The sequence below is a fragment of the Cheilinus undulatus genome, linkage group 2 (assembly GCF_018320785.1).
Source record: "Cheilinus undulatus linkage group 2, ASM1832078v1, whole genome shotgun sequence".
NCBI classification, from domain to species: domain Eukaryota; kingdom Metazoa; phylum Chordata; class Actinopteri; order Labriformes; family Labridae; genus Cheilinus; species Cheilinus undulatus.
The window spans coordinates 35,722,816-35,777,445 of record NC_054866.1 but is presented as its reverse complement, the minus strand read 5'-3'; the positions used below and the strand labels follow the sequence as shown (position 1 = coordinate 35,777,445).

General features: G+C 38.5%; 1 protein-coding gene across 3 annotated transcripts; it reads right to left on the bottom strand.

Moving 5' to 3' along the window:
* Positions 1–1,146: 1,146 nt before the first annotated feature.
* Positions 1,147–46,530, bottom strand: dhx36 (DEAH (Asp-Glu-Ala-His) box polypeptide 36). 3 transcript variants are annotated; one of them, XM_041806375.1, is made up of 27 exons: positions 46,423–46,530; positions 45,994–46,258; positions 44,905–45,065; positions 44,623–44,736; positions 44,255–44,471; positions 42,352–42,390; positions 42,039–42,209; positions 40,681–40,760; positions 32,390–32,464; positions 29,735–29,901; positions 29,560–29,641; positions 29,292–29,432; positions 28,180–28,285; positions 20,202–20,289; positions 17,477–17,532; positions 17,285–17,349; positions 16,644–16,787; positions 14,652–14,769; positions 13,522–13,620; positions 9,372–9,545; positions 9,132–9,218; positions 8,959–9,042; positions 8,736–8,835; positions 8,535–8,625; positions 5,850–5,970; positions 1,654–1,806; positions 1,147–1,584 (listed from the first exon to the last, which is right to left on the bottom strand). In XM_041806375.1, exons 2-27 carry the CDS (start codon positions 46,252–46,254, stop codon positions 1,345–1,347), a joined length of 3,234 nt encoding a protein of 1,077 aa, XP_041662309.1. In that variant the 5' UTR covers positions 46,255–46,258; positions 46,423–46,530; the 3' UTR covers positions 1,147–1,344. The 3 variants fall into 3 exon arrangements, with proteins under 3 accessions (XP_041662309.1, XP_041662316.1, XP_041662302.1); XM_041806382.1 differs by having other exon boundaries at positions 45,994–46,255; positions 46,423–46,524; XM_041806368.1 differs by having other exon boundaries at positions 45,994–46,524.
* Positions 46,531–54,630: the final 8,100 nt, after the last annotated feature.

Here is a 54,630-nt window from a genome sequence, read left to right as displayed (position 1 = left end):
TCCAAATGAAATGCCAAATTTACTTTCATCTGAAAACAGGACTTTGGGCCGCTGAGCAGTGGTCCAGTTCTTTTTCTCCTTAGCCCAGATGAGAAGCTTATTACATTGTCTGTGGTTCAGGATTGGCTTGTCACTGGGAAAACAACACTTGAGCCCATCTCCTGGACCCGTCTCCAGCCTCAGTCCACTCCTTGTGAAGTTCTTGAATCTGCTTTGTTTGACAATCCTCTAAAAGCTAAGCTCATCCCAGATATTTGTGACCTTTTCTTACCATTCTTTTCCCTTCTATCCAACTTTGCATGAATATGCTTTGATGCAGCCTCTGAGAACAGCCTGATCTTTCAGCAGTGACCTTCTCTGGCTTACCCTCCTTCTGGAGAATGTCAGCGATTGTCCTCTGGACGACTGTCAAGTCAGCTGTTTTCCTGATGATTGTGGTTGTGGGTGGGTGTGGGTGTGAACCGAACCAGAGTGAGGTAAAAAAGGCACAAGAAATCTTTGCAAAACGGACATTTCCACAATATTCATCAGCGACGAGGGGCAGTACAGACATTAGCGTGGATGCTGCTAAAGCACCCGTATTATTAGAACTTGACAAAATTTCTTCATTTAAAAAAAAGAACAGAGAGTAGCATTTAGTTTTTTTTTTTCTTTTCAGAAAAGACAAATGTCATGTATTTACATGTCTACAGTTGCCATGGTTCGCATAATGCAGTTCTATGTTGAGTTTACTCACTCGGTAGGGGCGCACCTTGGTAGCGGCTACGTCACGTGTTTTGTTGCTCTGATTGGCCCGTAAAGATGTGACAGATAGAACCTTCATCCAATCATCCTCTGAGTTTTTTTTTCAAAGGTTCTGCCCTTTCCCAAATGTTGTCTGAGTGGTTTTCCATCTGGCATGTCAGGTTAATACTAATCAAGATTAAAATTTTTAAAAAGTTTTGACTTATTTCACTTTGTATGAGATGAACCTAGAATTTATGAAAATTTTGCTTGTTGAATTAAATGGTAGCAAAAAAAACCCAAACCTTTTCATGACATTCTAGTTTTTGGAGATGCACTAGTACTCGTAAAATCCAGGGGAGTCTTCCAGTGTTTTGTTCATGTATTAAAGTGCTATAGGAAGTAAATATAAACAATGCCACCTGAGACGACCCTCTGAACATCTTTTATTTATTGTACAGGCTGTTAAGTTACATCACTGGATCTTAAAAAAGGAACATGGCTACAGTTTTCTAACATTGTTTGGTCCTTGCAAATACTGACCAGATAGGAAAAAAAACAAGATTGGGAGTCATTCAAGTGCAGAGTATTTTCCAGATTACTTTAATCCCGTGTTTGGCATCAATAATCATCGTCATCATCAGCATCGTCATCATTAAAGTAAGAATGTTGTCCTCGCGGGGCAGACGCCCACGGTCTGTCGTATCCTTTAGTGCCGCCTGATGGCTTCTCCTGTGTGGTGATGAGGTCAATGATGGCTGTGATGACAGCACAGTCCTTGGATTGACGGTTCTGCCAGTCCACAGGAGCAGGGTTACGTATTTTCTCCTCCAGCAGGGAATCCAGCTCTGTCTTTAAACTCTGCAGAAAAGATAGGAAGTAAAATTAAACAATCCTAATTAAGCTTTTTGGAGAGTATCTTTCTCTTACCTTTACAAGGTGAGCGATGCGAGCCGGTGATCTGAAGACGATCCACTCGTCCACAGCGACGGTCTCCTGGTCCTGGTCCTTCTGGATCGTGATGTTTCCTCCAAAGAATAGTAGGGAGAACGGGGACACCTCAGTGCAATCATACAGGAAGATCTGAGGACACGGAGGAGAGATGTCACCAACACACCATGAGATGAGTTTAACAAACAAAACACAGTGACACGGTGACAGGGAGCAGCATCATTATGACACACCGTGCGCTGACAGCTACTCAGTAGTGTGGGCTCAAAGTGTCCCATTAGTGCAGAGTGGCTGTGTAAGGTTGAAATGCATTTCAGTGCCTACAGTGTTAAGAGAGATGTCATCCTGCCCCGTCTGTGTCTCACAAATGTGTTATACTACTTTCATCAACTTTTCTGTTGTGTGCTATCTGACAGCTGCTGATGTAAAGTGGTTTGACTTGACCACAAAATGAAAAACAGCCTCATGGTGAGTGAAAGCCTTTCCCAAATTCTTTTGAATTCCAGAAGTTTTTCAGATGAAACTTAATGCGCTAATCAGTATGCACGCACTCATAAAAACTGCCGCACTGTAAGGTCAAAAGCCGTAGAAAACACATTAGCAGCTGACCAAAGTGTTAGAAATGAGTGTCGGCGAGATGAAGAGAAAAGGTGAAAGTGGGCAGAAGACAGGAGGAAAAGAGGAAGCAATGAAAGAGCAGGGACATCTACATGTGCCCTGTGAATGTGTAATTCAACAGACCATCAGGGGCGAGTGCGTCAGAGGAGATTAAGTTTAACGTCATCCTAGGCCTTCTTTCGATTTTTTACTTCACTTCTACAGCTGTGATCCGGAGCTTCCTGCTCTATCACAGTAAACAAACGACCTTGACTAGCTCCCACTCTGAGAATATTTTCTTTTATAATACGCACAAATGCAGAGCCTTGTCTACAAAACCACTTTGACTGAAATAAATTCTGGAGGAAATGATGATGAAATCTAGCGATGGCTTTTTCATAAAGATGAATGCAACAACGGAAGAACCTGAAGTTACAAGAAGCAATAAGGGAAGACATAAAAGGTGATTTTCCTGCAGAGCATTCACAAACAGAAAGAACAAAGACAGACAGATGGAGGGAAGGGAGGGCACAGAGGAGGGATGGCAGTCAGTGATCCAACTTTGACCGTTTTGCCCCCACCCAACCATCTCTTGTATTGTGTTTGGAGGCTTTGAAGCACAAGAGCCTTTGAGAGAGTTGAAAGGCAGCCTTTTAATCAAATATTCATTTAGTGCAAAGCTGCTGTGACGCTGCTCTCAACCTTTAACCACTTGCACTCCTTTCCTCTTACATGCAAAAATCAAAACAACACAAAAACCAGCACACTTCACTGTCAAAACTCACAACATTCAATTATACAGTTTAGGGCGGGGTATTGTAGGGTAGCCTGCAGTGGGATACAATATGATACCATACTTACATGTTGACTGTGGTCAAACATAAAAATACATTGGATTTGGCTAGAAAAAAAGTCTGCCATAAACATATTGACAAAGAAGGGTAAAGTTTGCTTTCTTCTATCTTTTGATGCAAGAAAAAGCTAATTCAAGTAATATTTTTGTCTGTAATTGATTATGCTGATATTCTTTACATGCACGTCATCCTCCCTGAAAATGTTAAACTCAGTTTACCATGCCGCCTTGTGATTTGTCTCTGTTCTCAGTTTTCATCTCATCATTCTGCCCTGTATGAAAAAATTAGTCTGACTTTCTTACACAACAGAAGGATAACACTGGAATATTTCTTTTAATAAGGCCATTTCACATGAACTGTCTGTTATTTATTTTCTTTACAGGCATCAAAAACTGATATGACAGTTTTAGATACATTGTGAATGAAATTCCTCAGATTCGTTCTGTCTCTGATTAAAAAAAAAAAAAAAAAAAAAAAAAAAAAAAAAGCTTTGAATGTAAATTTGCTCCATCGTCTTGGTCTGAGCTTCACCTTAAACTTAGCCCTGAAATAGTTTGGGAGATTTTAAAACCAGAATAAGGAGATACTTGACCAGTGTATATATATGTTTTTATGTATTTTTAATCTAAATTTGACCTTTATTTAACAAGTGTTTTCCCATTAAGATGCAAAAATGTCTTTTACAAGCGAGTCCTGGCAAAGACGGTAGCATGAGGAGTTCCACACATATGACAAACAACAGACCATAACAAACATAAGCTACATCTATCAACAAATCAGCAGTGCTCTGTTCAACAATATGAAAGTCTGGGTAATGACCGAAAGAATCAGATTGTGGATACAAGCAGCCGGAATGAGATTCCTCCTGAGAGTGGCTGGAAGCCTTAGAGATAGGGTGAGGAGTTCAGACTTCCAGCAGGAGCTAAGAGTAGAGCTGCTGCTCCTTCGCATTGAAAGGAGCCAGTTGAGGTGGTTTCAGTCATCTGATCATGATGCCTCCTGGGCACCTCCTTTTGAATGTCTTCCAGGCACACAGGGATTTGTCCAGTAGGACTTGGAAACTGCTCAGCCTGCTGCCACTGCAACCTGGCCTGATAGAATACGATACGATGCATTACGGTAAAATATGATACGATACCCTGAATCAGAAATGGAAGTTGCTCAAGTATACAACCCCTGGTCCTGTATTCTTGGAGTCTCACAGCAGGGAAAAACTGCAAAGTTCAGCAAAGTCCACAATATGAAATTACTTGTCAGCGCAGTTGCTCTTTTAGTTCAATTAGTTTTCACTGTGTGGAGTTTGTGCATCTACCAGGTATAGAACAGTTGTTGAGTTCTCAGTGGCTGATGTGAGACAGACTCACACCTGTGAGTTGCTCTGCCCTTTTCAGAATGATATTTCTATTTCCCATATTTCAATTTTATCTGCTTCTTGAAGTGATTACAACTATCTTTTTTAACGTTAACACAAAGGCTTCAGTCCTGTCTCCTCCATCAGCTGAGCACTGATGTGCAGTTGATGGAGGAGGAGACCGGAGTCTATGGACGGAAGTTTCTGTGTTAAAACTTTATGAAAAAGGTAAAGGCTGAATCATTTCCAAGGAGCAGATATATTTGAAAAGGGGGAAATAGAAATATCGTTCTGAAAAGGCTATCTTTTTCCTGCTGCAGGAAGCGCTGCACTTTCTGAGAAAAATACACAAGAAATTCAAGGCTGTAGGAGATATATTTGTTTGTGGAAAATTAAACAGTCTTGGCGGATATCTTCGCTAAAACAAGACCGATTTAACAAAGCATTTTTGTGTTTATATGTGCCCTGAAATTTTGCTGCCACGCTACAATCACGATGACGATGATTATCATGATGATTGATAAAAAAGGTAGGTGTAATCATTTTTCAAAATTAATAGCATGACTTTATCTAACAAAACTGGCTGTGATAGCCCTCTAAATGAGAATAATGTTTCCCCTTTTCCACTGTTCAAAATCTAGCTGTGAATCACAGGTAACTACACCAGACGGCTCGGGTTGAGTGGCCACAGCTCAGTTCAGAGTGCTGTGGCACTCGTGCTTGAAAGCTGACTGCAACCGTAGTGTGCATGTGCGTCTTCAGAAAGTGTCGTTTTCCCTGTTCACGTGGAGACAGAGACAGTGGCGTTTAAAAAAATGTTCACCTTGGAGCTTGTCTCCAAATTCTTCCGTTTTCAGGCACCAAAACGGCGTTCTTGTGTAAACAGACAGCTATAACGCTACAAAAGTTTTGCGTTTTCACCTGAAAACGCTGTCGTGTAAACAGGGCCTAAGCCTGTCATTTTGTTTAACTGAAGAGTTTTTCAGTCAGACTGGCACTCCAGGAGGTTTAGAAACCCATCAGTATACTCTCCATTTTCTTTAATTGTAAGATTATGACCTAATGAGGGAGAAAAGCGGTTGAAGAGTGGTGCCAAATGCCACTGGTTTGGTCTGTGTTGTATTCCAGCAAGTTCTGAGAAATGAAGCTGCTGCTTACAACACAAAATGAATAAGGGTGAATTTTCAGTCGCATTAAATCAGTCAAATTTAATCTGATATAAAAGTTGACCTGGTATACAAGTAGCAACCAGCTTTTTTGATGAAAAACTGGCTTCATGGTAACAAACACAACAAAGACCGTAAATTGCTATACAGCTGTGTGCTTACATGCAGCAAAACACTGTATGTTTTCTTGTCCCCTTGCCTACTCACACTGCTTGTTCTCATCTTCAGGTGGTAGATGAGCCACGTGTAGTTGAACTCAGTCTCTTCAGCGTTGACAGATTTCGGGTGGATACACACTTTTCCATCAGCCTGAGTGTACACCTTCGCACTGAGAGAGAGAGAGTGAGGGAGTTAGTGGAGGGGATACAGTGAAAGGTCACATCAATAGCACTTCAAGCTCCTGTGAGGAGTTTAAGGTGGTTATGAAAAAAAGAAATTTTTTTATGACCTAGAAAAACAAACCAGACCATCAGCAATGAGACTGTTTATTTCTGTTTGGTTATATTTGATGTCTCAAACTGTTGCTGGGGGGTAGGTGCCTGATGAAAAGATAAACAGCACACTGCAGAAAATTTTTATTGACATTTTCAAAGTAAATATTCTTGATAAGTTGTTCATCTTAGCCTTAAAAGAAAGCAGAATGAGATTTTTTTTTCTTCAATAAACACTTCTCTCTTGGCAAGATCATTAAAAAGATAAATGGCAGCCTTTTGTCCACAGAGGTCGCTAATATCAACTCAGACTAAAAGTTTCTCACATTAGCTTTCATTAAAAACCATTGTAGTTTGTTCGACAATCATTATCCCCATAACAATTAGAGGCATTTCTATGGCCCTGTTAAAAAAGCTCTGTAAAAATAAAGATTAAATACTCAAGCTTTGCTTTGTTTGTCTGCTCTGACACTGTCAAAATTGTATTTGCTACCAAAACACTACTGACAAACATTCTGGATAGTTTATACAAAATATTCTGCTATTAACAATGGTTTTTAGGCCTTTTCTGCAGGGAAATTATCAACAAAATCTAAAATTTCTATCCATTTTTGACAGCCATGTATGAGTTATTTTTATTCCTCAAGGTTTCCTGGGGGGCTCAACTTTTGTAAGAAACAAGTAAGAGGTCTCAAAAGAAATAGGGTTGGGAACCACTGATCTAGACAAGGTCTTTTGGTGGTGTCCTGAGATAACATTTATGATTAGTTGGAGCTACTTCATACAGATAAAGACTTACTCCTTTAGACTGATTTAAGTTATATAAAGTTGAATTAGATTCTGTAAAAAAAAAGATCAAATGTAGATAAGTATGGATTGATAACAAATCTTTGGTTGACCAAAACTTTGGTGTAAAGTTCCATAAAACATAAGAAATTCCAGCACTGGTTAAGTTCAGCTGGTAGAGCAGACACCCACATACAGAGGCTACCTTTATGCACTGGTTGCAGTTTCTATTTCTGATCCTGGCACTGTTTGATGCATGTCTTTCTTCACTCTCTTCTCTTCATCTCCATATTTCCTGTCTCTCTAATGCCCACAACGCAGGCTAAAAAAAGGTTTACTTTAAAATGACTGCACACTGGATGATTTTAAGCCTAGATTTAAGCCAGATTCACCCCTACATTTATAATCATGGAGGTATGACCAGATTTGAGGCTCACTGGAACTGACTATCTGTCCTATTAATCATCAAGTGTGATGTCAACACATTATTTTCCAGCTCCCTGTTGGACCAGAGCCTCCCAGATCCAGAGTCATAAATACAAAATATGTTTGTTGTTTACAGTAACAGATCGGGAAGCCACCGACAACCACAGCAGTGCTGTGATTGCAGCCAAAGGTGCGTCTACTAAATACTAACATAAACGGGGTGAACATGTAATTACTTATTTTGCCTTTTATTTAACATTTTTATTTAATTGACATTGCTTTGGAGATCTGCATTCACTTTGATATCAACGAGGTTTTTGTTGTTGTTGTGATTTTTTTTTAAAGAAAGCCAACATATATGTTTACAAGGATTGATTTATAAAATTACTAAAAGGGTAAAATATCTAAGAGAGTGAATATTTTTTTACAGGCTCTGTCCTTCTTCAGCTCACAAACACAACCATACTTTCTTCTTGGACAGTCAACTATCCTCCCAATTTGTTTTTCCTCTGATGCAAAGTCTGATCATGTGGAATCGCGGCTGTAAAAATTGTACTATAGATGGCAGGTTTGTGGTCTTGAGGTCTGGCTCAATCATCTAGAATGTGACCTCAGAGGATTGTATGTTAAAATCTGTTGAAATGGTCCTTATGTCTTTAGCTAATGTTTTTAAAATTGGGCAAAATTTGTAAACCATTTAGAGTGTAGGCAGCCTTAGCAGCAATACAAACAAAAGTGTTATCATGCAATGAATTTCTTCAATACTGCAGGTGTGGTGGTGACAAGAAGAATTACACATATGTAGCTCACATCATTGCTACTGTTGAGAATCACACACAGGGGAAATGATGCAGAAACTTTACTGTGTGACTGCACCTTAACACTGTCACTGAGATAAAGAAAAGTGACAGCCATACTATGAGCATGTCAGCCTGTGTCTTTGCTGAATGCATCTGGCTTTTGCAGCAGAGGTGTACAACAGCTGCCTAAGGGTAGCTTTAGGATGACTGCATCGATCTGCAGCCGTTTGGTTGGTACTCCTATCATGGCCACTGCATAGCCTTGGGTTATTGTCACAGAACCCATACAGAATTTTTACCTGAGCATTTTGATGAGATATTTGAGCGTGAAGGCCATTTTCTATGGCTTAAGATCAATAAGAATGATTGTGTGATTCATTCCCCACATTGTGCTGTGCAGCCTTTTCCTGTCTCTTTGTTCATCATCCACTTTGAAATTGCAGACTCACCCTGGTCTCTTTTTGCTGTGTGATGGTTTGATCATGGCCACCTTTGGGTAGAGACCGGCAACAATCACTGCTTTGATTAACTTATTGTTATCTGGGGAATTGAGCAAGAAAGAGAAGAGAGAAAAGATATTTCATGAAAGTTCCCAAATCTTTTTGATCAAGCTGAAAAGCTAAATGGCAGTATAAAAAAGACGCAGTTACCTGAGTTGACGTTGGATTTGGGGTCTTTGGGGTTTGAACTGCTGACAAAGCCTGCATGCATAAGGTGCTCAGCAAACTGACCCTTCATGTTGTGCAGCATCTGAATGAAAAAAGACAGACTTATTTCTATGAAGCCTGCATTTTCCTATCTACACAAAAGGCTATCTGAAAATGTAATCATGGACCACTTCAGTGTTCAAAAATTAAAAACCACTGGGTTTACCTGGAGTGTATTGGCAGACAGGAAGTTGTCCCAGCAATAGTCCCTCTCACACCTGGCACCTCGTCGTTTGGCTTCCTCCCAGCCCTGAACAATCAATGGATTATAAATCATGACAGGGTAACTCTCAAAGCAGGAAAAGATTAACTTCACGTCACAAGGTGAAAGCTGTTTACCTGAAAAGCGTTAACTATAGTGAGATGGTCACTCTTGGAGTTCCTGGATAATACCTTTCTCTTCATGTCTGCCATCTTCTCTTTACCCTTAGACAGACACATGCATAACACAACACATTTATTTATTTCTGACTGTGCAATGGAAAAAAAGTCACAAGTCAGAGTGCAGCTTTATGCTGAATTGTGCCTTTGTGTCATTGCCCACATGTGCTTTCATGTTCTGTGAACTCTGTGCCCTACCAGGGGGATGAAGAAAGGGTCTTTGAAGCTGAGTGAAGCAGCAATGGTGAGGACGGGATTGAGGCAGCCCAGCAGAGCTCCAAACAGGATGAGTTTCCCAATGTGGGGCTCCACAGGTAAATGGGCCAGGTGGAAACCCAGAGCTGTCAGGTTTTCCTCATAATCCAGGGCGTTCTGACAAACAAAACAAGACAATACAAGAAAGGTCAGGAATATGGACAAAATAAAAAGGAGGACTTCTGCAAAAATAAAAACTGCCAAGCATCCCTGTAAATATAAGAAAAAATGATTTTCACTGAAAACATGATGAAAGGCAATCTGTGTTAGAAAAACATTCTGGGTTTGCTTTGCTCTTAGTGTGAAATATTCAACATTTTCAATCTACTTGTTCTAAAAAATACTAAATTATCCCCTGGTCATCTTTTTTGTATCTTTTCTCAAATGTGGAGAAAGCAAAAAGAAAGCACTCTTGAAACTAGCCGAGGAGTAAAATATTCCTCCAGACAGGAGACCTTGGGACCACAATCATGTACTTTTGTTCCTTCCAAAATAAGTTTTTTCAAAAACAGTAAGAATGACAAAATGAATTTAATAAATGTGAAATGACAATGTGTTCCTCAGAAAACTTACTGAATATTGTGATATTCTAGTTTTTGGGGTTTTTTATGCCTTTATTTGATAGATGAGGACAGTGGATAGAGTCGGAAACAGGGACAAGAGCAGAGGAGAGATATGCGGTAAAGGGCCTCAGGCGCGCCCTAAACCACTAGGCTACCTGCACCCCTGATATTCTAAATCGATTCAGCCCTCTTTAAAGACATAAACCAGGAACACTCTTGTTTTAGATTAAACCATTTACTGCTACATGATAGACATTTTTACTCGCTGCTTCCTGTGTTAGAAAAGCAGGATGCTTATTGCTCTGACTTTAAAGGTAGTGCTCACCCCAAATATGAGGGTGCAACAAAAGCTTTAGGCTAGAAGGGAGGAGGCTGGGGTGGTGGAGGTGAAGCTTTGCCAGCTGCAGTGCAGTGTGATTAGCGTTGGTGTAGTAGGGATCTATGAGAAGGACATCATAATTAAAGTTCCAGCCTTGTTGAGTGAGGGAGCTGTTATAGATTTAGAGTGGTGGGAGACAATAATTTAGTCAGCTGGCAGTCAGACATGACAGCTGACCACGGCCCAAACAGCTGCTCCTGACTGGTCAGAGCAGAACCACGAGCAGATTCCAATTTTCTTCTGTAAATTGTCACAGTATCTTTAATCACCATGAAGATGGCAAGAACACCTTTTTAATGTGCCTTTTCTTAAATAAAAGAAATGGAGCCCTGCAGAAGCTCAAGCAAAGAAACTTTTACTACTCATTGATTATCACTATTTGTTCATATCGCTCCCTTGGTCCATTAGCTCTCTATTCCCACTCTGTTGATCAGCTTATTATGGGCATTCGCTCTTAAGTAGTAGGCAAATCTGATTCTGAAACAAACCAGAACTGGTCTGACCATTCATCATGCATCTGTCATATTTTAAATATGTCATCCTCTCTTTTACAGTCAGCCTGTCATTTCAGTGTGGATACTGCAACCCTCCTCCACCCCAGCCATCTCTATTCAGTCAGCATCTAATCCAAATTTTCATCCAGCTCACACAAAAAATTATATTTGGTTTTGCTGCTGGTTTTGTTTGCATGCGATGCCGTTTATGTGTGGCAGAAAGAGCTTTTTTGCTGCAACTTCAACATTCACATGTGGGATTTTTCAAAAGAAAACTTCACTGGCATTTTTCAGTCCGTCCTCAAATTTATCATGTCAAATTTGAAGGGGATGTATTGTATATCAGAGGTTTTCTAGCTTCTCAAATTAGGTGGTGCTACATCCAAACCAAGAAATTAACATTAGAATGTGTAGAGGGGTAGACAATGATCATATATGTGAAATTTGAAGCAAATCAGAAATTTCACAGGAGAGTCACACCAACTTCCTGTCAAATGGCAAGATATTAGAATGGTCGCCATGGTCAGTGAGGTATCCACAAATGAAACATCTCTGTGTTGGGGACAAATATTGAGGCCTTTCTTTCCAAATCTGAGATTGATAGGTTCAGCACATGAATGGTAAACAACAGTGGGGCAATTGTGGATCAGTAGGTAGTCAGTCGTCCCGCAATCAGTCGCATGTCGCAAATTTGCTCCCAAGGCTTTGTCTGTGGTGTATAAACAGGTATGGATGTGTATGAATGGGATTAACTAATACTTATAGCCAGCTCTCCATAGCAACCTTTCATGTCAGTGTATGAATGTAGGGTGAGTGGAGTGAAAAGGTATGAATGGGTAGCGGTGACCTAAAGTGTACAAGTGTTTTGAGTAGCTTATTTTGAAATGCAGATGAACTTGGTGGACTGGTGGACTTCCTTTTGGGATATTAGTATGGGTCCAAGCTTTTTTGTAGGTCTGGTGACTATGCAGACCAAAAATCATCAGCCTAGGTTGAATAGTGTAAAGGGGCTGATTGTTTGAACAAAATCATACACCACTTTCCACATTATTAAGCAAATGACATTTTTCTCTGATTTTCCAAAATATTTATGCAAATGACAGAGTATTTTTCAAGGCATCAGCCATTAGAGCATAATTCAAATGTTTTTGAACAAACTTCACAATGATAACCTTTATTTTTTTTTAAATAAAACCCCCAAAACGCACTTTTCCACATTTTTAAGCACAACAGAGTTTTAAAACATTTTTTGGTTGTAAAGAACTGAAAATGGTCATTTGTTGAATTTGCAGCATTAGGAGGTCATATTTACTGAAATCAAAAGCAATTTCAATCAAAAAACATCTTAACAGGCAAAGTTCCATGTTAACATAGGAGTCCTTATTTGATATCACCTTCGCAATTCTTGCATACATTATACTTGTGAGTTTTTGGAGAGTTTCTGCATGAATTTCTTTGCAGGATGCCAGAATATCCTTCCAGAGCTGCTGTTTTGATGTGAACTGCCTCCCACCCTCATAGATCTTTTGTTTGAGGATGCTCCAAAGGTTCTCAATAGGTTTGAGGTCAGGGGAGGATGAGGGCCACACCATGAGTTTCTCTCCTTTTATGCCCATAGCAGCCAATGACACAGAGCTATTCTTTGCAGCATAAGATGCTGCAGTGTCATGCATGATGAAAATTTCTGGGCCCACTGCAACCGTTTCTGCTTGTGAGTATTGGTTAGGGGTGGCCAAATAGTAGGTTTATGCATGACTGCAAGCCTCTGGAGGATCCTACACCTTGAGGTTGGTGGGACTCCAGAGGCACCAGCAGCTTCAAATACCTGTTTGCTGCTTTGTAATGGCATTTTAGCATCTGCTCTCTTAATCTGATGAATTTGTCTGGCAGAAACCTTCCTCATTATGCCTTTATCTGCACAAACCCGTCTGTGCTTTGAATCAGCCACAAATTTCTTCACAATACATTGATCATGATTAATTTTTCGTGAAATATCTAATGTTTTCATACCTTGTCCAAGGCATTACAATATTTGACACTTTTCGGCAGCAGAGAGATCCTTTTTCTTTCCCATATTGCTGAAACCTGTGGCCTGCTTAATAATGTGGAATAGTGCATTTTGAGGTTTTTATTTTTTTTTTAAATGACAGTTATCATGAAGTTAGTTCAAAAACATTTGAATTATGCTCTAATGGCTGATGACTTGAAAATACTCTGTCATTTGCATAAATATTTTGGAAAATAAGAGAAGAATGTCATTTGCTTAATAATGTGGAAAGCGGTGTAGTTCAAACATTGGGGCCAGATTGTCCCCCTGCACCACGGTGAACTCTCAAGCTTTTGATAACTTTAGATCTCCAAGTTGTTTAGAATCTGCAAAAAAATCTTGAGCCAATCGAATAAAATCCTTCCCATTTCAATGACTAAGCTGTTAAAATGTGAGACCTGTAAAACATAAAAAATTGAAATATTTTAGCTTTACACTTTATGATCTCACTTCCTGTACATATCTTTATAAGACAGGACATGATATGTGTACCAATTCTCAGCAATATAGAGAACAATCTGATAAAATACATTGTGAGTCTTTCCTTCATAGTTATCAATTCTTCTGTCGTTTTTTAACAACCTTTTGTAAGATCTTAACTTGTACTTACCAGGTCTTTGAGGTTTTTGATGGCAAGAAGTACTCCCATCTCAGTGGGAGGGTCGAGGGCTTTTGCCAAGAATCGAGCTATGGAGCCGAGCTTCAATATCTAGATAGTTCAAATCAATAACATCAGTTACAGCATACAGTTATCATTTATGTTATTTTCATTGTTAAAACCCTCTTTAGGCTTCAGGCAAAAAGAAGATATGCAAGTCTATAGGAAAAAACCCTGTGTATGTTTTTTTGCTTTATGGATGCTGCCTTTTATGTGTGAAGAGTTAAACATATTTCTGTAAGTGCTGGGCTTAGCTCTAAATTAATGTAGTGATAACAGCTGCATCTAGGAACTCTAAATGTGTATTTGTTTTCCCATAAAAAAGAGATTTCTACACACACCAAATATCCACCTGTAACACTGAAGAGTGTCTGACAGAGAGCAGTAGAGTTGGAGTGTTGTGCATTAGAGAGCCTGCCAGGGTTAGCATGTTGTCAGTGTTTCTCTCACTTTAAGAACAGGCTGGTGCATTAGTCCGCCTCTCACCTACCAGCTTCAAACACCACATTACACACACACAAACACGCACACACTCCAACTAGTGGAAGACGCACTCTCCAAACGCATATCCAATAAAGCAGCTGGTGAGGACAATCACTGCAAACACTACATCTAAGTGAACTTTGGCTTAATGTTCCATTAGCACAGGTTGAAATATGTCTGAGTGGAGGATGAGGAGTTTAAAAAGAGAAAGCAAAAAGAAGAGAAAAAATAGTACACTATCAAAGAAGTAAGCGAGTGTTCATGTAAGAGAACGAGGCCCAGAAGAGGAGCGATTATATTGTTGGTGAAAAGGGAAAAAAGGAGCTGGAGAGCAAGAGGCATGAGTCAGCTCAGGATGTTCATCGCTCACTCTCATTAGGCAGGAGAGGCTGAAACTCGACGCAAGACCAAATAAATAAGAAATAATAAGAAAATAAAAAACAGCAGTGCTGTTCTTTTTCTCCTACCCTGCAATCACAAATCTCATTCACAGCAATCATGTCCTCATCTCAACTCCCAAGTAAACACCTATCCATCTCTCTCTCCGTCCTTCTCTCTCCCTCTGCGTCTGACTGCCTCTTTTTCTGCACATACACAACCTTGATCTGCAGACAGAGCTCCTCCAGTGGCGTCCTCATAATTTCAGGTAATTGATAGGCATCCAGCAGGCTGGCCCTCAGTCCATTGTAAAGATGATAGCACTTCCCTGGACACACTCTGGACAGAGGCACAAAGAGACAAAAATCTTATATAATTTCTCTTAAAGAGCTTAATTTAAAATCAATCATATAGAGGACCACTCAGTAAGAAACCTGTGATAATTTGAACTTTCACTGTGATGATACAAGACAAGACACCTTAAGTCAATGACTAAGAACTTGGGAGTAACTGAGCTTTGCCTTTTTCCACCAACCTTTGAAACTTTTCTGCTGGCATTTACAGGTGATATTTACAGCTGCACATATTAGCAGTTTTTGCAAACTACATCAGTGTAGTTTGAAGCAAAATGAATGGCCCTACCTCAGCTTTAGTTTGTTTCTTTTATCATCATCATTCCTTAAACTTCTAAATATGCTTTAAGGACTTGAGATTTAGGTCTGAACGACAGCTAGTTTAATTTTTTGCAGTTAGGAAGAATGTGTTTTTTTTATTGTGTTATTTTAAGCACTTTGGATTGTCTTAGGAAATCACTATGTAAACATGGTTTTAATTTGAGGAACTTATTTAAATAACAGGTCAGTTCTAGACTTTTTCTAGAGTTTTTTTTTAACCATAAAATGTTGTGTATATACTGGTATTGGCTGAAATCACTAACGAAATATAGGCATATCAGATACTAGTACAAATCTGATAGCTTTCATCCCTAGTAATTTATGGTGTCATGTAAGTAGGTATAGGTACACACCAATCTGGGCTTTAAAGCCCATTTTTCAAAAGTCTTAAAAATTTCATGTGAATGTGTTCTGCACTGACGAAAGGTCTAGCAAAGGAAAGTCTAGCCACACTGCCATAAGCCCAGATCAGTGCAGGGACGCCGTGATGGTTGTCCTTCTTGAATCTTGTTTCATCTCAACATCTCTCAAGCTCAGTCAGAGTGACCATTGGGTTTCTGGTCAGGTCTCTTCCTAAGCCCCTTCTCCTCCAATAGCTCAGTTTTGCTAGGCAACCAGCTCTTGGAAGAGTTCTGGTTGTGCAGAATATCTTCCATTTGAGAATCATGGAGGACGCAGTGCTCTTGGTAACTTCCTTTTTTTTAACCTTCCCCAGATCTGTGCCTTGCAACAATCCTGTCTCTGAGCTCTCCACGCCGTTCCTTTGACCCCATGTCCTAGTTTTTATGCATTGTCAGCTAGGGCTGCTACAGAGAGGTGTGTGGCTTTTAAAATCATGTCCAATCTATTTATTTAAACAGGTGGACTCCAATTAAGGTGAAGAAACATCTAAGCAAAGATCAAGAGAAATGGAAGGCACCCGAGAAAATTTTCAAGCATTTTTGCTAAGGTCCTGAGTACTTCTGTTAATGCGGTTTTTCAGTTTTTTATTATTAAAAAAATTGCAAAAAATTCTACAATTCTGTTTTCACTTTGTTATTCAGGGGGACTGAATGAAGATTGAAGAGAATAAAAATGCATTTTTTACTGTAGCATCACGCTGCAACATAACAAAAGGGGGTCTGGATACTTTCTGAATGCACTGTATATGCCTTAAAGAGGCGTTCCCCTATGCTAATTAGGAAAAACATGCACAAACAAGAGGACATTGCAGTCATCTATGTCAGAGAATAGGTGTGAAAAATCAGCACTTCAAGAACAGCTTAATAAATCTGCCTGTGACCTTTATAGGGATCTTCTTCAGAATGAATTTCAAAAATATTTAGGAAGGTATTGGTTAATGAGGCCCATTGTCTACAGACAGAGTGGCAGGGAGAATAGTGCCAATAAGGGAGACTGACAGAAAGCTGAGATGGCAAACAGAAGGAAAAATAATCCTCTATGATTAGCACTGAACACCCAGAGGTGATAATATACAGCTCACACTCATAAAAAGATCCACTAATACCCCTATGTGCAGACAAACGAGTAAAAACAAACCTGCCGGCACGTCCTTTCCTCTGTTTGGCGTTGGCAAGGCTCACCCACTCTGCCGCCATGGTTTTGATGTTGTTGTTGGTATCAAAGTTGGTCTCCTTAATCTTGCCTCCGTCTATCACATAGACAACGTCATCGATGGTGATGCTGTAGCAGAGAAGAGAGAGAAATTGGATTTAAAAAAAGGCTTGAATGAAGACCAAATCAGAAAACGGACTCTTCAAAGCAGTTTGCTAAGAGTCCCAAGTTACGACTTTCACAAACACAATCATTCTGAAGTAAAAATAATATTTAGCTCTTTGGTATATTTAGAGTCTATATTTAGTGGAGAGATGTGACGGGAGTGCAGGCAGCTTTTTCATTTGCTCAGTTTGTGTGTGTGAGAGGGAAACTTTCAATGCTTTAACAAATTGCCTGTCAGTGAGTCAGTGAGCTCCAGCCAAGCTAATATGACAGTATTCATATCAATCCAAGAAAATGTATGGTAATTAGCAGCCAGCCATGGCCTACATTGCAACACAAATAGTAAAAACAATCATTCACATACAGTGACCATTACATCTGTTTCCCTGAACTTAAGAAGTAAAAAAGCCAGAAACTGTTGCAAAGGGCGTTTGAAAACAGACAAATACATACACACATACCTGGTCTCAGCTATATTGGTAGCAATCACAATCTTTCTAACACCTGGAGGAGGCTTTTTGAACACCTACAAAGAGCAAGAGAGAAAGATAAGATAGGACATTTCTGATATTGGAGAGAGCATAAAGAGATCAGTCGTCAGAGATGGAGACAGTCAGAAAGGTGGACAAAGAGAGGAACAGGAGAATACTGACCTGCGTCTGATTAACGGTTGGCATGAGGGAGTGCAGAGGGATGATAACGAACTGGTCTGCAACCCAAGAGGACACAAAAGGAAAAGTCAAAAGGAGCAATGTTAGCTGACGTGAGATAACACTACAACGTCAATACAATGTCTAGAATGAGAACCTTGAATACGTATTTTGAGAAAAAAAATGCAATAATGAAACAAAACTATTTATTTGACATTGGAAAAATGAATGATGATAAATAAAGTAATTGTGCTATTAAGAGTGAAAATAAATCAAGCCAATATATTTTATTTCTCCCAGTCCACTAGATTTAAAGGTTCCCCTCTCTAACGTTTTATAACAAAATACACTCTTCTTTAAAGAAATGTTATTATTTTGTTTGTCTGTTGTTTTTATATAGACAAAATAGTTTTTATACTCTGTCAGAGAGTCTGTTATTTAAAACTAATTCTTTCCCCTCACTAAAAGATCATGAACCTGCAACAAATGTCTTTGTCTCGATAAGTGTAATCAGGTTACACACAAAGTAGTTCATTTAAGTGGTTCCAGCCTCTCCTTCAGCCCCCCAATTTTTATCTAAAACAAGCTGAGGCCCCCAGGGCCAACACCAGAAAAACAAAGTGAAACATTGTTGTCAAAAATAAACATCAGTATTAAACGAGTTCAAACTATCACGAATTTTAGTGTGACTGAAAAAGGACCTTGATATATTTGTGTGAGGAAACACATTTTTCACATGATGTGATCTACAGACCTTTTGATATATTAAGAAACATCGTAATTTTTTTAAAGAAATATAGGCGCATCTAATTTGACAAGTTTAAGCAGGTAGAGCCTTGCACCCTGATGTGATTTCTGGTGGACCCCAAGGGGGCCTCACACTCAGTGGCTGAGAACCAATGGTCCCTGTAACACCCATTCTCTGTGTCCTTAGTGGAAATGTTAACACATTACAGTGTTTTGTGTAAATGCTGTCACATTATAGTTTTAGGTAGGGGTAGACCGATTATTGGCCTTGCAGTTTTTGATGCAGATATTTTGCAGCTGATCCTCTGTATTGGCGTGTTATTTTCCTGATAATTAGCCAAAATCAAGTACTTCAAAGGTGTGGTACTTTGGCTCCACTGTAAGGTGTGTCTTACCCTTTGGTTTTGTTTTTGCTCTCTACACCTAAAGTCCTGTCCACAACAGTATCTAACTGGCAACCACCAGCCAATCAACACTGAGGCCTGGGTGGCACTGACCCTGGGATAGTGCCGCATCACTTCCTGTTTCCTGCTGCTACAGTGTTCCCCAATGCTGTTTCTTGTGTTGACAGAGCTATTGCTCATTTGCTCATTTTCCTTCATTTTTAACATGCAGTTTGACTTTTGATTGTCATAACAAAAATGCATATCAGTTCCAAATATTAATTATCAGTCATATGCATTACTAATAATCTGTATAGATATCAGCCCTTAGAAAACACAATTTGGTCGACCTTACTTTAAGAGCTGCAGATCTTAACTATTTCAGCAACATATTTTTGGGGCTGTCAAGGGATTAAGAATTTTAATCACAATTAATCTAAGAATTTTTGTGGTTATTTGTGATTAATCTCCCTTTTTTGTTACATTTTGGAATTCCAATATTTGCATGTAAAACTGTTTTTGTTTCATTTTGGATTTTGTCTTAAAAGTAGAAATTGACTTCCTGTTAGATACAGACCTGCTTTTATTTTGAGAGAGAAGAAGGAACTTTGGAGAGATTGGAGACTATGACATGAATTTAACCACAGGAAAAGGAATGTGTTTTTATTGATTGAAAAGGAAATAGGGGAACAATAAAAAGGTAAATGTTTGACAACACAAGGTGCAGATGACTTTCTACTTGTGAAGTTTTTTTGAAGATTTATTTTTTAGGCTTTTTGCCTTTTTACAGAGAGAGGACAGTAAATAGAGCCGTAGACAAGGATTAGAGAGAGTGGGGAATGACATGCAACGAAAGAGCCACAGACCAGATTTGAACCCGGGCTGCCTGTATGCATGGGGCCTGACCTGACCACTAGGCCATCTGTGCGCTAACCTGCGAGTTCTTTAAAGTGAAATGGGACATTAAGGAGCAGTGGTGACCTTATTTCTCAACCCTGGGGCTGCAGAGAGATATAGCAGTGGCTTAATCACAGTGTGCGGAAAGGGACAATAAAGCTTGCAATAAAAAATGAATGTACTTATTATGGGTCTTGATTAGTTGTGGTTAATGCATTAAGGCTAAAAGCCCTAATTTTCAGATAAATTTGTTTATTTCTAGATCTAGACAACAGTGAAACTGCCCTTAACAATATACTCCAGGCACACCCGGCCTGAGGAAATCAGTTTGACTGAGTCAGTCACCTCCTTCAAATCTCTTAAGATATACTTTTATCAGACAGCCTTTCCTGATTTTACTTGAGATTTAACTGCTTTTATTCTTTAACTTTTTACCCAAGATTGAGTTGTACATGTTTTAATCTGCTTTGTTGTGTTTGCTACTTGTGAAGCACGCTGCAACCTTGTTTAGATTGTGCTCTATGAATAAAGGTTGTTGTTCAAAATTGAAGACTAATCACACGTATCGCATTTTTAAATAAAAATTTTTACATACATAAAAATATTTAAAGTGACAGATGATCTTTTCTGTGATATGAAAACCTGAGAGTGTCTACTCTGCACCTTCATGCTAACTTAGTCTCCCAGTCTTTCTTGTGTACCTGATTGGAACATCCGCTCAGCCATGAGCAGGTCATTTAGACTGCTGATGTTGTCCCAGCCAGGCAGGAAGACCAAGATTGCTCCTTCCTGTCAAACAAACACATAACGCAACAATAAGTCAGACTTTAGAATAAAAAAAAAAAAAAATCAAACAAAAAGAAACAACTATTAACCAGAGGAGTCTAAGTTACAGCTGAGCAAAGTGAGCAGGGTGCACATGCCCTCAGAGGAGCTGATCGGAGGCAGATGGAAATGACTCGCCCTGAGCTCCCAGCCTCCACCATCAGCCACACAATAGGACCTGACACTGCCTGCCAACAGCATAATGACAACTGTGGTGTACCGCTACAAGACTGCCTGTGCTTCTTATTACCACAGGGATGGACATGATTCTTACAAAGTAGCAAAACAACAACAACAAAAGCAAGAACCTATTAGTCACCTTCAGAGACACACCTTTAGAGAACCACAAATGTAAGCAGGAAAAACATCAGCAGGAGAACAGGATGGCTAATAGAGTTGGAAGGAGTCCAGAGTTAGTGAATCATTTGTCTGACAACAGCTGCAAATGACTGGGCACTAAAATTATAGTCGTTGTTGCACCTGCAACCAGGAAAAACAATCTAACTCTATAATAGTAAAACAGATTATCCTGGATTATATAAGGATTATTCTGATATCACTGAAAATAATGAGTGGACAAAAAGAATAGTATGTTGAATAAAAACTAAACAAAAGCAGAACCTAGACAGAATATTTAACTGGCATTTTCAGCAGGATTCTGCTTTTGGATTTCTGATTAAGTCTGTACATAAAACAGAAATCCACATTATAAAATAGACCAAATCTTATGCATTTAATAATTTTTTTATTTAGTATTTTTGAGAAGGTTCTATATCAGACTTTGTGCAAGGATCTCTAGATTTCCCTTATACTGACTTAAGTCTAATAAAAACATTCAAAATCTAATCAGGAAGAAAAAAACTCTTCCAGGGAGAAATTTACTCCAGGGTGCTGAAAAGGGAGGCTTCAACTAACCAGTGAACCTCAGATAAAGGAGTAGCAATATGGGTTCTATACAGCCTGTGGAACATCAGACCAACTCTACCCTTGCAGGGCTGTTGGGTTGGAAACAAGTGATGCATGAGTCTCCTCTGAAGAATGCAGGGCTCAGCCTTGAGGTGTAAGGAGCCTGGATTCCCAGAGTCTAGTCAAGTCAACGTTTACTTGTATAGCACATTTAAAACAACTTCAGTTGACTGAAGTACTTTACAGACAATCAATAATAGTTAAAAGATAAGCTTAAAACAAAAAGTAAGGAAATTTGTGTTTGGTACATTCTTTCTTTGTTCTAACAATGCTTCTTGGTAATAAGTCTTATACCACTGGAAAGCCTGTTTATTTCCATTTTAAATGATGCCACATTTGTAAGGATCATACACTTGTGGGATGCGCAGCAGAACTGAGTATGTGGGTTGCGTCCATGAAAAATATGCCAAATCTTCTCTAGCACATTTAAAACAACCACAGTTGACCGAAGTGCTTCACAGTATAAAAGCAAAACATGAAACAAGAACACATCACTATTAAATAGTAAAATGAATCAAAATAGAACATTATAGAGTAATGGTAAAAGTAACAGTAAAATCTAAAATCTAAAATCTGCTGGGATAAAATAATCTCATCCTGAATTGAAAGCCAACAAGAATAGATGAGTTTTTAACTCATGTGGTCGCTCCTCTTTGTGCCTGTTAGGAGGTGAGCAGCCTCATTTTAGACCAGCTGCAAGTGCTGGACTGAGGAGTGGTCACATACAAAAACCCACATATAAAGAGTTACAATAGTCTAATCTCGAAGAAATAAAAGCATGCATCAGCCTCTCTAGATCTTTGAGAGGGAGAACGGAATAGAGAGGAATAGAGAACATGTCCTGGTATGGAGCCTTTTGGGACTTTTCCATTACATGGCGTGGCTTGGCTTGACTTGGTTTGACTCGGCACAGCAGGCCCAGCACAGCAGGGGGTTTACTTTGTTTTGAGCCCTCCTCAATCTCTCTACACTGTCTGATCTGAATGACTTTACATCGTGTTAAAGCAACAGTCAAACTACACCGTCAGCGATGCAAGCTTCTCTTTTTTCTTTCTCTCCCTCCCTCTCTCTCCCCATCTCCATCTCTCTCTCTCTATCCGTGGCCAGTAAACATACAATAGTTCACACTCAAAATTGATCATGGAGGGGTTATCAGTAGCAGAGGGCGAAATCCCCCCAGCAAACTGGACCCTGCGAAGTGCCTTAACGTCAGCGCGGCGCGCTTGAAGGTGGGGCTGGCCTGCTTTGGCTCTGCTCATGAGCAGGGCCACTTGAGTGCGGCTCGGCGCAGCTCAGCGCGGCTGAACTGGTGATGGAAATGCTAATCAGCACAGCTTGGTTTGGCTCGGCGCGTCCAAAAGCCGTAGTGGAAAAGCCCCACTGTGTGACCCTAGAGTAAAGTGGGGTCACAGCAATGGAGTACTGACCAAGATGGGTAGCTGAAGTCATCTGTGACAGGTATGACCAACCATTTCAGGACAGCATCTTTAATGCCAGCAAATGATTCAAGAAGAGATAGAAGAATCTGGTGATCAACCACGTCAAATACTAGCCTGACACCCCAGATGGATGTGTTTCACACATCCATCTGGGAAACCTCACATAGACAGTGTTGGGGAAAGAGCAGAGCCATTGAAAAAAATACTCTGAGGGCGACTGGATGAACGTTCTGTCTGTCACATCTTTACGGGCCAATCAGAGCAACAAAACAGGTGCGCCCCTACTGACAAGTAAACACCATAGTGAGCTGCAGAACACGAACCACTGCAGACATGTCAGTACTCGACGTTTGTCGTTTTTGAAAAGAAAACAACTCACTGCTGTTCTTTGTTCTTCTGTTAACGAAGAAATGTCATCAAGTTCTGATAAAACTGGTGCTTTAGCAGCATCCACGCTAATCTCTTCCACCATAATGGCACAGGCCTCTTGTTGCTGCTTGCTTACGTCACAACTCTGCCACGTCCAGAAGTACTGCCTCTCGTCACTGATTGGTCCTGTCACATTCTAACCAGGCCCAAATGGTTAAGACAGGAGCTTTGCAAGATGGATTCGCCAATGAGAAACACGGAAACGGTCGAATCCATCTGCTTTGCAAGGTCAGTCAAATACGGCAGTCAGATCTAAAAGCATCAACACAGCTGAATTTCCAGCATAAATAGTTAAAGAGATCATTAAAAACTCTTAAAAGGGCAGTTTCTGTGCTGTGGCATGATTTAAAACCAGACTGAAACTTTCCTAAAACGTCATTAAAATCAAGGTGCGACTGCAACTGATTTAAAACCACGTTGTCTTAAATCTCAAACAAAAAAGGAAGTGTAGAAATAGGCCTGAAGTTTAAAAGCACAAGGGGGTCAAGCTTATGTTTTTTGACAAGAGGCTGCACAACAGCATGTTTAAAAACAGCTGGAATGCAGCCTGACATTAGTGATGCATTTAGAAGAGTTAAATGCATGAATCAACTGTGCTAAAAACATCCTTTAAAAGCCTGGGAGGAACACTGTGTTAGGGACATTAAGAGGGTCCTCATTTTTGGACTACCTTAGATATCTTAGACAATGACACTGGCTCAAACTGGTCAAAAACAGCTGAGCACAGAGGAGGCACAGCTGGATCCAAGGTGGAAGAAGAGGGAGAACATCTTACTTTAGGACATGAGCAGGGATGGGCAACTTTGTTACAAAGAGGGCCACGACAGTTTTACTCTCACTACCAAAGGGACACAAATAAACTGCAGGATAATCTAACAAGAAATTTAAAATGTATAAAAAAGGGATAGCTTTTGCCAGAGTATGTTTACCTCCATTCATAATTTAAAGCCTACATTGAAATGAAATTTTCTTAATTTACTAAGCTAGACACAAAATTTAACTAAAGATACTTTAAAATTAAATGTCCAAAGAATGACTGTTTAAGTATACTGTATTTGTAAAGAACAAAACCTTTACAGTAATCACAGACTATCATGGAAATGTTTCAATTTTTCACATTCTAATTTGAGCTTGGTTTTGTTTTGGCAACTTAGGTTGATTACCCCCTGGCAGATTTTGTCATGTTAACTCATTTTCTATTTACATATCATTGGTATTTGAAAAAGAACAATGGGCTGCATGTGGCCCCAAAGTTGCCCACAGCTGGTCTTGAGGTATTTTGACACAGCTATAACTCCTTTGGGTTGTATTGAGAAAGTCAAGGTGGTTCAGGGACCTGATTAGGATGTGCCCTGGGTGGCTCACTTTGGGGGGTTTCCCTGCACATTTAATTGGGAGAAAACTGGGTAGACCCAAAGCTCACTAGAGGGATTTTATATCCCGTCTGGTCTGGCACTGACTGGAATCCCCAAGGAAGAGATGTAAAAGCACTACTGGTGAGACAGGTGTCTGGGTCGACTTCATTAGCCTACTGCCACAGCAACCAAACCCTAGATTAGGGAGAAAATGACTGAATGAACAAACAGATGACTGAATGGATTGCAGTGATGTTTTAATGAGGCAAATTAGCTTAAAGTCTCTGTAAAGTTATTCAAAAAATTTGTATTTTAGGTTTGTTGTATGACAGGCCACAGTGTTCTGTACCACCAGGCCATGTTTCAGTCATGAAAAACATCACTAAGTTAATAAAATTAAGCTCTATAATCATGAAAAATGAGGCAGTAAAATCTGCTCTAGGATGATGTGGGCGTGTCAGTTGAATGAGCCAAAGCCACACCCACTCATTAGAAATCTGATCCTCCCAAATTTTTAAAAATGCTTCTGATCAGAGTGCAGCTGCCTGGTTCTGTGCCAAAGCAGAGAGACAGAAGTTAAGGATTAAATTTACTGTTATCTGTTTCAAATCTCTCTGGTACAATACTTTTAATGCCCCATAGTCTACTGTGGCTGATGGATATGGGGAATTTACCTCAAAATGAACAAAAACACAGCGTGTAACTGGCTGTTAACTTTTTAGAAAGCCAGTGACACCAGCTAAAAAAGACTGTACTGAGATGAAGTGTTCTGTGTTTTTTTCATCATTGTATTGTTAGGGGGGCAAGGCTATTCCCATATCAAGACTGGTAATGTCATTGGCTCCTATGTTTGTCCTGCTCAAATAAAACCAATAAAACCAAGCCAGGAAAGAGGTGAACAACTTTTCAACAATCTAAATCAAAAATTCAGTCACACATAGATCTCAGTGTTTTCACATATTTCCAGCAACCTTATTCTAACGTATCTGGTGTGTTAATACACAAAGTTTGGACTTCACTTCATAGTGACTTTTAGACTAATTACAACTAAGTAGCACTAAACCTAAACTATGTCCAAATTAAGATAAATGAGTAAATCTCAGAATACTATTTCATCACATCAAAGTCCTTCATTTAAACATAATTATTCTCATGATAATACTTGGCTGGTATATAATTACCAGCTCTTTAAAAATGACTCTGCTAGCTTTTATTTCCTAAGAGAAATGAAAGGAAGACTTTAGAAAGTAGCTTCTGGGCTTCCAAGAACCCCCTGCCTTTTAATTAAGGCCAATTATTATTACCAGCCCTTCAACGACATGCAGCCACATGGGACTGTAAATTTGTATCTCAACGTCTTTTTGTGTGTATATTTGTGTGTGTGTGTGTGTGTGTGAGAAAGAGAGGAGGAAGAGAAGAAAGAAAAAGATTCACTGAAACACATGTCCACACATATGCAGTGTTGGAAAAGGCTCTGATTAATTCAACAAGAAATTAAGAAACAGTGCAGTTAGATTTGGTGTGGATCTACTATTTAGCATGCAAACACACGAAACCACCTACATAAACACACACACACACAATCACACAACTGCACCCAGCAGGCGTTCATTAATGTCTGCATGTCAGCCCGCTAGGTGTCTAATCACAGAGCCCTGTAACATAATTAACCAATCATCGCAGTTGAAAGCCTGGCAGACGGCCTGTATCCTCAGTTCACAACGCCATCACACCAAATCAGCTACTTTTCTCTCAGCCGTTTGACAATGCCATGGCGAATCAGCTGGTTGACTGGCTCAGGGGAGGCGTGACTGATAGAGATGCGGCTTTGTTGTGGAAGAAGTAATTATTCTGTCCGTCTGCGTAAGTCACTCCTTATTCTGGACCTGTCTTTCATCAGAATCTTTCACAAACAGGGCAGCAAACATGCAAGGAAGTTAAACTAGTTCCACAAAAATACCAGGGAAGGTTCAAACATGGAACATCTTGAATTGTCAAAATTCACTAATGGAAGTGAAAAAAATGCTACCCTGAATGGAAAGACTGTGAAAGTCTTTTCTGTTGTGAAGCTGTTTTCACACATGTTAGGGGTTGGTCTGTGTGAACAAGGAAAAAGTATTTAGTAATGCTATTTTATAACCTATTTCAACACTTTTTCTGCCAACTTTTGCCACTTCTTGTTGTCACTTCTTAACTAGGTTTGCCAATTATTTCCAATTTTTCCACTTTTCACCCATCTTTGCCTTTTTTTGCCACTTTTAACCCATTACCCACCATTCTAACCAAGGTTTGATGTCTTTTCCTCATTATTGTCACCTTTTTTCCACTTTTAACCCAGTAATGTTGCTTTTCAACTTTGTTTTTTACCACTTAAAACCCATTATTGCAGCTTTTCATCAATTTTTGCTAGTTCTAATCAATTTTTGCCTCTTTTGTGCTTTTTTGGCATGGTTTAACCCCTAATAACCCATTTTGCCCATTTTTGCTAATTCTTGTTGCCACTTTTAACCCAGGTTTGCCACTTATTTCCCATTTTTGGTGCTTTTTGCCCATTTGTGCCAATTGTTTTTTGCACTTTCAACCCATTTTTGCCATGTCTTTACGCCCCGTCTAACCTGTTTTAAATATTTTTCCCCATTATTGCCATTTTTACCACTTTTAAACTATCAGTGCTGCCCTTTTTAAACATTTTTTTTTACCACTTTTACAATAAAGTGTTCTCAGAGTCTTTTTTTTTGATGGCCTCCTTACATTAGTGCACATCAAGTTTAGTTCTGAAGTCTAACATTACTTTCCTAATGGCAGATTTCAGTGTGCTCATCCACATTGTTAACATCACAAATAAAAGGTAATTTGTTTCAAGATAAATAGGTTTACTTAAAAAAAGGTTACATTGTATGACAGCATAAATAAATAAATAATTAAATAAATATATATATATATATTGTTTTGCTTTGATTAAAGTGGTTCTTGTTTGAGTTAAAAAATATATGGTTATCAGAGCTTAAATTTACAGTGGACCATGATTTTGTGAACTTCCAGCAGCCCCCAATTTGGCTGGGCCCCAGAAAGCTCACCCCTTTATCCCCCCTTATGGGCAGGCTTGACTGGATGTAATGGGTCTTTGTAGAAATACTGAAAAGGTCAAATAAGCACAAAAAGGTATAAAGTTTACCAAGATTTCATTAAAGAGCACATCATAAAAGACTAATTTCAGCCCTGAATTGATTCAGACATATAGCAAGAAAATCTAACAAAAACTGGAAAGAGATAAAAGAAATTGGACGTACGTTGGGAAAGCATCTGTTCAATCGCATCATTAGCATGGAGCTGGTGCCAGGATCTGTGTTATTTCCTCTGATCTAATGTCACTTAGAGTTTGGTAGCATTCCCTCCTGTTCCTTCCATCTGTTCTACCTAGGACCAACTCTCTTTTTTTTTTTTCAGTTTCCACATCCACTGTCGAATTTAATTCAATCTGAAACCATCTTCAGCAGAGAACACTGCTGAAGATGATCAAAACCATGGAGGGTTTTCAAGTCAGAGAACAAATTTTTTCAACAACACAAAGTGACAGAGGCTGGAGGACTCCCTGAAAATCAAATCTTCTTTTTAAAGTATTTAGTTTTTACAACAGAAATGTGTCACAAAAACTTAGATTTCACCTCATCATTGAGCACAATATGACGAATTAGCGCCACAATCAGTCCCAGGTCGATTTTATCATCATTGTCCAACATCTCCACAGCACGAATGGTGCTCTCAGAGTATCTGTTAAAAAGAGAACAGAGAGACAACAAATGAACGTAGACTAACATTTCAAAAAGGTAAAACAACATTTTTTTTAGTTGTGATCATACCATCTGCTCCTTAGATTTAAAATACCTCTCAAATGCTCCATTTACCTCTTCCTCTCCTTCCGTTTCCTCAAATGTATTTTTGGTAATTCTCTTGTTCTAATGCAAGGTTATATGCACACAAGGTAGTTTTCAAATTTGAACTTTGCCATGGTTGCAAAATCAACAGACTGTTAAAAAGCTGTAAGAACTGAGAGACAGGCAATGTTTTGAAGTCTGTGCTTTAATATTCAAGGACTGTAATGATTTTAACAAGAGTCACCAGGAAAAAAAATGAAGGCAACTTCAAACAGTGGAAAAACAAAGAATTTACAAGCTGCAGGCATCTCAGCTGGGATTCAGTGTAAAATAAGAGTTGTTTTTCTGTGCAATTACTTTGGTAAGTAAAAGCTGAAATGATACTGAGTCAATATTTAGCATAAACTTTCAAACTTTCATGCCAGGATTTATGTATCGACATGTATGAGTTAAGTTTAAGTCTTTAAATATAACACATATGCACATATATAAAGTGTTGCTGTCCCAACATGTTGATAAACACAGACGATCTCTATCTCTCTTTCTATTTCCACAGTCCAGCACAGAGACAATATTAAAGAATTTAACAGAGACTTTAATCAAAAGTTTAATTAAGGAAGACACACACTTGATTTGCCCAACTGGAACAGCTGAATCCTCTTTATCATGAGGAGGAATGATTACAGAAAGTGTCCAATTGTTTAATTTATAGCCTGATTTTTTAAAGTACCTACTTCACTCTTTTTTAAGTGGTTACTGTGTTAGATCTGAAGTTAAATTTCAAATTCATAAAGATAAGGCATTTTTCAAGTAAAATATTCTGGGGGTCAAATTCTCTCAATACTAAAAATCAACCTAGCAGCTGTCTGGCCTTTCAAAACCATGCTTCTGTTCCCACAAACCTGCACTGCAATGTGTGTTCATAAGCTGGCCAGCTCTCCTGATATTCAAGCTCCTTCTCCTCCTTTTCAGGTCTTGAGCTGTGCCCCTGCCAGAAGCGTCTCTTCCACGCTGGGCGATGGTCCTTTGTCTGAGGCCGGTACCTGGAACAAAGCAACCAGTTTACATAGTAACCAAAAGGGGAAGTAGTGGTTTTGATAATTATTTTTTTTATTTTGCATTTAAAACACTGTCTATGGGCATGTGTGTTAGGATGCAGTTTCGTTCTACCCAGTCATCTCCAAAACATCCTCCAGTAGGAACTCTTCCACAGGGAACGTCAAGCCAGGGATGTGGATCATTGGACAGTTGTCTGAAAGAGATGGGCAGAGGGAAAGGTGCATGAAAAGTAGTAAAGGTTTATTCTAAACAAAATTTGGTCAGCCAGATGGTGGGTGATGCATACCAAAATATCTAGAAAACTTCTCTGCGTTGAGAGTGGCACTCATGAGAACCACCTTCAGGTCTTCTCTCAGGCTGAGTAGGTCTTTCACAATGATGAGCAGCACATCAGATTGCAGGTTTCTCTCATGGATCTCGTCCAGCACCAGGTGGCTGATACTGGACAATAATCTGGCACAAACAAATAGATAAAGTCAGTGGGTGAGTGCAACAAAAGGCTGAATTTTTCCTTCAGCAAAGAAGAACTTTTTAAAATTCATAGTTATAAACCTGATGTCTTGTTTTTCACATTTTGTTGCATGACATTTAAAATGTGAAGTCAATGCAAATGCCTTTAATTATAACATCTTCAGCTTCAAGTCATCAATTGTTACTCTTCAAAAAGTTCTGCCACTTTTTGAAATTTGCAGAATGTCATTCTTCACGTTCAAAGTAGTTAATGCATCTATGCTATTAAGAAGTGCTACAAGCAACTTTAAGTTTGTGATGGTTTTGGCACCCCCTTTTGACGTAGTAGAACCCCATATCTCTTTGCTGTCCTTTACATGAATTGTTTCATGAAATGTTTGCTGTGGAAAATATAGACAATGACGTTTTCTGTAGCTTGAAGTCAATTTAAAGTCTGGATTATAAGTCACACTGGTTTATGAGCCAGAGTTAGTCTTTGGGGGGGTCTCCCAAAGGAAGGTTTAAACTCTCTTTCTGTGATGAACTCCATTACATTCAGCAAAGCGTGCAGCTTCTGTGCAGCTGTGTAGCTCTTTGTGGTACCATGTGTTTCTGTCGTGTGGAGTTTGTAGTCCTATTATACTGTTACACTAGCTGAGCTTTTCACTTGTCGTTAATTGAGGGGTTAGCTAGGTATCCCAACATTTTTGTGCAGTGAAGCAGTAAATGTAATACTCATTGAATTAGGACAAATTTAAAATCACATTAAGCTGCAAGCACTGATTGATGGTGGTGGATGCAGTTACGGTAATGACAGTGCTTGTCTTGAGCCCAGTTCACCAGAGATTTGCAACAAGACTGTTTCAGAATGTCACTGACAGTTGCAGCTATCTGCACTGAGCCATCATGGCTCAGACCAAGCCTTCTGATGATAATGCCTGTGATTCAGTTCATCAAATCACAAACAGCTTGTGTTGGATGTTGTAAGATGTTGAAATGGGAAGTGGTAATTGTGTTATAAGAGCTTATAAATTCCAACAGATATTCTTTAAGGCAGAATATTTCTTCTGATGAAATCCTGCTGTGAATTTTGTAAATAATAATTATAATCTCAAACACATTTGATATTTACGATTCTAGGTAGTAGCAAATCGGACGGAGTACCCACAACCACCAATGAGTGTGTGCAGAATGGGTAGCATCACCAGCCCGATCATAAATACTTTCACCACTTACAAGCACAAAACCAACTGTAGCTTTATTCTTGCCATCCTGATTCTTTTTCTTGTTTCATGATTTTTGCTGCACCGGTAATAACGCATGCCAGGACAACCCGTGGTGGAGGGACAGCAAGCCGACTGTATCATAGACATACATGTTTGTTGTTCTTCTAATGTCACATGATCATTTGAGATCGCTGGCAAGTCATCAGGTGTGTAGTCTCTGGTCATCTGACGGTCTGCCTGAGTTGTCTAGTGTGTGCGTTCAGGGGATTAAGAGTGAAAAATTGTTTGATGTTGTGCTTATGTCTGTGTACTTACATGTTTTTTAAATTGCTTAAGATCTGAAAATTACCTAGCATGTGTCCATAGACATTAAAAATAACAGAATATTAGTGATAAATCACCACTGATAAACAGCCTTGTTTTTTTTCTTTTTTTAAGGTCATAAAGAGGAATCAGTCATCATTTCAATATGTTATATATCCAACTAAAAACTCCTCGCAGGGGCTTTAAAGTTTGTATGCAAGATTATTTAATGAGCCATGTAATCTTTATGTTCTTTAATTTCATAAATTCAACACATTTCATTGTAGTTCAGACACTCTTACTCGATAACTTACAGGCTCTTCAACACAACTTCCTTTAAATGCTCTGTGTTCAGAGCTTATCTGTAAAGTGTTCATGGGGACGGTTAGTCGAAAGTGTCTGTACCACTAAAACATGTTCAGGCTTGGGTAATTTGGTGTGGCTGCAGATAAATAGAGCCACACCAGAAGTGACAAGTGTAAGCATAGCTGCAGTCCATACAGACTGTCAGCTTGAATGCCTTGTTAGCTTTTAAGTTGAAGCATTTTGTCAGCGACAGTAGTCCTAAAATGCCTCTGCATAGAGTTGCTGCCAGTTCTGAAAGAGCATGAGGGGAGACGAGAAGAGAAGCTGGCACCCTCGCTCAGTCTCTGTGGTTTTTCTGAGGATACTCAGAATGCAGGGATGAGCATGCAGGGATGAGTCAACAGAAGCTGCGTGTGTCGGTGTGTCTTCATATCTCAGTCTGTGTGAATGGGGACCCATACTAATGCTTCTTCCACAAACAGTAGAGTCAACCACAAATCAATGGGGATTGCAAAGAGAGAGAGTGACACAGAGGAAATAAGGCGGTGGAGGGAGGACAGCCAGAGCACAGACATGAAGGAAAAGCACAGAAGAAGCAACGCAGGGAGAAGATGTGATGACAAAGACATGAAAGGGAGCATGGTGGGGGGACTTACGGGTCTGAGCGAAGCCACTGAAGAATAATTCCTGTTGTACAGTACAGGATTGAACCTTGTCTCCGTGGTAACTCTCTGGGATATGGGAGAAAGAAAACAGAAACAGATTTAAAGTAAGTTATGCAGTAAATTATAACTAAGGCTAAAACAAATCTGGTTTCTCTTTCTATCCTCCCACCCTGTGTATGTGACTGTAAAATAAACCAATTATCTTTGCAATGTATCTAAACTCATTTTTATTCCAGGGTTCAACACAAACTTTGTGAGTTTGTAAAGCTTTTTGCTTAATGGTTACTTCACAGAAACAAAGCCCAGCCTGTAAACGGTGTTGACACAAAGCTCCAATTAAAAATTGATGATATACAGATTGCATGTTAATAGGTGATGTAACAGGTTGTAATGGGCACATTTTGTACTTTCATCCTATTTTCCACATTCAGGCATGTTACAGTTGAGGTTGTGCAGTGTATCTTTAGGGCGTGCTGTGTTGCTGGAAGAGCATCATTGCTAGAGAGAGCTTTATTTGTCCTTGGTTAGTCTGAGGAGTGCATCCACTATGGATGTAGCCCCCTTCCTTTGTGCATCTCATCTCAGCAGTAACATAAGGGTTTCTATGACTACTGTTTTGTTCACATATGTTAAGTGTCTGTACACCCAGGTTTTGTAAGGCTGATGTGTAGTTTTTAAGTATTTCAACATTAATGTATTACTCTCATATCTGGTACATAGGTTCTTCTTAATCATGATTAATCACATGCTTTATTGTCCCTTTCGGCAAACTTTGGTTAAGCCACAACATCTCCCTGCAACCACAGTGATGTAAAGTAAAGCCACCACCGTGTCTTGAATGTCACATTCCTCTTTAAAAAAACCTCACTGGATAAGTCTAAAGTCATCTTCTGTTTTCAACCATTTCATTTTTGACTGTCCATTTTTTCCTTTTCAATCCATAAAAAGCTCTTTTTTTCACTGTTTTAGTACAAGTCATGATCTTCACTATACCCTAAGTTCCTTAGTTTCTTTCCAAATAGAAGCAGGTCTGCATCTAACAGGAAGTCAGTTGCTCTTAGTTTAAGACAGTATGAAAATCTTAAGTTAAACAAAAACAGTTTTGTAATGTAACACTGAGGAATTTCAAAACTGGGAGATGAATTGCAATCAACCACAGAAATTTTTAGATTTGAATATAACTTAAAACCTAATATTACCATTGTGTGAGGTGTTGATCAGTCATATTAGGACATTGTAATCTCTCTAGACCAAGGTTGTTATAGGTAACTAAAACTAAGTAAACAACTAAAATTAAAATTCAAACATTATTTTAGTTAACTGAAACTAAAAAAAAAAAAAAGCCTTGTCAAAAAAATGAAAACTGACTAAAACTGTATAGTGCGCTTACAAAACTAACTAAAATAAAATAAAAATGGAGACAAAATATCCTTAGTTTTAGTCTCTGACACAACCATACTGACTGGCACCTAAACACAAGTCTGGGGAGTGTAAAATTGCCTGATCTGATTGGTTAAGACTTCACAAAGTGGTAGTTTTATGTCTGGAGTTGTATTCAAACATCATCATTCAGTAAATAAAATGATAAGTGAAGAGTAGCCTGTTTTAATATGTTTTTAAAAATGTATGACTCTCAATCAGCCCCAACATCTATCCGTAAAAAACTAAAACTAACACTAAAACTAATAAAAACTAAACTAAACCGAAGCATTTTTTGAAAAATAGAAAGTAGAATGAACTAACAAACCAGCAGCCAAAACTAATAAAACTACACTGAAATCAAACAAGTAAAAACGAAATAAAAATAAAAACTAATGAAAAATCAAAAACTATTATAACCTTGCTCTAGACTTGTGTGTTCATGTCAGCCAGACTGCTGCTGTCAAAGACTAAAACTAAGCATATTTATTGTCCCTAATTGAATTTTATTTTAGTAAGTTTTGTAAGAACACAATGAAGTTTTAGTCAGTTTTTTGTGAAACGTAGTTCTCATTTAGTTTCAGTTCACTAAAATGACTTTTACATTTGAATTATAGATATTTAGTTAGTTTTAGTTCACTATAATAAACTTGCCCCCGACTCCTGTGATTCAGCACTTATGGCTCGTTTCACTGGTTACAGAGCTCTCAGTAACACCTTTAACTAAGAAACATGGATCCGAATTATTAAAAACAAGCAATAGCTGAGGATGCAAAGTTTATAGAAATCAGGAAAACTTCTCCCATACTAAGACAGGGTATATACAGAAAAATTAAAGTTAATACTTTTTAAGACCTTTTCCATTCCTCTTCATACGTTTTAAGACTGTCGCATCTACAAGTTCTTACACCATATGTTGCCAACATGACTTGGTATTTTTATTTTTTTTCAAATGCTGATTATGAGATGAAAACATAGAAAAGAAAAGGCCGGTAGTATTTCTTACTATCACCAATTTAAGCAAATTAAGCTTTTTTAAGGCATTCTTGAGATTAAATATGAGGAAAAAGACCTCAGTTTGACACCATAAGAAAGCAGACAGTAGGTCTTATTTTTTTAGCTTAAGGACCCAGTTTCAAAATACCTTTTTACAAGTTGGGCACTTCAGTTGAAACTAAAAAGTAGAACAGCCATCATTCAAATTTTGAGAGAAAAAAAAACAAAAAACAAAAACACGGCATTATCACCCATTACAGGGCAATATAACATTCTTTAACCTGGGTTTTGATGCATTTGTCTATCCATGATTGCTTTACTGTTGCAGCTAATAAAATATAGCTCACTACAGTAAAGTTATATGATTTTCAAAAAAAGAAAAACTAATTACACTCTCATATGGTGATTATGAAAATGTAAAATAGCAATAAAATTTAAGACCTCACAATCTTGCATTTAAGACATTTTGATAGTGTTTAAAAGCCTTATTTTTGACTGAATTGATTTATCAACTTGTAATACTTTTTAAGACCCCCCTTTAAGAGCAGAGTTCACCTACACTGAAAAAAATCCATCCATCCATTCTTCCTTTATCTATACCATTCATCCCATTTGAGGTCGCGGGGGCTGGAGTCTATCCAAGCTGTGATTTGGACGAGAGGTGCCATACACCCTGGACTGGTCCCCAGTCAATCCCAGAGCTGACATACAAAGACAGACAAGCAGGCACTCACACCTATCGCCAATTTAGACCTCACCAAGCTGATCTGATGAGCATGTTTTTGGGAAGAAGCTGGAGTCTTTCACCAACAGTCAAAACAATTTATCAAAAGATTCAACAGTAAATGAATAATCCGCCTGATATAACCTTTCCAATTCAAAAGACTTTACATGAATAACAACAGCACAGAAATGTTCAATACACAATATGAAACACAGCCATTACAGGTGATAACAGCATTAACATTAGCAAAAAAAAAATCAGCATTAAACCGGCCTGTTAAGGTCATTTAAAACCATTTTCTCTTAGTCTATAGTCATTTCTATGAAGACATGTGCAGCCACCATGGCTAAAGCAGACTATGGAAGTGCCAAACAACTACAAAAACAGTCTACAAAATCTGATCCTCCAGTCCTACTTGCATTTATTATGTTTTTCTAAAATGCAATTTTACTTGCAGACATGCTTGTTTATCAGTTATTTAATAAATTGAATATTCATGAATTTATTCATTTAGTTATTTGATAACTATGGAAGCCATTAGTGAACATTTGTCTGTTTTACTTATTCTGTTTTCTTGTCATAATGGTTGTTTTCAAAAGATCTTGACTTATTTATCTAATGTCTCTACAGTTGCAAAAGCACAAAGCACACCTTGTGTTAACGTCACTGAAGAGGTAACAGCAGCATGGCATGCAGTGGTCTGGTCTTTAACAGGGACCAGCTTCTTGTTTGGTATTCTAGGTTGGCATAAAATGATCATGTTATCATGAGAAAGCATGATTTGTCATATCACATTAACAAGAAAAGCAAAGAGCTCAAGAAAAGAATGTCATTTTCTCAATATTGTTGAAATAATATATATATGTAAAAGCTTGTGATGCTAACTTGTGAAAACAACATTCATTAGTCAAGATCTTAAAAACAAGAAATGTCTTTTATCGAGTAATATCATATTTGGATAAATAATATTAAGCTGTATGGATGTATGTCTGCTTAATGCTTTACTGGGTTATATCTACATTCTATATCTACTATGATGCATTACAGTTTCCTCTTACAGACACTTACAGGTAAGGTATAAAAGCTGTACCAACTTTGAGAATCTCCTAAGGTCAGCTCTTAATGTACTTGTGTGTGTTTTAATGGACAAGTTTTCAATAAACTCAGCAAACACCAGCTGAAATTCAGGAACAGCTCAGCTGAGATTGCCCATCACAGCTACTTGCTAAGTATTCCAACCTTGGACCTTCTGTCTAGTGCCCATTCATGTTCAAGCAGATGGCTGAAAAACCCCAGTGGCACTTTGAATCAGTTTGAGGAACAATATGCACACCGTTGCATCCATCCCCACACACAGACACCCATGGACAAAACCAATGACAAGCATGCCTCTCTAACCAGTCTGGGCTTTTTCAAAGAGATTTTTCAATCAAAAAGAGCATGAATCACAACTGCAGCTAGCAGGAAAAATAGAGAAAAAACTCATCAAATGAAATGACTTAGAAACTTTGGAAAATGGTTTTATATTTGCTGTCTAGCAGCATTAATTGCCCCGTTCCTTTTACAGTCAGTGATTGTTTTTCTGACCAGCTTTCTCTCCCACTGTATTAGTCTCCCTTGGAATCAAAAATTGTTTTTTTTCCTTGTCACTCATCTTCTGCTGTATTCAATGCTTCATTGTGTAAAATTTTTCACTTGATAACTTCACCCTGGTATACTGGAACTCCTCTCTTGTTTTGTCCAAGTGCCTGTCGCTTGAACTTTGTCATTTAATTCCAGGTATTCAGTCTGTGGTTATTAATCCAATCTGATATGAGTATCTCATGTTATTCATCCAAATACATGCCTATTTATCTAGAATGTATTCCAAAGGAAATACACCCTCTTTCACATATGTACTCCAATCCTTGAGATTTTTTGATACTGAAAGGTTGGGCTAAATGAGGGAACACAAAAAGGCAAATATGTTCACCCAAAATAAACAGAATGCCCGCCATCTTTCTCAGAAAATGTCACAAAGTTAGAAAGAGCTGATGTGTGAAAGCAGCAGTTAACAGTCTGGAACATTAGTGGGTGGACTAATGGCACAGCAGAGCTTCTCTGCTTTATACTCTCTACTACTCAACAACCCCATGTCCTAAGAATTGGCACACACAACACAAGTGAGTATCAGCCACAAAAATCAACCTTGATATCAAAATGCAAACACAGAGTATGCATTTTCCAAGTACGCATCATTTTTCTCTAAAGCAAATGAAAAGCATTGTCCTCTCTTCGTATGTTAAGTGGAAGATCCATAGGCTACCAAAGCCTAATGAAAGAACAGCTTTGTTTCAAGTTTCCTTTCGAATTTCAAGGCCCATTTGCATGTTTATTTATTTATGGATCTACTCAGTTTATCATCCGTAGTACCTGAGAACAGTAACTGAATCTTTGTAAGTGCCAATCTGTCAGCCTATGATACAGGTAGAAAACCTTCATTACAACCAACAAAGACTAGTGGTTTTCTTCAACCTTGCACACAGCCTTTCACAAAAGCAACACCAGACAATTTGAAATCGGCCATAAACATTAGAAATGTTTGTGGGGCTCAGGACTCTGAAAGCAATCTAAGAAAAAGAGAACACAGCCTTGATTCACAAAAGGAACCCATTAGAAACAGAATCCATGGGGACATTACTCCTCATTACATCACATTTCTACCTTCTTAGTAGTGATAACAGGATTTCCAGAAGAAAGCAGCAGTTCAAGATGTTTTAGTGAGGCAAAAGATCCAGGAGAAATTATATTTCAAAAAGTGAAAAACCCATGCCAATGTAAAAAGATGTCATTAAAAAATAAGATCGGACATAAAATTGTCTACATTCAAAAAAGATAAGACAGTAGATTGATTTACTCCTACTTCTGCATCGCTAGAAGTGTCCCTCAGGACTTTCAGCTCCAGCTCTCTGATTCAGCACAGGATGTCTGACTGACTGTAAACACAGCGCTGAGTCATTTAAATCTTCAATCTCCCTCTCACATTCAGAGGGTTTTAATAGGCTGTTTTTTTCCAACACCTCAATGAACATTACAGGACTTAGATTACAACAAGGGCTAAATCAACACTTTTTATATGGTGCCAGTGCTTTAACAGTGCCTGAGTCGATACTTTTGAGAGAAAAAGGTGTGTTGAAAGTCACTGAGAGAATAAAAGCTGTCTGGGTATCTTTAATCATTTGCAGAAATGTCTTTTTAAGATACTTGTCTAATGGGATAAGAAAAGGAAACCGGTGCAACTGAACAAATAAATCACACAAATTCCAGGAGTGGTAAGGGGTCACACTGGGATAATGGGGTATTGAAATGAAGTATGGATATCTGTGTTGTAATTCGGTAATAATATCAGATGTGTTGGTACCTTGTCGGTACCAGATTTCAACACTCATCCATAATTACAACAACACAAAATTTCTATTCTGGTTTGTGTTGATTCCTTGAGCAAAAGGTGATCGATATGCAGTCCCTGTTTTTAAGTTCAGCTTATCTAAAGTAAATGCCCTCAGCTTGTCAAATCAATAAATTGCTTAACTGTCTTACTCTGTGTGTACTGGACATAATCAACCACATAACACATATTATAAATAACTTTGTTGTTTTATAAAGTTGTCTGCCATTTAAAATCACATTGAGCACATATATACACATTAATAAGCTGGATGCTGATAAACTGTAGCAGCACCCCTTTAAAAGGAGATGCCATTTAAAATACATTAGGCAGCATTTTTTAGTCACTGCACTTCAGAAAAACAGAAGGAACATAAATGGCATGCAGCATAAACAGCCTGTCATCATCTCTATACTAGGGATGGGACCGATCTGATCCAATATTTGTATCAGGTCCGATACGGACGTAATCAATAAATTGGATATCTGACTGACGGCGCCGATCCAAATCCATCCTACAGTTTGCGGTAGACCATGAACGCACCGCAGTCTAACACGAGACAGTCTGTGTGTAACTGAGCTAGTATTAGTTAGGATGTTCTTAGCGGTATAATTACCTAATAGATTAAACGTAAATCTATATTTAAAATATTAAAACTAGTCTAAAGATGAGAAAACACAAAGAAGAGTGGGTGTTACATTAGCCTGATAACGGGCGGCCTGCCTTCGTTCCTCTTTGCAGATTAATATGGTGCTTTGATATTTGGCCTCTTTTCACTTCGGGTGAGTATTCATACGTGAGCTTAACCCTCAACAGCCCACATACCACTTTATTTCCATTTCCTACTTAGGAAAACTGTCATAGGTCGTACCGCGGTCTTCCTGCTACACACTAACACGTTAGCCTGCGCCGAGGTTCTCATTGTTTACATCCTGTGAAGGGCCAGAGAGGAAGGCTACGGCCATTAACTGAAGCTACAGCGGTCTTTAGTGGCGGGGGGTTCATTAAAGACAGTACAGACAGGGATTTATAACTTACTCTCAGTTGTTGTTTTTTGGATAATGTTGATATTTATTTTTTAGTAGTAGTTCAAATAAATTTGTTTGGAATACATTTAAATTCAATTCATTTTTGTATTTTTGTATTTTTTTTTTTTTTGCTTTTAAGAAGAGGAGCCGGGTGGTTTACTACAGCCTCAGGTAACCTCACATATTATGTTACTATGTTACAATGTCATTTAGCAGACGCTTTTATCCAAAGCGACGTACATTCGAGAACAAGAACAACACAATCAAAGATCTAGACGAGAAGAAACAACATCAGTAAGTGCCACAAAGTGCTTCAGGTCCAATTGGATGCAGGTGCTGCCATGCAGTGTTTAAGGCAAAGCATCTAAAACGTACTTATACCATCAAGTGGATCGGTGCATCCCTACTCTGTACTGGTATCCCTACACCTATTGATGCTAGCGTTTGCCTATAAAAGACATGGACTCCTCTGACCAAAACTGTGAAAATGTCAATTCTAACTTGGTTTCTGAATAAGACTTCTGCTTCTGCAGCCAGCCTTAAGTGGGCACTCAAGGAGCTGGTGCTTTTTTGCATTGGTCTCATTTTCCAACACCTGAGGTTGCAGCTTGAGTGTCTTTGTGTCATTTGGAGGGGAAGGATTAGAAAAAAAAAATTTTGCCGCTTAACATATAGGAAACTGTCTTACCTCTGCAAACGGATTTGGTATCCACAAGAGTTTCCATTTCCTACACATTCTGCCCTCTCTGCAGACACTCGCTCTGCTACCTGAAAGGAAACACACAGTTACAAAGATATTTAGGCACAGAATTATCACTGTAAACAATCACAATCCAGCTGACATGGCTTAAAATTACATATGTATAACGGTCAATGACACGATGTGCATATTTTTGTGTCCAAATCTATTATTTATTTTTGGAAAAAAAAACATCAGATCAGGGTACATATTAATTTGGTTTATGAAACCTACTTTTTTATTTCAGAATATTTGAATAACAATCACATAGTATATTTCAAATTTTGAAATCTCAAAGCCTAAAAATGTCAGTTGAAGTGACAGTCCAAGAAAATTAACAGATTATTGACACTGTTGAAAATGGCATTTTAACTGTGGGAAATGCAAATTTGAACATTTTGGCATCATTTTATGTTGTAAATCTTTGAAACAAAAACATTTTATAAAAATCTATCAATACAAAGTTAGTTACATCATCAAAAAACATTTGTCCCACAATATGCAAGTTCTTAAATGTCAGGGTGGCACAACTGTCATCATGGCACTTTTATTTTAAAACTAAGTGATAAAAACTGATTGTAAAATATGTTTTCATCCATCTGAATCCAGCTGACACTGATGGACAAGTGAAATGGTTTGTAGGTCTCTCTCAAATAAAGATAAAACCATTTTCTTTCAGTTACAGGTGGGCAGTTACACTTTCCATGTCAGGTGGTACAAGCAAGGTGAAACTGCTAAAAATGTATTTTACCATAAACTCTTGATTTTATTGTAAATATTTATGTGTCCACTTTCTAACAAGAGTAGAAGTAACAATATGTGTCTAATTATTTTCCTGTTTAACATGAAATTAGTTACAAATATCAGGTGGCACAGCCAGAGTCTCAGATGGTGCAACTGCAAAAAGTGTCACTATATGATATAAATACTAATATTTAAAGCTCTAAGAATAATTACTTCTAATGAGATAAAGGAGGTATCAGCAAAAAAGAAAAAAAGATTAATTACAATTTTTCTTGAGCGAGCACATGTTCCATGTTAGGTGATAAAACCAAGGTAAACAGCAACATTTTTTTTAACCTTAAAACCTTGATTTTATTTTCAAAATGAATGTGTCCGCTTTCTCACTAGAACAAATGTAACCACATGTGTCAAAGTGTTACCCTGCTTAATATGAAATTAGTGCAGGTGGCGCAACCAGTATGTCAGGTGGCGTTACTGTAATGAATGAAGCCCTTTATGTCATTGACCCATAAACAGTATTTCAAAAACAACTTTTTGACTTGAATAAACCAAACAGTACACACCGAGATGGCACTGATGCGACGAGGCTGTGTGCAGACCACACGACACATTGAGCCCATTCCTCTTTTTATATGATCGTCAAGGATGAACTGAGTGACCTGAGTTGTCTTTCCGCACCCTGTTTCCCCACTCACCACCAGGACACGGTTTGAATTGATCAGCTTCACCAGCTCCTAAGGGCAGAAAAGATGGCAGCAGTGGATGTATTGTAAGATGAGAATAAGTGAAAGAATAAAAACAGAGAATAAACAATATTTATATTTGAAAATAATAAAAAATAAAAACAGTTTCACAACAAGAATAATTGTGACATACCTCTTTTTTCCCATAAGATGGAAGTTTTTCTCTGAATTTCTTAAGACAAAAAGAAAACAAAAAGGTGATCAATAAATAAAACAAATTAGAAAGAGATTGAATTTTATTCCTTTTAGTTATATTGTTGTAACCTGATAAAGGATACAGTTTGTATATTCTCAAATATGTGCTGTGGTTTTTCTTTAACCCTCTAATTCATAAACCCTCAATTATTGAGATAACTTGACAAAACAGTATTGTGATTCTGTGCCTAATCTGCGCTTTAAATGTCTTTTTAAAACATTAATTTGCACTTATGGGGAACACTTGAGTTCATGTGACTACTGACCTGGTTAAAACCTGGTTATGAAGGTTTTTGAAAAAATAATTAAGCGAGAGCTGGTGGAGGCTGTGGAGGATGTTTTAGACCCTTTGTAATTTGCATATAGGAGTAAAAGAGGGGTGGATGACGCAGTTTTAACTCTTCTTAACTTTGTTTTTAAACACCTTGAAGGCCCGGCCACCCATGCACATTTGCTGTTTTTAGATTTTACCTCTGCTTTTAACACAATCCAGCCCCATATTTTAGCCTCTAAATTCTTATCAAATTTTAACTTGTGTCCTAGTATTGTTGGCTGGATTTTAGATCTTTTAACAGACAGACTATGACACAGTCATAGTGAGTCTGCCACAGGGGGAGGACACAGCTCCTGGCCCAGTGGTGGATGATTTTATTCATTGGTGTGATGATTCATTTTTAAACCTGAATGTGACAAAAACCAAGGACATGTGTATAGATTTTAGAAAGAACTCCAACCCACCACTTTTAACTGTGATCAAGGGGGAGATTGTGGAACGCGTCACCAGTTTTAAATACCTTGGTGTGGTTGTTGACAGTAAGCTGTCTTTTAATAAAAACACAGACATTGCTTACAGGAAATCACAGCAGCAACTGCACTTCCTGCAGATGCTCAACCGGTTTGGTGTGTGCAACAAATTAATGGAAATGTTTTATCATTCAATGGTCGAATCTGTCCTGACATTTGCCCTTATCTCTTGGTTTGGCAGCCTCTCCTTGAGAGATAAAAAGAGGCTTGAGCATGCGGTCAAGGTTGCCAGCAAAATCATTGGTGTTACATTACCTGACCTGTCAACAATCTTTTATAGGAGGGTTAACTCGAAGGCTCAGGACATCATACAGTGTCCTGACCATCCCCTACATGTTGAGTTTGAGCTCCTACCCTCTGGTAGGAGATTCAGATTACCTAAGTGTAAATCTAACAGAATGAAAAATTCATTTAAAATTAAAGCCATCACACAACTGAATCTAAACTCTGAAAGTGAACAGCTATGATACACTTAATTCTCACTACAATGTAATGATGGTTCTGTCCTCAGTTGTCCTTCAGAGTATTTGTGTACTAACCCATTTCAGTGTTGTTTCTAAACTTATGTGACTGTGTTTCCTATGTTCTATGTTTTTTACCTGCCTGCAAAGCAAATTTCCCCTGGGGGACAATAAAGCTGAAGTTGAAGTTGACATCACAATAACATATTGGTGATTCAATTGCAGTCAGCAGAGGAATAATGACAGAGTTTCATGGAAGGCTACAATTCAAGGAGACCTAATGCACATACCAAACAAAAGTCACGACTTTCTTGTTATAAAATGCTAAAAGAAGTAAAGTAAAAATTAGGCAGCATATCAGAATAGAGATCAGCCGTATGACCGGCTGCACTCAGTCAGAAAATTGAAGGATAGGAGAGTCAGTACACTTGAGGGATAGCTTTGTTTTGATTTGGAAAAAATGGAGCTTCTAGACATCTACTTTGAACTACACCTTAAAATATAATGGTTTTTCATAGAGAAATACCAAATTTCAAAATCATAAACCTAGAAGCTCTCTATAACACTGATACTCACCAACATGTCTTTGTACTTTGGATCTGACATCTTCCTCTTTAAATCCTCTATAAGGCAGTGGTCTAAAGAATTGTCTCTGACTACATCCTGAAATAAGAACTCCAGGTCCTTATCTTCTTTTTTCAGTATCTTTTTCTCCTCCTTGACTGCCTGCTGCTGCTCTTCATCATCCCAATTATCTGGAGGTTCATCTTTAGTAACTGCATGGGAGAAGTACCTAAACAAAAACATTGATAAGGCATAAATATTCACAGAACAGACAAACACTAGCTTAAATTATTTGTTCTTGTAGATCTGAGCAATATCAAATACTGATTTTAATATTGATTGTTCTTCATTAGCAGACATCTAACTGCTTAAAAGGTTACCGTTGTCCTCTGAAAGTGGCTGTCCTCTGGCCTTCAGCAATTTCTTCCTCCTCTTCTTCAGATTTGATCTCAATCTTTAGTTTTTCCTCTTCAGGTACATCCCCGTCAAAGTAACTGCAAACACATGGTATTTACAGTCATGGTAATTAGAGTCAGACTTTTGTCTGCAGCCTGAGGTAAAAAAGAAAGTCACAGACAATGCAGGCATATAGATCTCCCATTTCATCTGTTGCAACCTAAAAAATGTAACTATTCCAGAAGAGGTGTGCGAGATGTTCTTACCAATGACCACTACTACTGCTGGGAGTAGTCTGCCAGTTGCTCGAAGAAGAAGCTACTGCATCTCTGCTATCTCTCCCTTGACCATGCTGATCATTCTGGACGGAGTTTAGCAGCCTGGTTATGTGCTGCTCTCTTGCTTCATCCATCTGTACCACCGCCCTCTGCACACAGACATGTCAAGAAAGTTCAGCCTCAACATCTGAATCATCATTAATTCATCATCATTAATGCCAGGTGTGAAACTATTATTTTTCCTTTTATCCTTAGTAATAAAAAAAAAACTGAAACTGCGAGAGCAATTTATCATGACACAATGACATCATGTCAGAAGATATGAAAATTTCCGCTATATGCAACTGCTAAATTGGATGTAAAGATCAGCCTATATTCATGGCAGATATCAGCTGTATGTAGACTAAGTTTGTGGAGTTTTGGCAGGACCAACAGACCAACATCAGCTGAGATCTTTCCTCCTCACATAAAAGATTTAAATGTATTCTACAGAATAAAGTCTGTTTCTTTATTGAACCTTAAAGTCTGTGTGTTTTAAGGGCCTAAGGCTTAGGTCTGACCTACTTTAAAATATCTATCAGCTAAAATGGATTCATATGTATTTGCATATCAAATATCAGCAAAAATCCAAAATAGCGCATCCTTAATTTTAGCCAAGAGCCGCAGCAAATTGCACAATACACTGGCAATGTAATAAACAAGAAATTGCTGAATATTCATGGTATTGAAACTGGTGTTGATGTTGTTTCATTTTTACTAGGCTGGCATTGAACTTTGCAAATCTGCTCTCAAGACAATATAGTTTACCCTCTAAGTACAGTGCATCAAGAAAGTAATCAGACTCCCCTCACTTAAAAAAAAAAACCTTTTTTATTCTCATTAATCTACACTCAGTGCCCCATAATGAGACAGTGAAAACAGAACTTTATATTTTTTCAGTATTGAAATATCACATGACTGACACAAATATTCAGACCCTTTGCAACAACACTTGAAATTTAGTTTAGGTGCCTCCCCTATCTCTTGAACCAAACACTGCTCTGCCCATCATCATGTGTGAGTGCAACCTATCCATACCGATCTCCGGTCAGCCTGTTTCCTCCTCACGGCTCCATATCGGGCGTACCACAGCCCAATCTCCCGGCCCTTCAGGTGCGGAGGAGGACGCTCCTTTTGTCCTCCTCCTCCTCCTCCTCCTCGGTCTGGGTTAAAGTCGGAGCTGTTATTTCTCCATCCTCCTCTACCGCCTCTCTCCCATCTTTCTCTACTTCCATCTCTGTGCCCTCGTCCGCCTCTTCTCCCTCTCCTCCCGCCTCCGCCACCATAAGCGTAACTCATACTGCTTTCAGAGAGCAAACAGAGATAAAAACAAATAAAAGGAAGTAAAAACTTGTCCGTGGGACTGTCAAAGCCGGTAAGACTGAGGCTTGTTAGTAAGCTTCTCCCTGAGTTTGCTACGCTACAAGATGACAGATTAAGAGACTGCTTTTTGAACAAGAGCCTTACCATTAATTCAAAGCCAAAGCTAATAGTTGTTAAAATTAAACGTTAGAGCTCTACTCTGTTAGCAAAACTCGACAGTAGAAACGCTTCCCTGCTTGATTTCGTCCTTTCTGTCGCACAACTGTGACGTCAAGACTTTTAGCTGCTTGATATTGGCGTAGCGCGCTTTGATTGGTTGTCGTCCTGACCCTTTCTGCTTTGCTCTTCACATCCTCCCTTGTGCCATATCCTACTAAGACCCTGTATGCACTTATGACGACGTTACATTTCGGCTTTCCTACAATATAGAAATAATTTCTGCTGTTTGAATTTTTTAGATTATCATCTAGAATGTCTATTAAATTTTATGTAACTTGCTTGAAATGTTGGGAGATTCGTCTCGAAAACTTCACGCAAGTATTTTCATGAAAATATAGGGGTATGTTTATAGCTATATTTGGAGTTTCACTGGAGATTTTTTCCTTAATTTGATTTTGTTATTATTATTATTATTAGTAGTAGTAGTAGTAGTAGTATTTATTCTTGTTGGGGGGGGGGGCGCACAAGGCTTTGTCTGCCCTGAAGCTGCAAAAAATAGATTTGCAAATATTGACTAAAACCACGATAAAGCAGTTATCAGGTAGTTTATAAAAAGGAATTTTGATAAGAAAAGCATGTATAGGCCTTTATTATGGTTTTATAAGTGAAACAATTAAAATCTACAGTGCTTAACAAATTTGTTAGACCACCACCCAAAGTAATGTTTATGCCACAGCTGCCCTAAATTAACAGCATTGGTAATCACCAAAATCATTTTTTATGTTTCTGCAATGGTTAATACACCAATATGTAGAAGTTCTTTAACCCAAATGATATTTTTAATGCTAAAATAGAATTATTATTGTTATCCATGAATTTTCAAATTTACTGATTTACAAAAAACTGAAAAAATAGTAAAGCACATTAATATTTCTTGATTATTATGTCAAATTATAGTTATTTACTTGCATTCCTGAACAGAAATAATAGTTTTAGTGGTTAAATGTTATGCCTTCTCAGAGAAGCCCAGTGAGCTGGCTCAAATATGGGTATAAAAAGATGAATTAAGTTTGAAATTCCTCATTCCTGTTCAAAATGATAAAATGTGGAGAGCTCACTGAAAATGAAAGAGTCTGCAAAAAAGCACTTCATGATGCTGGATGGTCTCTAAGACAAATAGGGAAAGACATAAAGTGTTCTCACAGTGTGGTCAAGTATGCTTTGGAGTCAATTGCTGAGACTGGTACTTACAAAATGCACCAAGGAAGAGGCAGGAAATCAAAGTTAAATGAAGCAGATGTCAGACACTTCAAGATTTGAAGTACTAGAGAGAGAAGGAAGACCACTGCTGATCTTCAGGCAGAGATGGATGCTTCTAGATCAGAGTCTGAGAAAGTCTCCAGAATGACCATAAGCAGACGACTGAGGGAACAAGGCTTAAAGGGAAGAATAGCTGCTAAGAAGCCATTATTGAGACCTGCAAACATCCAGAAAGGCCTCAGATTTGCCAGGGAGCACAAACACTGGACTGTTGATGACTGGAAGAAGGTACTCTGGACGGACGGGTCCAAGTTTGAACTCTTGGGTCAGCATGGTCGTGTTTGTGTCCGCAGAAAAGCTGGAGAACATTTTGATGCCAGATGCATTGCACCCACAGTGAAACATGGTGGAGATTCCATTATGGTATGGGGTTCCATTTATGGATACGGCGTGGGCAAATGAGTGAAAATGGACGGTATCATGAACAAGAATGTCTACCACAACATCTTAGTGCATCATGGAATCTCTTTTGGACTGAATCTGATTGGTCATGGGTTCATATACCAACAAGACAATAACCCCAAGCATACTTCAAAGCTGTGCAGAGACTATCTGACCAAGAAAAAGGAATCTGGAGTACTGGAACTGATGGACTGGCCAAGTCAAAGTCCGGATTTGAATCCTATTGAACAAATTTGGGATTTAGTAGATTCTGAGATTGATGGCACAAAAATTCCATCTAAAGCAAGTCTGTGGGAACAGCTAGAAACTATTTGGAACTCAATAACAAAAGAGACTGTGGAAAAGTACATAAAAACAATGCCAGCAAGAATGCAAGCTGTTATCAAGGCCAAAGGAGGCCATACAAAATATGAAGTTTTTTGATTATTATGTGTGTAAAAGGACTATGTAGTTGTTTCAGTTTGTTATTTGCCAAATAAATAACAAAAAAATTTAGTTTTAAACAAGTTTTTGAAAGATTTCTAAAATAATTATGTTTTCTCATTTTTATGACAGGTGGTATAAAAAGCACTGTATGTAGATTTTTGATGGCAATGTGTCACTTTTCCTTCCCTCTTGGGTCCTGGGGTAGGCATACATCCACAGCTTTATTTTACTCAGTTTACCATTAATAACATTTTGGTAGTTTTCTCCAGATCCCAACCTATTTATCACCTTATTTTGGGATACCAAAGCAAATTTGGTATGTGTTAAATTCTTTAGATCTCTAGAAAACAACAAACATGTACAGTGCAAATAAAAATTATTTACCCCCTGGATGTTTTACCTTGTTACTAATTTTATAAATCAATCATGGCCAGTAAAATTTGGCTTTTTTTTAATCTTCTTTAATGTCAAAGCGAAAACAGATTTCTACAAAGTAATGTGAGTTAAACAAAAATGTTAGGTAAAATAAGTGGTTGCATAAATCTTCACCCTCTTTATAGTGACTGAATTAATTCAACAGAGGTCTGGCTAATTGGTGCGAGTAGTCTCACAATTAGTGAAATGGGGGTCACCTGAGTGCAGTGAATTGTGATATAAAAACACCTGTGTCTGCAAGGTCCAGTCACTAATTAGTATTTCCGGCTACCATTACACCATAAGACAAAAGAACTCATATCAAATTTGACTAGAGTTCTCCAAAAGGCATGTGGGGGACTCCATGGTCAAGGAAAATATGGTTATTAAAGCTTAATTTTACAATTGACCATATTTTTTGCTGACCCCCATGGGTCCTTTATGTGGCTGGAGTCCAGAAAGCACGCTCCTTTTCCTTCCTTATGTGCATCCTTGAACACATGTATTACATTTAATTTTAATAGATTATTTTCTCATCAGTTTACATGAAATCTAGTTTATCTTCTGTTGCTATGTTTGTTTTCAAATATCTCAGTTTAATTATATTTCTTTGAAGAATCTCAATATTGGTGACAAAAAATGATGAATCCCTGGCTGTACAGTCCTTTCTACTCTACTTTTTTCAATGCTTTTTGAGCCCTTCTTAAATTATCAGCTGTTTACATAGAGTTGAATCCATTCCAAGTCTCTAAACAAGGAAGGATTAAAAAGACATAAATATTTCTTTCTCTCTTTCTTTTTTTTTTTTTTAAATTCGAGCTCTACTATACACAGTGGAGGCAGTCTGTGTTGTCAGTGTTGCTGCTGTGACCATGTAATCCCACTCCCAGCTCAGGAGATTATCACGGACTGACCTGCTGTCTGGGCCTTAAAGGTTACATTCGAATAAAAAAAGACCTTTCATGACTGCTACACACTGAATAACCTTAACATTTAAGACCCTCCTGTGTTGTGGGAATTGTGATGTGTATTTTATACAGCAGCCTTACATCATATTAATGCAGTCTGCAGATGTACATATCAGTCAATTATAATCTGGTCTGCAGCAAGATCATAATTCAGACACTCAAGTACACTCACATATACCAAAATGTAAATATAACTAGTTAAAATGCTGAATTAGTATAGTGTTGTTATCTCTTACATCTTTCTTCCTTACATTTTCTTTCAGCTACTTCTGCTTTACAGCTATATTGAGTTTTGTTTTTTTCCAGCTCTGTTTAGAACTAATGTATTTCACGTTGTACAGGGTTACACTGAGGGATTGTTTCTTAAATTTATATTGGGAGTAAAAGATGACTCAGAAGTCATATAAAAGATTCTTTCATATTCTTTCTTTTACAAATGATCATGTTATTACAGTAGCCATACCAGTACAGGGGCTGGAGGATCAGTGGGAGCATGAAGTTCTAAGGTATGGGGGAACAGAGTACTAACCCTGCAAAGCCAGTGGAATTGCGATATTCCAAGTCTGTCATCAGGCAGATCCATCTTGAAATGCTCCAACCTGTCCTCCAACCTTGTTCCTGGTCTGGACCAATCAGCATCATTTAAGGAGAATGAGGCGGGAGTTACAGGTGTGCTTAAGTTGTACTGCAAGCTGGTAAATAATGACAGTAGATGTAATGATTAGCTCAGATGTAGATACAGCAGCAGTTTAATGAGGACTGCATATTTACCTCCGCCAAGGAGGTTATGTGATCGGTTGGGTTTGTTCGTTTGTTCGTTAGTTAGCAACATAACTCAAAAAGTTGTAGACGGATTTTGATGAAATTTTCAGGAAATGTCAGAAATGGCATAAGGAAGAACTGATTAGATTTTGGGACTGATCTGGATCACCATCTGGATCCAGGAAATTTTTAAAGGATTCTGTACTGTTGGGTGATAAGGCTAATGGCGGAGGTCTGCACTGTTACCACTTTACACCAGGAGATGGCGGACACGAGTAACTTCAATCCCAGCAGCAGTTTTTGGGTGTGTTTCTATTCAAAATTTTGGAGTTTATAGAGTTTGAAAGATGTGCGCCCGGTCGAGGAGACAAGTCGGAGCGTAACAGTGAGAAAGACAGCGAATTGTAGTAAGAATACTCACAATGCTGGGAGGAATAGAGGAATATTCACTCTCTGCCATAACTTCCTATCGTCCGGTGAGACCATGGGTGCATCTGTTGGCACCAGTAGCGAAGCCAGTGCTTTTCCTCACTGTCTTTCCACCCCAACGGGGAGGGAGTAATCAGCGAATTTTGTGGTGGAGGGCACATGGGGATGGATCCAGGAATTTTTTAAAGCATTCTTCACTATTGGGAGATAGGGCTAATGGCGGAGGTCTGCACTCTCTGGTGCTTTTCTAGTTCTTCATTAAAGAAGAGCAAAGAACCACACTGAAAACTTTTCTTTCTCTTCTCCTAATCAGCCTTATAAAAAGTTCATGACAATAGTTAGAAGAGTTCTTTGTTGAATTCACTCTCACTCGCACATGCGCACTAGGAATGGGACAGACAGAGCGATCATCCAATCACCCCCGGGCGGGATTGTTTTAAAGGTTCTGCCCTTCCCAAATACTGACTATGGGTAGTTGCACAGATGGAGGTGAGCCATAACTCATGCAATAGATATGTGAGATAGTCTGCACCCCCTTGATGTTTTACTCTTTTATTGATCTTATAAATCAGTGCTTCTTAACCACGGGGCCGTGGCCCAACCATGGGCCGCCAGCGTCTGCTAGTGGGCTGCCAAAAAAAAATCCTTTTTTTCACCTGTGGGCCATGAGGGCCGCGAGGACTAAGGATTGGCCGCGAGACGCTCAGTTGTAATACAACTCCCTGCCACTTGGTGGCAGTAATACGTCAGTCAGTTGACAAACAAGCTCAAACAAGCAGAAGAAGACAGCCGCGAGTCTGGAGCAGAAGTTATGAACAAGTTTGTTAAGCAAAAAAATGAAGATGAAAGTATCGGAGCTGATTAGGGCCATTTTTAATAGATAAAATCATTTTGGGCAAGTTGAGATAAAAGTCGAAATAATGAGAATAAAGTCAAAATTTCGAGAATAAAGTTGAACACAATTTCAAGATTAAAGTCAAAATGACGAGAAGAAAGTGGAAACTTGTTATTATCAACAGTGGATCATAGACGCTGTGTGTTTATGTGGCAAAGAATAAATTTCCTTGTTGGTAAATCCAATAATGAGGTATAATCTCACATATTCACTGATATGAGGCATAAGGCTGTAGAGACAGGCACGGTTCTCTGTTATTGTCTTAAATACTCATACATTAATAGGAGCACAGCAGTGCTCGTGTCTCTTTTCCTCTTCCTCTTCTGTCTGATCACCTGTAGGGACATTAGATGTAGTTACTGAATGCAAATCAAATCAAGAGTATGATTACCAATTCAGTGTTAAAATTTGAATGGGCCCCGGGTCCTGCTGTACTGGAAAGGTTGGGCCCCGAGGTCAAAAAGGTTAAGAACCCCTGTTATAAATCACTCATGGTCTATATAACTTCACCTTTTTGACAAAAAATCTTTAATGTCATCATGGAAACAGATTTCTAAAATTTTATGTGAATTAAATAAAAATATGTAATGTCAGTATTTAATAAATGCATCTTTGGCTGCAATCACTGCACTGAGTCTGTGGATAGGTCTCAGTCAGGCTTGCACATCTGGACACTGCAATTTTCTCCATTCTTCTTTGCAAAACTGCTCAATCTCTGTCAGGCTGCACAGAGATGTGAACAGCCCTTTCTAAGTCCAGCCATGTATTCTCTATTGGATTGAGGTCTGAGCTTTGACTTGGCCAATCCAGAACATCCACCTTGTTGTCTGTAAACCATTTCTATGTAACTTTCGCTGTATGGATTGGGTCACTTTCTTGCTGGAAAATAAATCTTCTCCCCAGCTGTAGTTCTCTTACGGACTGAATAAGATTGTCCTCCACCAGGTTTTCCCATAATTTGCCACAGTAAATTTACCCTCTGCCTTTACAAGCCTTCCAGGACTGGCTGTTGAGAATCTCAACGGCATGATGCTGTCTCCACCATAGTTCACAGGTGGGGTGGTGTGTTTGTGGTGATGTGCAGTCTTTGGTCCGCCAATCATAGCGTCTTGTCAGATGACAAAAAAAGCAAAATCTTGGTCTAATTAGACCAAATACCTTTCTTCCATTTGACCATGGAGTCTCCCACATACAGTGCCTTTTGGCAAACTCTAGTCAAGATTTAATCTGAGTTTTCTTCAACAGTGGCTTTCTCATTGCCACTTTCCCATAAAGCTTTGACAGGCAAAGAACCCGGGCAACAGTTATGCAGAGTCTCTCCCATATCAGCCACTGAAGCTTGTTAGTAGTCATAGGTGTCATGGTGGCCTCTCTCACTAGTCTCCTTCTTTCGCAGTCACTCAGTTCGTAAGGACGGCCTGATCTAGGCAGATTTACATGTTTCATATTCCTTCTGTTTCTTGATAATGGATTTAACTGAAATCTGGGGGATGTTCAGTGGCTTAGAAATGTTTTTTATCCATCCCCTGACTTCTTTCCACAACATTTTCTCGAGTTGCTTGGAGTTTTCTTTTGTCTCCATGGTGCAATGGTAGCAAGGGATACTGATTAAACAGTGACTGGTCCTTCCAGACACAGTTGTCTTTATACTAGACTTTAGACACATTCACTGCACTCAGGTGATCCCCATTTCACCGAGTGTGAGACTACTAACACCAACTGGCTGGACCTTTGTTGAATAAGGTCAGTCACTTCAAAGGTGGTGAATATCTATGCAGTACTTATTCTACATTATATAATGAATTATTTCAAATGTGTTGAACTTTTTATTTTATATTGAAACATTTGTCATTTCTATATACTTTCAAAAATTCCTGTTATCTCTGCAAACCTTTGGGTGATTCACTGCTTCTAACTCTGTAGCTTTGACAGTATGATTCTGTGATTGTAACAAATCAAACATTATTGTTGATAAAACATGACACTTCAAAGTCAGAGAAATATAATTAGAAAGAAACAGTGCGTTTCATCGATAACTGCTTTTGCTTTGTTCTCATTCCAGTAATTATAGAGGATTACTATCATCTCTTTTCTGTTCTTCATCCCTCACTGATTCTGATTTTTTAATGTTCACACTGACATCAAAGTATCTTATTAATAAAATGTACCCAACACTTTGCTGATATTAAATTAGATGAAGTAGAATAATGAAAGCTTTGTTTGTTCCTCTTTTTTATTCCTCACTCTCTATTCTCCCTCTCTCTCTTTTCTGCCTCACTCTATAAAAGCGAAATACACCCAATTAGTGCCATGGAGCGCATGGCAGAGACAAGGGAATAGACAGATGGATTAAAGGTGAGAGAGTCATTCATCGGATGTGTGCATAATCCTCCAGAGGATGCAGAGTGGATCTCCACCCTTAGGCTGTGAGCTGCTCTCATGCAATATCATGCATCACCACTTTTAAATCAACTTCCTCTCTTCACACACTCTCCTGCTCTGTCACCATCAGAGCAGTGGGGGTTCTTCTGTGGATGTGATACATTTGATTTTTACTAACTGTGAAATGAAAATTTG

Coding starts and splice junctions, on each gene's coding strand:
- dhx36 (XM_041806368.1), bottom strand. CDS start 46,425: ATGGTAAGGCTCTTGTTCAAAAAGCAGTCTCTTAATCTGTCATCTTGT. Junction 16,788..17,284: donor ACCAATATAGCTGAGACCAG/GTATGTGTGTAT, acceptor TCTCTGCTACAG/CATCACCATCGATGACGTTG. Junction 1,807..5,849: donor TGAAGATGAGAACAAGCAGT/GTGAGTAGGCAA, acceptor CCGTGTCCTCAG/ATCTTCCTGTATGATTGCAC.